Raw genomic sequence first — 72,089 nt, 5'->3', positions numbered from 1 at the left:
TAGCTTGATTGACCCTTTTTTAGAGCTTATTCCCACCTTGATGTTTCAGTAGCAAAGCTGCTTACTGCCCCATTTTCCATGACTTTGGTCAACAGTGGGTATTATTGATTTAAAGCCTTCAGAGCTTGTACAAAATATGCATTCAGCTAGGATCCATGCATAGCTAATACTTATACTTAAAATTCCTTTTATTTTATAAGCTGCCATGCTTCATTAAATATGCCTGATGCAGAAACACACTGTGCAGCACATAAATACACTGAACACAGTCATTGTGTAGGAAAACAGACACCATATGCTGCATGCTCTGGGAATATTACATAAAGTGCCTGCATGTTGCCTTTAAGACCTGGCAGTGCAGAAAAAGCCTGCATGTGGCACTAAGAACAAGATGCACCACAGTTAGTAATTCAGCTTCCTGATACCCCTATAACTCCAGAACATTCCCATGAAAGGAGAGTGATAACCAATGCACGCTTCAGTTCTTCCACTTCAACAACATGTTCACGGAGTAGAAGCAAACATCTGCAGGGATTAAAGACACAGTGATACCAAGGTACACTGTCACCTTCAGACACATTTCAGAGGCAAACACGTCCCAGTCCCATTAAATAATGCGGATCTGTCGCAATGTACAAACATGGGGTCATGATCCGTTCATATTATTCCCTGGGGAGTAGATTTGGGAGAATAGTTTCAGTAAGTTAGATTTTTGAACGAATCAATCGTTTGAACTGATCTGTATCATTGCTGCTTTTGCCTAAGGGAAAGTTACCGCTAATAATACCTTGTATAATATTGAGCTCACAGGTGTTACAATAACTGCCGGTTACAATGAATGTGTACTGTAGACTTAGTGCTGAACAAAGAGCCCGTATGCCGTGCAATAGGGACCACCTGGTGTATTATCTGATTATTGAAGGGTCTGGGTGATGTAACGCCATGATATGGAAATGTTTTATTTACATTTATAGGTCATATTGGTGTGTCCTGCGCCTGCAGTAATAGTTTCATAGTTAGGGGACCCCTGCTGTATTATACCTTTGTATAGGTATAATACAGCATGCCTTCTCACTCTACTCGCAGTCAGGTTGCACAACATTCTGTTATTTATTACACTCAAAATATAGTGAGAGCTGTACATTCTCTCCCTGAGGCTGCTGTACTGGCAGGTACATTAGATTTAAGGATGGATAGAATAACTTTTTAGCAAGGCAGGACCAGGTTGGACTGGGGTACCGGGGTTCCTGTCAAAGATTAGGCAGGGGGCGCTGTGGAGGCTGATGATGGAAGGATGAGTCCTTGAGCCAGGGGCTGTCTGTGCCAAAGGGAACACGGCAAGGAAAGGCAGGAATGGGGTGACGAGAATGAGGAGTCAGACTGCAGAGTGGATCAGGACGGAGAGGACGAAGATCAGGAACGGACTAGACAGGATGAAGAGGGCGATGAGTCAGGCTGGAATGGGTGAAAGGGGAACAGAACTAAGGTCAGGACTGGATAGGACAGGACAGTGAAGGCGTTGGTTGAGGGCAGACTGAAAGAATGAGACAGGATGGTGAGGGCGTTAATCTGGAGGACAGGATAGTGAGGGGACAGGATAGTAAGAGGACAGAATAGCGAGAGGAGACTGGAGCAGAGAGAAAGAGGACTGGAGAGCAGGAGGGGTAAGGTGCAAGGCAGAATAGGAAGCAGAAATCAGGAACAGGTAAGGCAAGGTGGGTTCAAGGTAAAGACAGGGAAAGGTACAAGGTAGGACAGGCAGGGCCGGGCCAGCATGGGCAGGCGCCCCAGGCAACCCGACCTGCCGCATCGCCCCCTACACTGAGCACGTGCCTACTCTGCCTACCCCTAGTTCCGGCCCTGAGGACAGGAAGAAGAAATCAGGAACAGGCAAGGCAGGGGTCAGGTCAAGGTACTGCCACAGTACTAGGATGCCAAATAATGCTCCGGCAAGGAGTGTTCAGAGGGCTGGCCTTAAATACTGCAGAGTCAGCCCTGATTGGCTGATTGCAACCAATCAGGCTGCAGAGGCCAGGTAACATATAGCGAGCAGCCCTACAGTCTGCTCACCTGGCCAAACGGTTAAGGCATAGAGCCAGAAACCCAAAGGTCCTTGGCTCAAATCCCAGCAGAGTCTGACAGTTCCACAAGAAAATCTTAGACTGCAAACTAACTTAGGGTTGCCACGTTTGCCAGCAGCTAAATCTGGATAGTGATGGGGAGATGACCTGAGGGTGACATCAGGTGACCAGTGATTAGGGGGAAATACAAGGCTACTGGTATAAATTAGGTTGATTCAGGGACTATATAGAAATAAAAATGTCAGACTCAAATCTATAGGTGGGATTATGACTAATAAATAGAAGGACTTTAGAGTGAAAGAAGAGGAGTCATTATGACTGTAAATACCTGATGCCATTAAGACACAGATGCATAAGCAAAATGCATGGGAGTAATGGAACCTTCCCAGCATTTGCATGAGAAAACTGTCTTCCCTCTAAAAAGAGTTTGCCGCAATGCCTATTGATTAGGGGGTGAAATGATTACTCGCTGCCAGTGCCGGGAGATATGGCGCTGAATGGTATTAACATAATGTTAGCACAGATACGGGTGTTTCGTTTCATCCATCTACATCTGAAGTGAGCAGTCATTGTGCCCATTAATACTCCCATATTCACCGCCGCACAATGAAAAGAGCAATTTCCTTCCTTACTACAGATCAATGGTTTCCCCATTCAATTATACCACCGTAATAATTGCATTACGCCAAGAAACCCCTTAATGGCTTATTTGTGTATGTGTGCTTGAAGTCTTTTATAGTAGAGCGCTGAGACGGCCTGCAGCATCTTGCCTCTGTTTAATCACTGAAGTGGCTCTTCCAGCTTTGACCGTGTCTCCAGCTCGGTAATTATCACCTAAAAATCTATCCAAGTTAAATGGCTCTGCTGTGCTATATTTCATCTGAGTATTAAGAGAATTACTAGTCATGCTGAGAGAGAGACACTGATGGAACGGCATTGTTATGGCAAGATCTAATCTTGAAGGGCTTTCTCTGCCACTTGGGTGTAGGAATGAGGTGATTTTGGGGGGACACAGAGAACATTTAAGAGACAGCTCAATGGTATAATTGTCAAACAGTGTTTAGAGTATTGTCACAATTTCTACTGATTGCCCACCCCTTTGTAAGCTTTTCTGAGAGAGTTCAGAAAGCCAGCACAACACGTCAAATAGTTAACGGTGTCTGGGTGCAACAAGCCCAATGGGTACGTTTAGAGCAAAAAGGAAGGTCGCACTCGCAGGTCTTACGAAAATGATAAAGGTGTTTATTTAGTCAAAAAGAATAGCTGATCTTTTTGACTAAATAAACACCTTTATCATTTTCGTAAGACCTGCGAGTGCGACCTTCCTTTTTGATATATATATATATATATAGGTAAAGGGAAAAACCGCACCAACAGGGATTTATACAAAAATAGAAAAGTTTTATTAATCAACGTTTCGGCTCGACCGCTGGAGCCTTTCTTTTTTTGTTCCTGAAGACGGCTCCAGCGGTCGAGCCGAAACGTTGATTAATAAAACTTTTCTATTTTTGTATAAAGCCCTGTTGGTGCGGTTTTTCCCTTTACCTATTACTATTGATATATTTAACCAGCACACAGGCATTGCCTTTTGGTTGTCCGTGTGCACTGTGTCTATGTTTACTACATATATCTATATTTATTTGGGCACTATAAACAAAATTTTTTCCCATTATTTTAATACTAAAAATTCAGCCAAACTTCCATCCATGATCTGGCTTAATTTTACTGACAATTCGGATTGAAAATTGTCCTTGCGGAAGTCTCGGCAAAATCACACGTCAATTCGATTTTTGTGGGTTGAAAAACTCGAATTATTCAAATTATTGAATGAAAAACTTATCAGATTATTGAATGAACACCAGCGTCAAGCAGCCTGAAACAAAGAACATGTCCCAAATGCTGTTGACTTTTACATGACTTACATGACAGGTTTTAGCTGGAGTATTTATGGATTCAAATTATTAGCAGCCTTGGAGTATAATAAATCTCAAAATTTTTGTTTTTTTTCATCAAAATATTCCGATTTTTTCCTCTTTAAAACACGACAAGAAACATTTGAGGCTTCATAAATAGGCCCCTTAATGTCACAATATAAGGCCGAGGCTGATTAGTAAATAATTATTGGTACATGGCAGCTCAGAAACCAGGACAATCAGCATCGCAATTTAATAAACCGCCTTGAGCATTGGCTTAAATGACAGGCCAACCTCCTTTCCTGCTTGATGATTTGCATTGACTCCCTTAACTTCTCAATAACTGTTCAAAGCACACTGAGCATGTGCGTGTCACAGACCACAAAATCCATAATGGGAAACTCCTGTGACAACTTTGAAGCCCTGGATCATTACTACTATAGAAATGCCGAACCTTTGGGCTGGTTCAATAAGTTCAATATATAAAATATATATTTATAAAATATATATTTTATAGGGATGCACCCAATCTAGAATTCGGTTCGAGATTCGTCCAAGATTCTGCCTTTATCAGCAGGATTCGGAGTAATCCCAGAGCCTGGCTGAAGGAATTCAAACATTTTTTAACTATGCGCAGCACACATGGTTCTCCTTCCCCCCGGTTTCCCTAATTTGCCTATATCTTATTCAGTTCCTTATTTGGCTGAATCTTTCACAAAGGATTTGGGGTTCAGCCCCAAATGGTGGGTTTGTTGCATCCATAATACAATTTGACACTTCTAGCCATATCAATTTTTAGGGTTTAGTTCCTTTAAGGCAGAGGTCCCCAAACTGTGGTATAGGTCCTCTAGGGTTGCCACCTGTCTAGTTTTAAACCAATTTTTCTAGGGTCTGTCTAGTTTTCAGGGTTGTGAAACCCAGATAAAATTTCATCTGAATGACATTAGAGCCCTGTCCACCCTCAAATGTCATCCCCCCCCGCACTGATGATCCAGTTCCACCTTCAACTTCACCATTTCTCCCTCAACTTCATCACCCCATTACCTTTGCTGTTTTTTTTCTGCCAGCAAAGGTGGTAACCCTAAGGTGCAATAAGGTAGGTAAAGTTTTAGGACTGCAGTGCACAGTCCTCACTTACCCCTTTAACTTGCAACAGATGCGCATACAAGCAGTGATGATCCGATCGTCAAGGATCTCCCTGTTTATGGATGTTCAATCAGGAGCACTGGGGGAGATGCCGTTCAACCCTCCGCTGGACTGGACACTGCCAAGGCTCTTCGTGCTTTTGTTGGTTGCACTGATACGTTGGTCCGAGGATTCAGCGCCACCGGTCCAGCGGAGGGTTGAACGGCATCTCCCCCAGCGCTCCTGATTGAACATCCATAAACAGGGAGATCCTTGACGATCGGATCATCACTGCTTGTATGCGCATCTGTTGTAAGTTAAAGGGGTAAATGAGGACTGTGCACTGCAGTCCTAAAACTTTACCTACCTTATTGCACTATCCGAAGTTTCTTTCCCTGTAGGCACCATTCACAAAGGAGGCCCGATTTTTCTATCGTGTTGAGAACACTTATTGGCATGAATACCACAAGGAGTTTGTGAGTAGTTATATTCTGCAAGAACGTACGTTTTCTTTTCACAGGCTTGCTGCACTATCAGGCATATTTTTCTCTTTTCAGATTTTGGGACAGATATACTGTTGTCTCAGCGCACCCTACCCTATTTGAATTTTTGATTACACACGTGGACCAGTGGATCCACATACCAGAGGTGCTGCTTAGATATTTCTACAAAGCGCGGTCTCTTCACCACTTTACATACAAACCCTAAGGTGCTCTCTTGCACCCCTTAGTGCCCTAGTACTCCCCCCAAAGTACTTGTCCAGTCTTTGCTGATGGCGTTGCAGACTTCTATGAATTTTATGTAAGGGATTTATATTCTTTGCATACGAAAAAAAAAAAAAAAATGCGGTTCAAATTGTGCAAAGTTTTCCCAAGCAGATGCTAATTTGCATTAATATTGCTGCATCTCATGCAAGCTGCAGCTGGAATTCTGGCGGAAAACGCTGCTTTGCAAACTTTGCACATTGTCCTTGTGTTCCTTTATTTCTGCGTACAAATCGTGAACTCATTTAAGTACTTATATATAATATATTTACAAGACATGGGGTTAAACAGTTATTTCCAGATGATTATTAAGAGACTTAAACATTTAGTATCACAAGGTCACAGCATGTGTATGCTTAGTGGGAACGGGCATGCAGGTCTCATGAATGAGTGAATGTAACTGTTATTATTTAGGCAATGATTAAGTATTAGCCAAATAGAAGACTTTGCTCCTTCGCCGGTCAAAGGCCGTGGGTTTTTACGTAACATCAGCAAATAAGTGGAAGTTGCTGTTCAGTAACAATACCGTCATTTTTTTTTTTACAATAAAATCTGTCCAAGAAAGGAAACCTTTCCAATTTCCCACATTCATATACTGTATAGGTCTTTTGTATGGGTATTGTTCATTGCTCCCAAAGGATAGATAATGTGGCTTGTCCCATGGACTGGTTCTTTAGGGAAGTCGAGAAATTATGAAAATGGGGACCAAATTTGCAGTGATGTATTTGTTTAGCCAATGGTCTGAATGAGCAGAAATGAGCCTGTGACTTCTCTAGCTACTGGATTTACAAGAAACATGTCCATGCACCATGTGCACTGTGTAGTCTAGATTAAAAGTCATTCTGCTCAAACTGCCTGCAGGTGGACTTATGGCTGGGTGCTAAATTCAGAATTGGGCCAATCAGTGCGTTTATGGCTACTTATAAGCTTAGGTGATTTTAATCATTATTTCTGGCCAGCTGGTCGGGGGGTACCTTTAACCAAGCATCATGCTATCTTATTGGATCACAGATGATCAGACATGTTTGAAATTTCAGCTGCCAGTATACCACATTGGCCAGTACAACTTCAGCCACTGGGGGTGTGATGGCAACAGGGTGCCCCCCCCCATTGGGCCCACTGAGAGAACTCCAAAATGCTGCTGCTTGCTGTTTTGTGCTGTTTACTTAATAATCAGGAAGGGTGATTGGGGATAAGGGGTCAGGCGCTTAGGGATCCAAACTGATCCAGGGTAATCTTAAACATGCCTGCCATGCCCTGGCCCCAACTCACCTTGTCCCTGCCCCCATTCCAGCCCCCCTGCTTTGCTCCCTGCTACACTGCATTGGACAACATCTGAGGACTTTGGGTAATGATTCTGTCCATTTCAGGGAAGGCTCCCAACAAATATGGGGAGGCTGACATGTCTGTATTGGATGGTGTATAGCATCTTTGGACAGAGTCAGACTGGGGCAACAGTGACCCACTGGGACTGTAATATTCAGGACCCCCTCCTGAGATTCACCCTCACCCCTGAGTGAGCGTGCACTGTATCAAGTAACTTTTACATCTTTATTTTAAATCTTTGATGGGGCAGTGCAGACAGGGGAGTGGACCTGGTTCGGCTGGGGCCCACCGGGGCCCACTGGGTTTTCTCCCAGTACCCCTCCAGGCTAGTCTGACCCTGTCTTTGTACAGCAGGACACTGCTCTAGCTAAAGTCCCACAATATTCTGAACCTCCCTGCAAGGGTTAGATTGCACTTTTGCCAGACATCACCAATTCTTTGCTGGCAAAAATAAATGTGCAATCCCTGTGATCTTAAGCAAGAGCGGTGCAATTTTACCCACTGCATTAACAGCTCAGTGTTGCAGTTCAACAGTAACCTCAGGCTAGACATCAATGATAAACAGTTGTGTGTTTAAATTTCCTTTTTTTCCAGCCATAAGACTGGCTGCCCTCTCTTAACTTAGCTATAAGGAGATTTGCCTCATTAGGAATATTATTGAGCATTTCAACCAGATTGCCAGTGCTTTCCCATGTACCGCTGACCTATGAAAGTAACCAAGGGGATGGAGTGATTTAATCAGATTGATGTCTGCTGGGCCAGTCTGTGACAATATAAATCTCCGGAGCAGTATTAGGGCCACTGGAGCACAGACAACAAGGCAGTGACAGCGTGTCTTACAGTCAAGAAGTTAAGGTCATGCCACATCAACTCCAGCAAACAATTCACAGGCACCTCCTGGCATCCATCACCTCCTAACTCTCCTGACCGAATTGATTTAAGTCAAATGATGTAATTTTCCGTCTCAGGGGCTTCTCATCAGAACCAAGCACGGCAGTCTCTGCAAGAAACCCTTGCATCATGTATATTGCTACCCATATTGCATCGTGTATATTGCTCATTGGGGTGACTGAAAATCATTTTAGGGCTCCATTATAGGTTAAATCCAGACTCTAGAGCAGGGGCAAATTTACATTAAGGCACCCGAGGGCCTGTGCCTAGGGCGGGACGGTTTTGGGGGCGGCCCTCGGATGCCTATTTTTTCCGTCTTTTGTTTTTAGTTTTTTTTAATTCCTCTGCCCTCTGCCACAGATTTCCATAGGATATCTGGTGATGGAGCTAGGGGTGAGGGATAGGGGGGCAGAGGGATTAGGCTGAAATGAAGTCACATGTTTACGTAAGGGACGTGTTTAGGTCCGTTGCCTAGGGCAGCATTGGACCTAATACAGCCCTGCCCCAGAGAAGCAAAATTCCTATCAGCCCTTTATTATTTTCACCATGCAACAACTATATACTGTACCTTCATGGAAGCCAAGTCTGATGCTGGGCTGGGGTCCCTCTTAGCTTACATGGAATGCAGGTAGCAAAATAAAGAGAAAGTCTATAAATGACTTTACCCTGTGATGAAATTAAAACCAAATGCCTTAATTTTAGAAGCCCTCATCTAGGCCTCAAACAGGAAAAGGTTAACCACAAGCTAGAAGGCTTAATAGCATTGGCACAGAAGGGGTTACATGTCCTGAGCATGCCCCCGGTTTCCACTGGCTCCCAGAAATTCCAGGAATGGGATTTAATCACCAACCGTAAGAATAACTGTACAATGGGATCCTTGTCAGAGCTAATGCTTTTCCCAAATGGAGCTGAGAATGGAAGAACAAACAGGATCCATGGAGAGCAGGTCCAAGCCTGCCACAGGTATCCATCACTCAGGCGTGCTGCTTGTTGGGGTCAACCTAGATAATCCACTCCAAATTCAATCCCACTGGTGGGGGGGTTGTGAAGTTGTTCTCACTATTTATATAAATCCATATGCAGCACAGGGGATGTCTATGACATCATTATAGGGATGAGAATAGCATGGTAAGTATTGACTGAAGTGTCACACCTTCATATATAGATGAGGCTAAAATCCTGGGTCCCCAATTGCATTTTCTTTCTGAAACCATGTAAAAGGGTTCTTGGTGCAGATGGGCCACCTTGTGTTGTATTTTTTATACTGTATAAAGTGTATATTCTTTGTTGTATTTGCAGCTTATCCTTGGCTGGTGGCACTGTTGCATTGTTGGCTATGGAAGGAATGGGCAGCCAATGACACATGTAAAGTTGGAGTTCAGACCTCCTGGCGATAATAAAGAATTTCTGGTAAGAAACATTTTTTGCCCTTGTGACGTTTAGGTGTGGGCTGAGATTCAAAATAAGCCCTGGCATTCAAACGATCGGATCTTTGCACCTATGGCCAGCTCTAAACATATAGTAACATATAGTAAGACTGCTTGATCAGACTAACACATTAGGGTGCTTGTTCTGATCTGACTCTAGCACACACAGTAAGGCTGCTTGATCAGCTAACAATAAGGGTGCTTGATCTGACTCTAATACATATAGGAGTGCTTGATCTAATTCTTAATACTTAAGGCTGCTTGATCTGACTCTAAGGGTGATTGACCTGGCTAACACATAAGAGAGCTTGATTTGACTCAAAAGTTTCTTAATCTAACACATAAGGCTGCTTGATCGGACTCTAACACATTAGAGTGTTACTTTTCAGTGCCACATTGACCTGCTATGTATGGATTTCAGTGTCATTCCTATGTCAGATCCAGACTGAGAATTAAAATAGGCCCTGGCATTTCAGGTACACAGAAGCCCAATCAGCCCACACAGAGGCCCAACCAGCCCCCACCAGCCCACTAAATACTGACTTTCTATGGGACCTTATAGCAGCCCCTCTGGCATTTGCCAGAACCCACAGATTGCCAGTCCGGGCCTGCTATTGACTCCACTTAGGGCATTATGTCAGGTTGGACTGGCATGGTAAGTCACAAATGGTTTTGTTATCTGCAATTTCATACTTTCTGCCTCCTTCATATATGCTTGGTTCTATAATGGCTTTATATCCATACTGTGCATATGTTGTGTTTACAAGAAAGTGTACATTGTAGCTGCTGCAGAAAATTACTCACGTGGGGATTAGGAAGCGGGGCTATAAAGTGATCTAAATTCATGACTCGGGGTACAAATACATGACTGAACACTGAAATTAAATCCTACATTGATTTCCACCAAATAAGCTAAGTGTTCATATTCCCTGCACCAGCTATATATGAATGGGGTGCACCCATATTTAGGCTGTTTATCTCTTTAAATAACCTTGTTGGTGTTTTAATAGAAATATTATTTCACAATTAGTTTGCTTATCATAGATGAAGCTCTATTAAAGGGAAATTTAGGGTGGGGGTAGAAGCAGTGCAGAGTGGGCTCCCTTGCGCCCATGCCGAGTGTGACTGGATAGAGCAGTGACAGAGTGAAGCTGACAGAGACTGATGGGCTCTTAGTGAAGCAAACACTCACATCTCACACCTCATTGCTGGGCAGTGAGTGTGACTGAGGGCAGCTCTGGATTAGCTGAGGGTCACAGAGCAAGGACTGAGCTGTAACAGCCCCAGCCTAGAGGGACCTGTGAGTGCTGCTCCCTATTAAAAGTAGCATATAGTGCACAGGATGCATTCAGCCTTGGTTGACACACTATTACATACAACCCTTCTCTCCCTGCTTCATGTATGTTTTCTGCCTCACACTGTGCAGCTGGAAAGCATATTTGCTATATAGACAACAGGAAGATCTTTGCATAAGACGGCAGCTTTGGTTGCCTATATAGTTGCTACCCCCCCCCCCAAGATATTGGAGCTTGAAGGGGAGGATAGGGTTGCCACCTGAAAAAAAAATGAAACTTACTGGCATGCACTTACATAATGAAGCGAGTGAGGGCAAAGATTCAAATGATTACTGATGAAGGGCTGACCTTGTGCCAGAGCAAAGGTGAGATGGAGCTAGATTTGGCCCAACTCTATATGATGTTTTATCCCCCTATGATGATGTAGAATATGTTATATGTTAATATGCCACTATATAAATAGTTAGTACAAGTATATGGGATCTATTATCTGGAATGCTTAGGAACTAGGGATATGGGGTTTTAGGAGTTTTAGGAGCACCACGCTTTAAGGCTACTAAAAAGATTTAAATATTTAAAAAATCCACAATTTGCTTATATAAAAAGGCTGCATGGAAACTATCAATGTTGTGTTTGGAGCATTCTAGATAAATGGGATTTTGGTTCGTAGATCCCATATCTGTCACAATAATAGTATAGGAATAGATGGTGTATAGATATTAAAGAGATAATTCTAGGGTCTGTTTCCCAGAAATGGGTTATATAGTAAAACGTATAAGCTTCTGTCCTGCACAGATTACACATAGTTCTTTACCAGAGTCCTATGCTCTGTGTCCACATTTAGCTTTGTCTTGGTTAAGGTCTTGGTTAAGGGAAAATAGCCCCTAATTAAATTTAATTAACTATATTTGCTTTTAATAGGAAGAATCCTAAGAAGCCAAGGGGCTGAGCGTCCTGATACTACTCCTGTGTGGCCAGAACTACCTGGGATATCCAGCAATATCTGCCCAATGATTGCACTGACCCTGGGTATGTGATCATTACATCCATCAGTGCACAGGAATCAGGATTCATTCCCAATACAAGAAGTCTGTACATAGAATGTTTTCTGGGCAGAAGTAGCGACGGGAGGAATAGCTCACGCCCCAGCCTCTGCTTGTCTCATGTTATGAAGAGGTTAAAAAGAATTGCTGCATTTTCCTGGCAAGCCTTGGCTTCCTCACGGTTGGCAGGATAAAGTTTATACAGATGGAATGGCCAATTAAACCCACATTAGGATTCCCAGCTACTATCCTGGTTCACACCTCGCATGAAGAATGAAACAGAGGAAGGGGCCAAAGCAAACCATCCCTGGAAACCTGGGCTCCTTGTGTTTTTTTTTCTTTCTAGGGTTTGGTGTTGAGTCCAGAGTTGAAAATTACCCACCAGACTTGCCAATAAAGACACACATCAACCATCTGGCAGGAACATGAATAGGGTCACTGTGGGGTTCAAGGCAGCCCAATGTCTGATGGGAATTTATGGCCTACAGATACAGGTACAGATAAAATCAGTTTTTTTTATAAAGATAGACCAGTCTATGGCTCATTTACTGGTGGCCATTGTGAGTTCTATTAGCCACCTTGGGCAATAATCAGGTAGAGGGAGTCTAGGGGAGATGGCCTTCCTGTAATTTCAAGGTTTATGGGTCTCTTACCTGTTTGTGTATGTGTGTTTTATATATATATATATATATATATATATATATATATATATAAAAGGCTGACTTATAGGCAGTTTATACAGTTAGAAGGAGGGTGTAGATGGGGAATATTACAATACAGGGTCATAGCTGGTCAATACTTGTTCTTTCTATTGCTTGTTTCTTATATATTTTGTTGAGATCTGCACTAGAGAAGGGCTCCATCTGTGGTACAGTGACATTTTCATCTCCCCCAATTACCAATCACACACCCACTAGCAAGGCAATAGTGACCCCATTCAGGAGGCAATAGGCTGCCTGTGTATAGGTATTTGACAGTCTGTTCCCTCTACTTTAACCATATTGGCCTGACACCTACCCATGCAAGTATGTAAAATGAACCAATATTCTAACTGGAATCTGGGACAGAATACATTCCAATGGGATGTTTGCAAATTACTCCAAAACTCTAAATAAATGGGAACCCTAACCTAGAGGGTTTATTTTTCTGATGGAATCTTGGTATTTCCCTGTCCAGTGGCTGTGGCTTTTGTGTAATGATTGCCCACATTGTACTTTAATGTGATTTAACCCACAAACCTGGTAGAGATGGCATTTGTCTTAAGGAGTTTGCTTCCCACCACAGTCCCTGGTATTGCAGGGCAACAGTACATAATATTGTCATTCCTTTAAAACACTTTCAGTTTTTGGTGTCTTCCATTAATGGTAAATAAAACTCCTGAGATAATAGAAACATGCTACAATTCTTTGTTGCCAGATATTTAGTGAATATTTATGGGATCTTGAGAGGCCCAAGGTATGTTTTTTCCCCAATATGTCTATTTTGCTACTATCAGATGATTAAGGAATAACTTTGGGTAAATGTTTGAGGCTTACTGGAAGTACCATTGCCAAAAAGGATGGCTTCAACCAGGAATGTCGACCCTTGGGCAATCCAGCCTCTCCGACAGGCTTTAAGTGTCGTTGGGCATCAGGTTGAATACCCCTGACATGAAAATCATAGATATATAGCAACTGTTAGTCTAATTTGTACCCTTTGCCGTTGATTGATATTAATTTAAATGACACAATTCCGACACAAAACCTGTAATTTATCCCATGACAGGGGCAGTGTCAATCTGACTGGCCCCTCAAAACAACATCGAGCTTCCCCCTCCCCTTTCCTTAAATAACAAACCAACCACATGTGATGTGTTGGGTGAAAAGGCCGCAGCTTATTTATTAAATCACATAAATAACGACCAACATAAACCAGAACCATGGAGTGTAGGGCAATGTACAATCACATTTATAAAATATTCAACTATTAACTTTCTTAACATCTGAACAGAATTGTACCCAAGAGCGAGGGGCCTGCCTGCTGTCCTTCATAGGTATGGCTCTCCTCCGTAACTCACACCCACTCCAGACCCTTTTTTTTCTGGGGAGGGTGGGCAGGACTGTTCAAGGTAAAAGAGAATACTCCCTTCATTTCCTTCCTCTTTTAACCCCTTGTATCTCAACCCATCCCAATAGTAACCTAGAAACTACCCCCATAATCCCTAACCACCTCTTCCTTCATTCCTAGCCCTGTCATCCCCAGTTTCTGGCTCTCACTCCCCTGGGCATTCTTTACTGTGACTCATAATGGCAGAGGTGGGTGGAGGTCACCAGGGAGTGTGCGCCTTAATTATACGTCCCCTTATACTTACTTTACTTACTCTTGTATCAATTATCAGTTGCTTTTCTAAAAAAGAAAAGAAAATCTAGGAAAGATTCTAGAAGAATCTGGGCAAGAACTAGTAATCTGTAGGGGCAATACCAGAGGGGCTGCTGTAAGATGCCATCTCTTTTAAGACCCTGTTTAAATGAAGGGTGAAGAGGAAAAGTAAATGACCTACTTTGAGAAACATTAATATCACAGTCACTTCAAGTTATTCTGGGGCCAGTAAGGCACTCAGCCCTTTATTTATAAAGTGCCAACATATTATGTTGTGCTGTACAATAGATGGGTGTATACATTGAACATATAGATTAAATACAAAACCAAAACTGGTACAAGAGCTTATTGTGTATATTTATACAATGAGGTGCAGGAAGGAGTGCCCCAAAATTTAACTATGAACAGATGCATAACTTGAAATCCTTGAGCCCCCACAGCCCATACCTTGATACTCACACCTATGCTATACCGTATCCAGGGAAGATTTGATTATAATGCTTTCTGTTAATATTACAGGTCAATTGTAGCATCAATGCATTTGTACTCGCTTAGTAATTAAACTGCACAAGGAAAACAGACAAGGCAGCTACTACCAATATCTATATTCAGTGAAGGAAGAAGCACATATCCTGATGTGAGAGGTAAGTGTCCCTGAAACCTGATAGATGAGTAATAGCAGGAGCGGCCTATGAAGTGCAGCATTTTCCTTCCCTTCGGATCTAGGTGGAATTCCTGAGGAAACGAGAGAGGAAGAGGTGAGGCTGGATTAATTCACCCCTCCCTGCTTCCTCCCAGTCTGACACAGCAACAGATGGGCCGAAACCTACCCTCTGACACACAGCGGCCAGCTCCGAGGGGATCCACAGGGATGAGAATCATCAAACACCACTTGCTCTTAAAGAAAAAGGCACTTATACGGTGTGTGTTCTGTATATATTGAGTAAACTACTTGGCTCAATTAACTGGGTACAGAATTCAACTTTTATTTGAGCTACAACTAACCCCATGCCCTGCCCGGTTGGACCTGCTGTAGTAATAGAAGAATATGTCTGCTTTATGTTTTGTGGGTGGGTGGTAGATAGGTGCCCCTAATATCTTTATATTAGGAATGAGGGAAGGCTAGGTGCCCTGGTGTATAAGAAGATCAAATAAGAAGGTTTGCTTACATAAGCACAGTTTTGCAAAGTATACAATGTGGTCACATATTGCATTTTTTTTTTACATGCACTGTAGGTCCAGTATCACTATGGGCGGCCAAATATACAAATTAACATCTGTTTTCATACATTAGGCTGAAGTTGTGGCACTCATTTTTCTTATTGCATTTGTGTACAAGGTATCACCTCCTCATGGCATAGACCAGTGATCCCCAACCAATAGCTCGTGAGCAACATGTTTCTCACCAACCCCTTGGATGTTGCTCCCAGTGGCCTCAAAGCAGGAGCTTATTTTTGGATTCCAGGCTTGGAGGCAAGTTTTGATTGTATAAAAACCAGGTGCACTGCCAAACAGAGTCTCAATGTAGGTTGACAATCCACATACGGGCTACTAAATGGCCAATCACAGCCCTTATTTGGCACCTCCAAGAGCATTTTTCATGCTAGCCAACTTGTTTTAGTTCTGAATGTTGCTCACGGGTTCAAAAGGTGGGGGATCCCTGGCATAGATAATGGCAGCGGTATGATTCTGTGGACACTAGTCAATTGTGTGTTTTGGTGCAACCTACTAAAGTAACACCTCCTCACTGCAATTGTTAATCCCAGGGTTTAGAAACCCTTTATTCACAGCTCCCAGCATTAGTCCTCACCTCTCCTACTTGCATCTTGTGTCATTGCATATTCATTGATACAGGTACAGGTGTAGAATAGGGACTAATGATTGTGTGTGTAGAGAGCTGTTTGATGGGCCAGTTAGAGCAGAAAAGACTAGCATCCATAGAAGCACTGACAGACCCCTATCTGAGTGGCCCTCACTGATTACCGGTAGCAGTGCCTGTCAGCCATGTGAGAGCTATCTGACAGATACATCCTGCTAACTAATGTCCATCACTCAAGACCTCCCCCCCCCAATTATCCTGGAAATGCTTCACTGACGAGGCTGCTGATAACCCCATTTCCTGAACCCTGTTTGCAGGCACAAGAAAGTGAGGAAGCAGTCAATGATCGGTGCCGGTGGGATTTCGAATAAGCCACACAAGGGTCAGAGCTGACTTGGCCAAGTCTATATAGCAGTCTATCAGTGATCAGATACTCAAACTGAGATGCCACAATAGGTTCTTCAATGATTAGTTACCATGGAGCTTCCAATTTGTATCCCAATATTCCAAGACTTTGATTGAGAGGAACAATCTGGCCACTCTTCTTTTGCTGAAGCACCAGAGATTGCAGCATATCTGTAACAGAACAATAGAACAGATAAATCATTATTGCCTTTAACCTGCCACCCCCTGTATCCCTGGCCAGGCTTTGGCCATTGGAAGATTCTGGAACTACAGATGAAAGTTCTCAGGAAAATTATACTGGATGTCATTTAGGGGATAAAATGCTCCAGGCAATAGTTTGCTCGACTGTCAGCCCTTTGGTGATGCATTAGCCTTTTGTTAGCACTTCCTGTTGAATTTGCTGAAAACACATTGACTGAAAATTGTGACAGGCTTGTTATTTCACTAGAAACACTAGAGGTCATATCCAAACACAGAGTCCAAGTGTCCATACTGCTTCTTCATCTGGATTGTGGGTAAATGCACCTACTGACCCTGAAGAAGGATTCAGAGGAAACTACTGACACCCTAAATGCGGTGGTAGTTCCAAGATTCCCACAGTCCGTTTTAACAACAGATGTGTCTCGCCATGTCCCATGTTAAGGGGGAACCAAAAGTAGATGTTGCCCATTTCAGATGGGTGTTTCAGTATATACCAAAGCAAGGCAACACAGTTTGGTAAAATGCCACCCCAAGGAGGAGGTGGTTGGTCAGTTTAACCAGACTCTAGCACAGGAACATAGTAAGTTAGGTTGAAAAAAGACATACGTCCATCAAGTTCAGCCTTTTAAGTCTATATATAGGTATGGGATCCATTATCCGGAAACCCGTTATCCAGAACGCTCCAAATTACAGAAAGGCCATCTCCCATAGACTCCATTTTATATATATTTTTTTTACATTTTTCCTTTATCTCTGGATCAAGTACAAGGTACTGTTTATTATTACAAAGTAAGATATGCTGTACTTAATCCTTACTGGAAGCATGAATGGGTGACCTTGTGTCAGCTGGAAAGATCTACTGGTAAATAAAGCATTGGAGAGATTATTATATGATTCCCTTATATATTTATACATAGTTATCATATAACCCCATAAGTGCCTCTTCTCCAACGTGAACAACCCCAATTTGGTCAGTCTTTCCTCATAGGTATGGAAAATCTTAGCTTTTACCAGTTTAGTTGCCCTTCTCTAGACCCTCTCTAATTCAATAATGTCCTGTTTGAGCACTGGAGAGCAAAACACACCCTGCTTCATCATGGAACTCATCCTAATTTGAATGAAATGGATTGAAAACTATAAACATTCACAATGACTAAAATAAATTAATTAAAGTACATTGTTTAACAGTGGTTAGCTATCTTGCATAACGATATAGTTTATTAGGGGTGTCGCAACCTGCTCCTTGTAATTCTGCCCTAATGCCCCTGGAAGAAAGTCAAAGTGAGTCTCTTTGTCCTGGTTTAATTATTGTTCTCGCCGAGCAAAACTCCCTTACTACCTGTCAGCCTTGTTCATTAATTTGGTGAACTCGCCATCTCTTTTAAAGTGCCATTAAATTGCTGTTTTCCACTTGGTGGGTCTTAACCATCAGTCTTGCTCCCGGCCCTGCAGAAGGACAGGTTTAAAGGGAAATTACCCTGACCAGTCATTGATTCTGTATCGACAGATAATATTTAGGAGTTCTCTGGTTTAGTGAAACAAGGCAGTCCTGTATCTGAGAGATGCCTCATTTTAAAACTGTTACAAAGCTAAGCAAGAGTTCTACCATTTAAAATGTAAGTAAAAGTAAAATGTGGATGGGGCTTAGTATATCTCATTTTAAGTCAGAGAATATATTATTACAGCTGTGTTATACAACATGCAAACAGTCCTATCCTACACGTATGCTGAAGTATCACAGAAACCCCTTTACTTTACCCAATCAAATACGATGCAGCATGTTACAGCGTCCACCGGCAGACGTGGTTACTGCAGCATGCACTTTAATTAAAGGGCAACTTTAAATGGCTTGGAGTATGTACAGCCAGGAATAGGAGGGGAAGTATAATTAAGGTGCACACTCCCTGCATGACTTCCACCCACCTCTGCCATCATCCTATAAACATCAGAGACAAGCAGATCAGAGTAATGGGATAAATTACAGGTTTTGGGGCAAACACAGGGGTTTTATAGAGGGGATCCCACTGCACAGCTGTTTGCATACTGGGTTTCCAGCAGATTTGGTTTGGAATTGTGTGATTCAAATTTATATGAATAATTGCCAATGGTAGTGGGTACAAATAACACTAGGTAATAATTGCAAGGTATCTCTAGCATTCACACGAGGGGTAACCAACCTCATACTTTACAATACTCTGCTTTGTTGTGGAGCAAAATAGGGGGCTATATTGGATCCATCTTTGTATTCTATTTTTGGGAATAAGATGAGCCTTCTCCCACTCCACACTGTACAAGAGTTTGAATGGGTTCCCCTCAGGCCCGGACTGGCAATCTGTGGATTCTGGCAAATGCCAGATGGGCTGCTGTAAGATGCCACATAGGCAGTCACTATTTAGTGGGCTGGTGGGGGGCTATTTGGACCTCTCTGTACTTGAAATGCCAGGGCCTGTTTTGAGTCCCAGTCCAGGCCTGGTTCCCCTGGAATTATTGTACCCAGAGACTTCTCCACAAAGCCACCTTAGATGTCGGGATGAGAGGTCTTTCCACCTCCAAGCTTTCTGGATAGTTCTAAGACTTTTTGACTAATTTACAAACTGACATTGGAATATGTTCCATCCCCGATTCCAGGTAGAATATTGGGTCATTTTACATACTTGCATGGGTAGGTGTCAGGCCAATGTGGTTAAAACAGAGGGAACAGACTGTCAATGCCTATATACAGGTAGAGAGTTGCCTCCTGAATAGGGTTACTATTGTCTTGCCAATGTATGTCTGATCATTACTTGGTCAGATATTTATTGTTGGGGTCCTTACCTAGTGGATTTGCACTTGAACTTGAGAGGCCAAAGATCCAATTATATCCTTTCCCTATAACTATAGGCTCCTGTATATGGTTGGCTTTCATCTGTTTGCATTTATCTAGTCTAAAATCCTTGGTCTCTACCTCCAGCCCATATGGTCTGAACCCACAAATGGTTGATGTCAACTTTTCTATGTGTCACATATAGAGCTTACCCCTGCTCTGTCAGTGTTTCTACAACTCTATAAGACATAATAAATCTGAAATGCAGCACAGGACTACCATCCAACCCTTTCTAAAAATGTAACAAGCTATCATTTTATAGCACATATAGATTTGGTTATATGTATCATTACTTACTTTAAGCAGCTTATCCTCAGTTAGCCTTAGTTTTAATATGATTGGCCCATCTGTATCCCTAAAGAACATTCATATCCGGAGGTTGTTCTCCCAAGCTCATGAAAAACTTGACCGTGTCATCTGTGACCTTGCGCACACATTCGTCCCGAGGGACTGAACAACAGGAAGCCATTGAGATAATGTGCAGAATCAGAAAACACAAATAGTTCATCTCAAAGCCATTCCGCTCTTGAGTCATCTGTCTAGGGGAATAAACGGATTTATTTCCAAACAAACATCAAATCAAACAAACTTCTGAATATGAGAAGTGTGATCAGATATTTGGTTTTGGATATTGCTCCTGTTTCTTGTCGGGTCTACTCTTGCTGAGCTTCCTTCTCTATTCTCCAGACTCAATGTACTTTCACACTGTACAAGCCATAATCGTAATATCACAACTAATGATAACATGCGCCTTGACAATGACATTGTGCCTTTATAAGCTGCTTCTCTTTCTCTTAGTTTCAGTAACCTAGATGCAGCAAGGTCTAACTTCATACAGAGGCACTGCAGCTCAGATACCCACTTTCCCTTTATTTCAGGTTAGCATGATGTTTAGTTACTGAAAAAACAGATGTTTAGTGTCTGTGGTTTTCAAATGGGGAGTAATAAAAACGTAAACTGAGCCTGTATAAGTATTTGCTATTATTTGGATTAATTATAGGGAATCATGTAGCAGTTGCTATTAAATAGAAGAACTTTTTTAAGTCAACTCAGAGTTTTAAATAGCTCAGCACCTAGGCTTTGTGCCTTTATATGGCCACAGAATGCCTCAGTGACTTCCAATATCCTTATAATTTACAGTAGGGGGTACATTATCCCTTATAATACATGAGTGATACTCAGAGTTCCCTGTATAACTGAGCCTGCAGCCTTGTGCCTTTATATGGCCACAGGAAGCCTTGGTGACTTCTAATATCCTTATAATTTACAGTAGGGGGTAGATTATCCCTTATAATACATGATACTCACAGTTCCCCTTATAACTATAGATATAACTATGACTTTATATGGGCACAGGACCCCTCAGTGACTTCTAATATCCTTATAAGGAATAAAAAATTCTTACTGTAAATTATAAGGATATTAGAAGTCATTGAGGGGTTTTGTGACCATATAAAGGCACAAGGCAGCAGGCTGAGTTATACAGGGAACTCTGGGTATCATTCATGTAAAGTGTTATAAGGGCTAATATACTCCCTACTGTAAATGATAAGGATGTGAGAAGTCACTGAGGAGTTCTGTGACCATATAAAGGCACAAGGCTACAGGCTGAGTTATACAGGGAACTCTTGAGTATCACTCATGTATTATAAGGGACAATGTTTCCCCTATTGTAAATTATAAGAAGTCATTGAGGGGGGTTTGTGACCATATAAAGGCACAAGGCACAAGGCTGAGTTATACAGGGAACTCTGAGCAACACCCATGTATTATAAGGGATAATTAATCCCAACTGTAGTTTATAATACATGGGTGTTGCTCAGTGTTCCCTGCATAACTCAGTCTGCAGCCTTGTGCCTTTATATGGTCACAAAACCCCTCAGTGAATTCTAATATTCTTATAATTTACAGTAGAGAGCACATTATTCCTTATAATACATGAGTGATACACAGAGTTCCTTGTATAACTATAAATATAACAATGCCTTTATGTGGGCACAGAACTACTCAGTGGCTTCTAACATCATATCCATCTGCATGTGTATTAGCACAGATATAACTTGGCCAGCCAAGCAACCACTGGGTCTGCTACCCCTATGTAACCACCCCAGCATTTCTCTGTCTCCATTTACTGAATATGCTTTGTTGGGTTTTTTAGGTTTCATCATAAACTCCCAGCCATGTGCTGCTTTACTGTACCAACTCCCTGCTCATATCTATTACTACATAAATTTCCCCCAAATGAGTTCCATCTTCTGTGAAATGACTGGGGTGTGTCTGAGGTGGCAACTTTTGATGCAAATTCTATGATCTCAGAGAGCAGCTACTGTCTTACTGTGGCCCCCGCCAGACCTGAAAAGTCATCCTGAGCTCCACCATGGAAAGAGTTGCTGGCAGCGAACTTGTTCTTCCAGAAGAGTTTGTGGGATGGAGCTGTGGTGCCAGGTTTCACCATGGGCGATCCATGTAACCCCTACTTCAGGGCCTGCCACATCTGGAGTGGATGGAGATGATTGTTTCTCTGTGATATACAGATAAATAGAATTAGGAAGAACTACAGTCACTGCAGAACAGATCTTTCATTTGTTTTTCCCCTTTTAATTTTACATTATAAAGCCATGGACACAGAACTTTCCTTCCCTGAGTATTTATATAAGTGTGAGAGTTGCATCTGTTGAGCACAGACATTATTTGCTGCTGTGCCGCACAGCAAGTTTATTTTAGGGCCCATAGACATCTGTAATATTACATATTGTGCCAATATAGAGAGAGAGAGAGAGAGCGAGAGAGAAAGATTGCTCATTATTTATGGATTATCCATGTTCCTGGGACCCCAATCACTACTGGGCCTGCTTCCTCAATAGTTATATCCCTGCTACAGAGGTATGCTCCACAGATGGCTGCAGAAAACTATTTATGGCTATTCTGGGTGCTGTCAGGTAATGCCTCACCAGGGGAACGTAACAACAAGTTTCCTGTAAAATGATCCAATAAAATATATTACAGAGAGACATAATAAAATAAATGCAGTATAATTAAGTCTGTAGTAAATCAAGGATAAGAGGGCTCATTTATGATCATTAGGCATAGAGAAATGCTATACACCAAGTAAAACAGTATACCAGGCTTTTGTACCTTATTGCACTCATCCATACCAACACTTCGCCAGCCTGTAGGCTGCCCCAACTTTGGTGCAGAAAGCACAGTGTCCTTCAGGCAGTGGGGGTTGTACCTAACACCTATCTCTTGACCAGGGGGTACAGGACTCCATAATTCAGCCTTCTCTCTTCCAGTGAGAGGGTCATAGAGAAGGAGGAGTTAAGGTGACCATAAATGGGCAGATATTGAAGCTTAAGTAGAAAGTTACATTTTCATTATCAGATTGGGGTTTGTACAAAAAAATCATAAAATCCTGTGCATATAGTCTGCAATTAATGGCACTATTCAGTCTGCCCCATTGTGATGTTGGCCTGAAGTCTGGGCATTGCAACCTGGAGACACAAGCCAGATTTGACACTTCAGCATGAACAATGTCAGCAAAATAACACCTGCGAGGACACAATCTTGTTGTATAAATGATCTGACTATACAGTGTGGAAATCGGAAAAAAAACATTTTCAGTGTATTCCTGCAGCAGCCACTGATCAGAACCATTCTTTCTTCTTGAAATCCAAACCCCCTAAAAATATAATCGGTTGCAGTGAGTTAGGCTGGCTATACAACGCTTATATTAGCTACAACTCAGCAGGTTTTTGGATATCATTACTCAACATCAGACTGGGGGGGGGGGGGTCTGGGCCCACTAGGGTTGCTGCAACAGGGCTCTGCCCCCCCCCCAAGGGCCCTGTTCAGGCCACCCTCCCCAGCCGCAAATCTTCCTCTGCCCTCTTTCCCATCATCAGGAGTGCAGGCTGTGTGGAACATGTCTGGTTCCAGTCCGACCCTGAAATTACATCCTGCCCAAATCATTTCTAGATGAGAATATAATCAATGACTGTCAGGGTGTTTAAAAATAGTGTAGAACTGGCATCTTAGGGATCCACCATAAAACCAGAGCTGTTTTGCTGCTGCCCTGTCACCTATTACTCCCAACAGGACAAAGGCCCACCAGTAAGGTTGCCACCTTCTCTGGAAAAAAATACCGGCCTTCCTATATTTTAATGGGTTTTCCCTATAAATAACATTGACATTAAGCAACATTTTTACAGGCCAGACCGGTAAAATATCGGCCAGGTAGCAACCCTACCCACCAGGCACTCTCCGATTCCAAAGGTGCTATTGATGTGGTCCTCTCCTGAGAGTTCAGCATTGATCTGTTCATTGGCCTGGTTCACCTACAGAATAATGTGGCATTTGGATGCAAAGCTCCAGAAACGCAATACCAACTCTGACAAATGTAACTGTAACTTATGTCACAGACAACTCTACATATTCTGCTTCACTGAATGAAACTGCAATGAGTGGAAATCCTCACACGAAAAGGGAAAATGATGGGAAAATGTTGAATAATGGGTAAAAAAAAACATAGTGAATGTTTGCTGACATTGCACATGGTACTCACAGGCATAAATGACCCTACTGGTCTATTGCATGTAAAAACAATTCATTTAAAAAAAAAATTGCCTTAAATAGGATTTGGGTTTCTGGATAAGAGATCCCATACCTGCATCTACACAGCAGCCTGTGTGCAGCACTAAACAACATAATACAGGTTCCAGTAACATTACCATTACATATTATACCTAGTGATGGGCGAATTTGCCGAAAAATGCGCGTCTTGTTTTTGACGCCGGCGCCCGTTTTTTTACGCCGGTGCCCGTTTTTGATGGTGAATTTTCACAGGCGTTTTGCGAATTTATTTGCTGGCGGCGAATCGCGCAAATTCGCCCATCACTAATTATACCTATTGACTGAATGGAATGCAATGCTCTGGCACTTTGCTCAGACTTTATGGAAATGTAGCAGTTGCTGGTAACATGCAGGAATACTGTAAGAAATACTCCAGTCATACTAAATGTGGCCACAAGTTATAAGAAACATTGCCCTTAACCAATATAACTCAATACACATTTTGGAATTATAAAGGATAAGTAAACCTAATAGTTTATATTTAACATACAAAATGTCCCTGGGAATTCTGGACAAATCTGCGAGGGTCACAGATTGGAAATCCCTGTTCTTTACCATTAAATAAAAGGATCCTTCTTTCTGGTGATAGTTAAACACAAGGCAAGTTGCATTGTGCAGAGATCATATCATTGCAGGCAGGCCCGGACTGGCAATCTGTGGGTTCTGGCAAATGCCAGAGGGGCTGCTATAAGGTCCCATAGAAAGTCAGTATTTAGTGGGCTGGTGGGGCTGTTTGGGCCTCTGAGTGGGCTGATTGGGCCTCTGTGTACCTGAAATGCCAGGGCCTATTTTAATTCTCAGTCCGGACCTGATTGCAGGGCCTGGCTTCTGTCTGTAACCAGAACCCAAGCCAAAACCACTGCGGTCCCTCCGCAGTCCCAAAGCAAATTGGTACAGATGTCCAGAGAGGAATTAGAAAAGAAAGAGGGAGATATGGAAAAAAAACACACTGTAAATCACATTACAGGCCAGTAAAGGCATTTTCTCTGCATAGGTGTGATAAGGTTGCGATACACAGCTCAAGCTCATTGACCAATGCTCTCATTTTTAACAAAACTGACCTGAAAAGGCAAGTGATTCCCATTGGTATGTTTATGGGGTGAATGGGTTTGTATAGTGATTGGTCCTGGGGTGACATACTGATCAGAGCAAACTGACCATCTGCATGTGGAAAGCTGGACTGAGGAGTGACCTTTAGGATTACTGAATAATAATGAACAGGATAGGTTGACTGGATCAGTAATCCACTGGACTTCATGGAAAGCATCAATGCACTCCCCATTAAAGGAGTTTTCAAACCTGCCCCATTAATTTCTGGCCAATTTTTAAACAGATATTGGTGGGCCCCATACACTGACCAAGCCTGTTGGGACCAAGTCAGCAGCTTAGGAATCTTAGGAAGGCAGTCACACTGTAGATGGAGCAGACCTTAAAGATGGAGCAAACCTTAGTTATACATCTGGTGAGTAAGCTTGCTCTATTTATCCATAAATATAATCACACACACACACACCTCAAGTAGTGTCTCCCAAAGTTCCAGTTTGCAACCCCTGAGGGACCTAAAGTAGTGTTGGTGGGGGCTCAGCCTTAAAGGAGAACTCAACCCTAAAGTTAAAAACCCCTACCCTATCTTTTTCCCTTTGGAAAGACAGTTGGAGCAATTTTCTGTTTCGCGACAACTGCGCCGAAACTCACGAAAATTGCCAAAGCACCATCTCATTACATCGGCTGAAGATGGCGCCCGTGAACTCCGATGCCTGAATCTGCAATGCTGGGTAAGTAAAACGTTAGGGGTATTTTCCCGGGGTAACACTTAGGCTGGGGGGAGGAGGGAGGGGGTCTATGTAGGGTAGGGCTTTTTTAACTTTAGGGTTGAATTCTCTTTTAAGGTCAGTTAGGAAAAGAAAAAGTAGAGAATGGCCTTTTTCTCTCCTAAATACAGCTGAAAGCCCAGCTTGAAGGTCACTAAGGGCAGACCCCGAATTTGTGAAGAGGCCACAAAGGCCTGGGCCACAGACGGCAGAATGGGTGTCCAGCCACTTCACTGCCACTCCCTTGCCCCAATCACTCACATGTAGCAAGTGCACAAGAAGCAAATTTGGTCCTGACCAGTGATCAGCACCATTTGAGCAGAAGTGTAGGAGTCAAACTTGGAAGCCACCAACCCCAATGTGCAACGCTGAGTTAGCCAGGCTGGTATAGGGGAGCAATTCCATTTTAAGTAGCGAGCTTGTGGCAATTCAGGAGGGGAGATGAGGGTCTGTATTGGCTAAGTGAGTTTAGTTTTCCTGTAACGCCTATACATTTGGAAGTTGTATTAAAATAACAATAGTATGTTTATTATAATTCTATATGATATTTTTATATTAACTGCCAAACACCCAATATAATGATGATTTGTAACACTAATGAAGATATCAGCTATCTTTGGGCATTTAATGAATCAACTACTACTGGTTATTTAATGACTTTACTACTATATATTAAATTAATTTCCTAATAAGACTGCCTTGCTATGGATTTTCAATGGTGCCTGTTCTTGGGGTACTTTCAGAAATAGCCCCTTAGCAGAGGTTTTCTGTTCTGGCTGCTTTTTCTATATGGTGTTGTTACTGTGCTAGAATACGTGTGTCTATTAAGATACCAGTTATTCCTAGCAAGTACTTGCACAAATATTTTCTTTGGATGCAAATTGTGCCTGTTCATGTGTGCCCTTTAATTGCACAAATCTTTCATCCATTGTTAACACAACCCCCCCATCTCACTGCCATTGTTTACACAGATAAAACATGACTTACAAAGCAAAAGTATCTTGAGACTGGATGTTATCCAGAAGTTTTGACAAAAGAAAAAAAGATCAAAATGCTTATGCTTATTATTATACAGTTGTTTAATTGACCTTTCATTTGAAAAACCATTAAATAAATGTCTCCACTCCTCCTCCACTCTCTCCTGATTGCTGCGAAGGATTGAGCTCCGAGCAAATGGAAACCAAATACATTTTCCCCTTATGAAGTTATGGAGATGCATGAATATTTGCCTGTGTTCTTTTTCCCCGAAGTACACTCCGGTAATCGCCCCCGTCTGATCGCTGAGGGTTAGTGCGGGAATGTGTGTGGGTGAGAAATGCTTTGGTTGCCATTCCCAATTCCTGGATTAAAAAACACAAATTTCTTTATTACGGGGCCTGAATGTGCCTAAAAGGACGGTTTATTTTCCTTTCTCACTGCCTCAAACTGAAAGGAACAAAGGAAAACAGGACTAAAATGTATAAAATTGGATTTTACCTGGTTAACACCTGAACTGGGAACTGGCACTTATATAACGGTGTAACAAACTGTAACCTGCAGCACCTTAATACCCCTCTGAATTGTGTCTGAATGTTACCCTCCCATTTAGACTGTAAGCCCTACGGGGTAGGGTCCTCTCGCCTTTTGTTTCCTTGACACTGAGCACTTAATCTGTATTGTAATTATATTTTATATTTATGTGAATTGTATTTCTAATAAAGCACTTATTGTTACTTTTTATTTCAATGACCCCTTGTTTGTTACTACTAATTTATTGTTTTGCTGTACAGTGCTTTGCCCTCAAGGAGCGCTTTACAAATAAAAATATACATACAATTACGGCTACATCAATCTGTTTAGAGATCTGGACGCTCATCTACAAGTCAAAAGTCTCACTAAAATGGACACATGCTGCTCATAGATTAAAGGTACTTACCCTTCCATACAGGCACCAGATCAGTGTGCTCTAATGAGTCCAGCACAACTTTGTGTATCAATGCCATCCTAAACATGGCAGTATTTCCAGGGTTACCACAGTGGGTTGTGTCAATGGAAACCACAAATTTGCAGCAAAAAACGTAACCTCGTTTTAACGTTGCAAGGCAGAAGTGACGCAATACTCAATATTGCACTAAAAAAAGTCAAATGCATTAATTTAAATGAATGCCACAGTGGCAGTGGATAGATCTCATCCCTCTATCACATGTCCCACATCAGTGATCGTCTAGCCTTATACTACGTTAGCAGGGCTTTTTTCCAGGGGACCCCAATAATTAGTCCCTGTTACCTGGGTCTCCTGGGTGGTGGGCCCTGGAACAAGTAAAATGAAATTAAAAGTAAAAAGCCTCTAGCCTGTGCTGCCATACTCCTGACCACCCTGGCAATTCCCCAACTCCACCTACAAAGGGAAAAACCCTTCATTAAGTCTGATCGACCACTATTGGATTTGGTAACAGTTCAAATCTTGATCACAATGGCTGTGGAATTGTGGGGAAACCATTGCCATAAATCCATAAATTGCACTATGCACTGATTTTGACAATTCGGCTTCAGAGGTTATAGGAAAAGGAAACTAAAAGTATCTGAGACTCACTTTATGTTTATTTAATAGTGATTTTCTGACCTACCACCTATTTACAGGGTTTAGAATTAGGGGTACGCAGAATAGGTGTTGCCTAGAGCCCAACATGGCAGGAGGTGTAAACAGTAAGTAACTGGCGAGAAAGGAGGTAAGTGGCAACAAGGTGGCTGCAAGCAATGAACAAGAGCAGTGGTTTGGGGAGTTTTTTAAGCAACTAGCATAAAGGGAGTAGGGGGGTTGAGATGGAAGGGACTTGGGGTGTGGGGGGCTGGGTACTGAATTGAAGACACTTTCTATTTGCGTAATTTAACCTTATACAAGGATGACCACGCCACATGGCCCACACCTTTGGGGCAGCAGCAAAGCTCGCTTGCAATGTGTTTAGAGACCCAGAAGGCAGTGCTGGGTAAAGAGGTATTTGTGCCTAGTGAAGGTACCATCTGTCCCTGCCCCTGCTTTCCATCTCCTGGAGCACCCTCACCACCACAACAGCTCACTATCCTTGCTACTCGTCCGCCTCCCCCACTAGCTTACCACCATTAATCACTATTGCTTGACATAGAGTAGAAAATAGAGTAGACCAGGGTTTGGGGGAGCAGAATTTATTATAAATTGCATGTCCCCCCCAAGCTGCCTACCGTAGTTTCTGGCCCTGATATTAGGATGGTCATTTCTGAACGTACAATCTAAGTGGACATAATTATGGACATAATATATTAACATTCTGATTTTATAAAATCCTTCAACCTAATAAAGAGCCAAAACCTTGGGGCATAAAGAAGGGTATTTAATAGGGAAACTATACAGTGTTTACAGAGCACAATCTATTTAACAATCAATCATCTTTCTATGTAGTTATCTATATAAAATAAAGTCACCATGACGTTATATATGCGCAAGGTCAGGGCCGCCATCAGGGGGGGAGAGTTGTAGGGGGCCCCGAGGGTAAGGGGGGCCCTGCCATGCCACACTTACTTGATAAACTGGGTCCCCCATCTTTCTGAGAGCTGCTGACTTCGGGAAGGCATGGACGTTTAAGGGGTCCTGGCCACCAATTTTTTTTTCTCATGTGGGGTCCTAGCCACCAATATTTTTTAATGGGGGGGCCCTGGCCACAAATGTTTTTTTTATGGGGGGCCCTGCCCACCATTATCTTTTTATTTTTTATTAATATGTGGGAACCCGAGCCACCAATATTTTTTTTGTTTTTTTACTGTGTGGTGGGGGCGGACCTGTGGGTGGGGAGAGCGGACCTGTAGGTGGGGCTTGCAGCGGGCCCAGGAAATTTTGTTGTATGGGGGCCTTCGATTTCTGATAGCGGTCCTGTGCAAGGTCATATAATGTCACTGTGAAAAGTTTTTTAATATCCTTGTATTTTACAATAGGGTGTACATATAATTCCCTGTATATAATAATAGCATATCCGCTAATAACTTCAGTGAACCTACCAACTGTGCTGGGAAACTGCTCCATTTCTCCTGACTACTCCTGGGAGACCCCGCGAGTGGCTTGGCCCTATGAAACACTCAGAGATAAGTAAGGCCATGACACACAATGCAAAGAGCGTGCACAACATGATAACCGCAAACAGATGACAATAACGTGTAAATCAGTGTGTTGGAGCACTCCAAACACTGATCTCCAGGGGAGGGGCAAGCAGCAAAACAAACTTTTCAATCTTCAAACAATATTGATGATGGTTCAAGTAAGGTAAAGGCTGAGAACTTGCAGGCCACATATTGCTCCCATTATTTTCCTCCAAATTTCTACTGCTCACTTGATGCTCACCGCCAAATTTTCCTTATTGGGATTTTTCTAACCTCGCTCCAAAAAGTGATGATCCCTCTAAATCTTAATTGTCTACACAACATTTCTATTAGGTTCCCAAATGTCTGGCAGTGTACAAAGGATGGGCTTCAGAATTTCCCAAGAGCTTTCATACCAGTCTCTTTGTGCTCAAGGATAAAGCCCAAAATACTATCTCATGGAAGAGTGACAGAGACATGGACCCACCTTTCACTGGAAAAATCTACCAATTCAGGAATAAGGCTAAACTTGGCGGGAAAACAAGAGAAAGTTGACTAGGGGGTGATAATTGGAAGCTGCTCTGTGTAGACCAAAGGAAGGAGAGGAATGTGAGCTCTGGGTAAGATATAAACATTAGGGCTGGCGTTGGATGGTATTAGTTAGAAAAAAAGTGTCTCCACAATAGCGTGTCAAGTCCTTCCATATTGCGTCTCTCCAGAATACCTGCATTTATCATATATAATTCCCTCTCCATCCTCCCCTCCACCAACCCTGGTGGAAGCCTAATCCATAATTTGCAAGTACCAGGCTGTTTATCACAGCCGTGCAGTGTCTTGTCTGGGGATGCTGAGAACGAGTGGGAAGGAGCCTGGCCTACACAGCATACATATTTCCCTGTTTGTTGCATGTTCCTGGCAAGTTCATCTGTGTTACAAAGTCACTGATGAAAACTCCAGTCCATTTATCTGCTGCCAAGAAAAGTTAAAGAGCCAGGGTTCCAAAAGATAATTAATGGCTTGATTTTACCCCCCCCAATTTTTTTTTTTTTTTTTGCTTTTATTAGTTAATAAAGTATATTTGTAGCCTGCTGCAGAAAAAGAAACATATACAACCACATATAGGTCTTGCTTATATTTTTAAATGTAACTGGGTCAGCCATTCGCTAGAAGGCTTCAGCAATGAACCATAAAGGCTTATGACCATGGTTCTGAAGTTAGACATTGCCTGTGGTTGGGGTGCACAGAAAACAGTAGCTGACTATTGCCATACACATCAGAAAGGTGACAAACTGGTGGGGGTTTAGGGGGTAAATTTGATTTTAATTTAATTGAGGCCACAAGCAGAGAGGGCTGCAGCTAGGTTCATAGTGATGTTTGGTGAAGGGAAATGAAGATAGAGACTAGCCGGTCATGGCCCAGCAAGAAATGACTGTATATGGTTAGAGTAGAAGGGTACATATTTTGCCCATTGCTATTTTAAGCAGTCCTCATAAGGGTAAATTCAGCCCATGGCCAGGCTTCTTCAGGATTGGGAGGGCAAGCTATTTTCCTTTTCAGGTTTAAGTTTCCTTGGCAGTCCTGTAATTGACCAATCGTATCAGGTGTTGAATTTATATACCATCCATGGCAGGGATTTTAACAGCTAGGCTTTGTGCCAACCATAGCCATAGGGGTTGGACTAACCTGCCAAAGCTTGCCAGATTCAGCCATTGCCCCTTTTTGTATTACCAAAATGTTACATAACCCTTAAAATATTTGTCATTTATTGCTGTGAGAGAGGGCCCAGATTGTCAGAGTCTCTGGTAGAGCCCACAAGGCCCAGTCCAATACCGTGTAACCTAACAACAGAAAATGACCTATACAATCAGACCTGCAATAAATCCATACTGTTGAGTTTTAGCATTAGGACCTTTACCTAATGCTATCAACCTTGTAAAGAAAAAGTGGGTGAAGCTGCCAGGGGAACCAGCTGAACACAACATGGCTGAAAGTTAGATATTAAGTCAACTTTGGCTCCCGCACATCCTCCGATAAATATCAAAACGATACTTGGTGCACAAAGGTAGAGGATAGTCTGCCTCACAAGCAGTAAAGCAAAAAGAATCCCAAGGCACACAGGGTCAATGCTTGTTTATTGCAAAGTACAACGTTTTGGGGTCACGCCCCTTTCTCGCAATAAACACGCAAGGCAGCTTGCTTGCATTGACCCTGTGTGCCTTGGGATTCGTTTTGCTATACTGAAAGTTAGATATTCCAAGAGAAATCTGACATGGTATATAGGTTTCGGTTTGTTAAGCGTGGTGCATTAGGAGCAGCACATAGAGTTGGTAGGGTACAATAATATTTACAATGGGCCAGCACACTATCTGGAATTCATTTTAAGACCTAATTTAAATTTCTTGTTCATGACAGGTAAGACCAAATGGGACAAAAACAAAAAAACCCTCATGTGAAGATAATATCTATCTTTTGATTTGACTTTTGCAATAAACAATGAAACAGCTCATTAACACATCATTAAGTGCATGTTATAATACTGACTGCAGTCCTGGAATCCAATGGAGGGAGGTGGGGGAGATCGGCACCGACATTTATAATGCCAAACAAGCAGGGTTTTGTACATTAAGCCCTCTGTGATCGCTATGTTGGAAACTAGGTAACGGTTAATACTGAAAAAAGGGACAGGGAACTCTGGGACCTGGCCAGAGGAGCTTGCAATCAGCATCCTTATCAGCATACAAATGCTTTCTGGCAGTGATGTGGTTACCTCCATCTGCGTGCTGGTGTCTTGCCATGCTGATGGATGGAGGCAGCTCACAGCCAAGCTCTACGATGAACCCACTGCAGGAGTCACTATGTCTCCTGTGACGGAGTCTGGGGGGTGCAGGGAGAGTTGCACTAACATCTGGAAGCCATTGGCCCACTGATTAATTAAAATGTATTGCAAAGAAGTTTACCTCTCCTTTTATCAGAGACCAAAGGGCACAAAACAGTCATTGAGCAGAAATGGGATATTTAAACCTTATCCCTCAATATACACAAGAGCATGGACCTCTGTTTCCTATCTTACAAACATGCAGTGCAATGGGAGCATATTGCAAAGCCCTTCCAATACCAAACCAATGAGACCTGCTTGTTAGGTACCAGCTCCTAACTGCCAGCTGCTCCCAATAGACAAGTCTAGAAATTAAGTAAATACAATAGTCTACTTCTGTACTTAAAACATATTATAACACATCAGAACATATAGATCGAAGTTCCTTCACCTTACCAATCCTTAACTCACAGGAATCTATTCTGCTATTGAAAGGTGCAAGTGGGGAAAAGGGGACAGTCCATAAGTAAAGATATAGGTCTGTACAATAAAGTTACGGAATTATTGTCAGACTGTGGCAGTATAAGCCCACCAGGGATATGTGGGCCTGTCAAACAATCAAATTATAAAAAAAGTGGAAAGCCATTGTTAGTGTACCATCTGGTCAGAATCCATATTGGTGTGATGCAGAGACCATACTGGAGTTCTAGCATAGCAGAGGCAAATTTGGCAATTTGTTAAGTTTCCTCCAATGACTTTAACTGCTAACATGAGACCCTAGGTTGAAGCTTCTGTTTTTGTTCACTAAAAAGAAAAACTAGGATGCTTTGTATTAGAGAGATGGATCACCACCACCATTTTCCATGGAATCCCTTGACTTTAATATTTTGTGTTTGCACAAGGGTGAGTGGAGGGTGGACATGATTGGACAAGGGTGGACATGATTGCATTTGCATGGTAAACATGATCATTATGTTCTATCTTCATGCATAAAAGAGTCACTTTCTGAGAACAACACTCACTCTGATGGGCACAGTGTCCAATAAACAGCTACAGAACAAAGACCCATAGTTCTCTCCCTTACTGGGCATATTTTCCAGTTTATGCCAGAGACCCTGAGCCTGTGGCTTACCAGCTGTTGCACGACATTTCCCAGCATGTGATGAGCCATTACCTCAGAACCATCAGACCATGACATAATCACTCATGGCTGGAGCCAATGACTTGTTCTGCCAGCGTTCCTGGCTTGGGCAGGAAAGCAAAAGGGAAAAAAAATAATATCTGGCTTTTGATTCAAACGGTCCAGATGGCATCAGGCTTGAACTGAGCTGCCTTCAGGTGTTTCCTGCACCCCAATTTTCTTTCACAAGTCCCCTGGAGCCACCCAACCCTAAGCAGATCCTGTTACAGCACTGGGTCTTACACTGTTGGAGAAGGCCTATCTCATGGTGGATCTCTAATAATGGAAACTGTTGCTAAGATGTCGTGGGCATCTGTCACGCTTGGCACATCATTCTGTCGCTGGCACTCGCTGCAATATTTAGTCTAACCTGATGATGCAGCTGCACTGGAGACTTGCACATTAAATATAATGGGCAATATAAATCCCTCTATGAATCTCTCTCTAATAAGTTACCTTCCTTTTTTAAAAATAAAACAAGACTGCCTACTATGAGGGCTTTTATAGTGACAGAATATTTATTCCCTCTATATTTGCATACTGTACATACACACACAGTACATATATGAAAAGTTGGGTATACCCAACAGTCTGCAAAAGTTCATCAACACAAAGTAGTCATAAATGTATGATGCCTCCACTTGAGGGCACTGCCACTAGAAATCTGGACACAAATATATTGGATTTTAACAAAGTACTATATCAACTTTCAAACTCACTTATTCACTGATTACTTCCAATCATGGGTCTACCTTAAGTATGGCACCCATGCACAGCTGGTGCCTGAAAATGTGGCCTTGTGGGGTTTCAAGAGGCAGACAAGTAGGTGTGCCATACTAAGGTGATGGTCACGAAGGTGATTCCAGTTTTCCTAGTGTGACATTAGCCTTAATGCAGAGATGTCCAGCGATGTTGGGCCCTACAATGCTTTGTGTATACTATCTGTATATATTTACTGCAGGGATCTGCTCTTGGCCTTTGCTTTTTAATTTGTTTATTAATGACCTTGTAAGTACTATCTTGGTTTTGGTCTTTCCACTTTGCAGAGAGATTTGGTTGAATTGCAGAACTAAGCAGCAAACTGGCAAATAATGTTTTTTGTTTAAAAGTGCAAGGATAGAAAATTCAGTAGAAATAACAAATGCTAGTTATACACTAAAGCAGTGATCCCCAACCAGTAGCTCGCGAGCAGCATGTTGCTCACCAACCCCTTGGATGTTGCTCCCAGTGACCTCAAAGCAGGTGATTATTTTTGAATTCCAGGCTTGGAGGCAAGTATTGATAGTATAAAAACAAGGTGTGCTACAGTACATAACAGAGCCTCTTGTAGGCTGCCAGTCCACATAGGGGCCACCAATTAGTCAATCACAGCCCTTATTTAGCACCCCAGGAAGTTATTGCATGCCTGTGTTGCTCCCCAAATCTTTTTACTTTTGAATGTGGCTCAGGAGTAAAAAAGGAACAGTAACAGCAAAAAAAGTTTTAAAGTCATGAAAATATAATGTCCCGTTGCCTTACACTGGTACAGTTATGCTTGTCCAAGAAATCATCCATTTTTTTTTATTTGAATGCAAGTTCTGTTCTTAATGTCTCAACGGTTGCATCTTGCTGACTCTGCCTGGAGTTGCACAGTTTGTTATCCATAAATATCAAAGGCTATTGTGATCTTAAGATCTACAGTTATAGTTTCAGTTAAATTGGGTTAAAAAAGACCAAAATCCATCAAGTTCAACCCCTCCAAATGAAACCCAGCATCCATACCTACACACACTGACCCTTCTTTACAGTCACATAAATTACTGTATATACAATATACCCATATATAACTATAGAGTTTAGTATCACAATAGCCTTGGATATTATGTCTGTCCAAAAAATCATCCAAGCCACTCTTTAAAGCATTAACAGAATAAACCATCACAACATCACCCAGCAGTGCATTCCACACCTACGTTGCTTCAAATGAAAGTTCTTTTCTTCTAGTCTAAAGGGATGGCCTCTGGTACGGTGATCCACTTTATGGGTAAAAAGGTCCCCTGCTATTTGTCTATAATGTCCTCTAATGTACTTGTAAAGTGTAATCATGTCCCCTCGCAAGCACCTTTTTTGCAGAGAAAACAACCCCAACCTTGACAGTCTACCCTCATAATTTAACTCTTCCATCCCTCTACCCAGTTTAGTTGCACTTAAGTCTCTGCACTCTCTCCAGCTCATTTATATCCCTCTTAAGGACTGAAGCCCAAAACTGCACCGCATACTCTAGGTGAGGCCTTACCACGTATTGGATGTTAGAATATATAGTTACCTGTATATATGGAAGTGTACAAATAGGTCTGAAGGGCATGGAGAAGCAATGGTCTGTACTAATGATAAACTGCACACATAGTTTACTGGTGTGTATATTGGTGCAATCTCTTTGCCAGCCAGGGTCAGCCTACCAGAATACCAGAGGAGTCAATTTAAATCACAGGCCCTTAAAACACTATAACATTGGACACCATCAGCTACTGTTGGCACCCTGGGATTTTGTGGAATTCTGGAACCCCAGAATCTCCTAATGACCTGCTTGTGCTAGAATGCCAGGAGCCTGAAGGACGCCAATGCCAGCATTACATTATTTATGGTAACTTGTCATTATTTGGGCATGTTTGCCCTGAATTAGATATAATGTATTGGGTTGTTTCTCTCCTTTTTTAATATTTTCCATCAAGACAAGCAATAATGACTGGGGCATATCCAAACCTTATATTTTCCTGCAGTGTCTGTTCTTCAGTATCTCTGTGCCGCCGCAGTTTGGGAACAGGGGAAAATAGCTTTGAATCTCGCTCTGTGTTAGGCCTTTTAGCACAAGACAGACATCCCTTTCAAGTCAAATAAAATCTCCCAGTAAGTGCCAGGCAGGTGACAGGTCTCCCCTGTAGAGAAGTGCGAGAGATCATGTGCTAATTTGTTATCTCCCCAGTGCTGTGCTTTATCTGCCGGCAGCTGAAAGCTCAGTGCTTGTACCAAGTGTTGGCGATTAGATTAGGCCGGCAGGGACAGCCAGGAGCAATTTACTGTAACAGAGAGAGCATGAGCTGCAGGACTGCATGGGGGAAAGATCTTCTGTCATTTCTGTCGGCTCCCTGGGATGTACACACATTTTATTTTCAAATTTCAGCAAGTGGCAGTTTCATATAACCAATATACCACTAAGCAGTCATCCTGAAGGTGCTTGAAAAAAGATATAGCGTAGGCTTCCAAATAAAATCCATTCAATCTTGCCTGTCATTGCTGTGCTGAGGAGAGGGACAAGCTGCCTGCTAATATAAGGGGTCCAGTGGCGTTACTGGGCCCCACAGCAAATTGTTTTTCAGGCCCCCAAATTGTTTAGAGGTTGACTTGTTTTACCAATATTTATTGAAACTGTATATGATTAGGGCCTCATGGGGCCCCTGCACCTCCTGGGCTCCCTGCAGCCACAGGGTCTGCTTGCTCTAAATTTAAGCCCCTGGGCAGGGCCTACATTGCAGAATTGGCATTTTCTAGAGGGCCTGGTGATAAATTGTCATAAATACACATAGGAGACTTAACATGTAACATGTCAGAGAAGTCCAATCTGTGGTCTTGTTGAACTACATTCAGTAATGTAGTTTCCTACCAAGGCCCCTGCTTCTACTACCCCACAGTTCTTATCACAGCGCGTCTCTTGCCAACATTGATGCTACACTGACAACCTCCCAGGGGCCCCTGGAAGGGGCTCTGGTGCTGTTGCATCCCCTGCCCGAAGCAGTCCAGTGACATTGTCTTCCTATACATCTAATATTAAAGGGGCAATATACAACTATGAACAACATGCACTAAATAAATACAGGTAGGGCTTGTGTTGAAAAGACATCATGTCTATTATTTTAATTACATTTTAGTTCACCCTTTTTTGCTTAAATAGTGATGAGCTCTGTATAAACGATCCCCTACATATGTAGCTGCATCTAGAGTTTCAGGTTAACAAATAAGGTGGGCTTGTTAAACAGGGTTTCAATATGATTAACAACTGTTCCTTCAACAATGGCTCTTAAGAACCAGGGCGTTGCGAAGTGAAGGTACTATCACTTATGGTTAACAAAATTCAAAGATATTTCATAAATAAAACAAACAAAAATGTGTTCAGCACAGTTCATCTTCATTATAACCCCTTTAAAACCAAGCTACCTATTGAGTGTGAGATTTGTTAGCAAATAGTAGTGGAGTACTAGATAAGGTATATATACCCTGCCCGCACCAATTTCCTGGCTTCTCCTGCCTTGCGGATAATCCGACCTGGCAGTTTCTTATCTGCAATTTGAGCTGCACATGATATTGTTCCCACGTTAAAGAGCCATGTACCATTAAGTACAAATATCAACACAAAATTCTAAGTCTTAGTTTACAGTTGTTTCTAATACAGGGTCTTGCCCAACATGGGAAACCAAAACCATAAAATGAACTTGCGGCTCTCTAAGGAAATCAGGGCTGATAGCGGAGACATTACAAACACAGCGATGCACAGTATAAACCCTCAGGGTAATTGATGGCAGGGGGAAACCATAGGTGTTCCTGCAACAAGTATAGGGTCATAGTCAGGCATGACTGATGCATTCAAAGGGTCCACAATTCTCTGATCTAATAATTGAAATAATAACTTGAACTTCAGATTAGTCATCATCAGTTACTAGCCTTTTGCTCTTACGTTATTAAATAAGCCAGGAGGAGAATCTCCCCTGACAAAACATAAAACTGGATGTAAAAAAGAAATTGCCCTGCAAAACAATATAATACGGTATGCGTAATGATCCTTTAATAGAGCCAGTTATTCCTGGTGTACAGGGATTTATTCTCGCACCATGCAGGTAGTATTCTGACAAAATATCATACCAGCAACCCTCCAGTGCCCTCTCACTTTCAACCCCCCGTGGAATAACTGGCTGACGGGGCACGAATACCATAATGAACTAAATGCAGCACCAATCCATACTGATATATGGCAGGTTTTTATTGTCTTGTTGCTCCTATTCTCTCAAGTGCTATCGTGGATCAATAAGGCCATTTATCCATCCTGTCCCAGGCAGAGAGGAAAATATGCCTGTGAGTTGGGATAACTCCTGGTAAGAAGGCTTTAACGTAGGCTCTTTAGAGAGAGAGAGATTTTTTTCACCTGATCCAGCTTTGGGGTAAAATATGTGGTTTCAGCAGTGGTGAAAAATGTCACAAATGAATTTTGCCATGCAGTTTAGTTCTCTGGAATAAAAAAATTGTTTTTTTTCACACAGGAAAAAACATAGATGCCAATAATAAAGTTTTGCCATGCCATGGTTATTTCTATAAAATACAGTTGTCCAAAATATGCTGTCAGTTGTCGTTCACTACAAAGTACATTCCCCCTCCCAGCACCTTTCAGATGTCTGTAAGTGGCAGGATTTGTACAAAAGTGAAGGGCCGCAGGTTGGGAACCATCAACTGCATCAGTGTCCCACCTATTATTCTATTGCTACTACCGACAGGACCCTGTTCAATGGCCCCTGTTTAGACAGGTCTGGCCAGGAATAGTCAGGACATAACTAGATAATCAGATTACAGGGCAGATACCCTTGTTTAATAATAAATAACACCACTTTGGCAAAGCAAGGACAGACCAGCAATAACCAGACATAACCAGACATCCAAGATTTCAGATCAACCTGGTCTTGTTTTGGGCAATTAACACGTGTATTCACAGCGGAGAGACAACTTTGATCATTTTCATCTGGGGCCTCAGACTCATACACAGACTGGGTGCCTTATCGCCCACCAGCAGAGCCATGAAATGCTTGGGCAACAGAACACCACTGACCGCTTTCTATGCCATTGCCCTAAGAGAATCCCAAGTGCCTGGCAGCAAAAGAGACATATTTGTTTGGGATCTATTATCCAGAGGCCTATTAACCAGAAAGCTGTGAAATTCTTATTGTTTGGCTGACAGTATTTTATACTTGACGGCAGAACTTGGCAAAAAAGTATAGGAGCCCAACCTACTGTCCCCCACCCATTCAGTCCAATAGACCCTGCTGCTTAGTTGGCACATCAAGTCACTGCTGCTGCCTCTCAGTTTAATATACAAGTGAATACATGTCCATTCCTAACCGCTCTACACTATGTGACAATCCCAAACATCCCCTCTGGGCGCTGGCTCATTTTATAAGACAGAGACGACAAACTTTCTGCAATTACAAGGGCTCATTTCGGAGCCCACAGAGGACAGAGCAGGACCCCCAGGTTAAAGGTCAGTTGTAAAACTCATCAAGCTCCGGGCTTCTGTCACAAGCGTTACAGAGTAGGTGAACCAGACTGGAACGGAGAAGCATCACCTTAACTGCCCAATTAACCAGATGGAGAGCAGGTCCAGGAGAGAGGTGTCATTAAGGGAGCTGTGTGTCACCTCTAACAAGGGACCTGAGGAGGTCGAGGTGACAGAGCATAGCTAGGTGTGAAGAACGGCATCTGCTTGAACTTGTGGAATAATGCGGAGAACGATGGAGAAATTCCAGATATCTGCGCTCAACCTCTAATAGAAAATCACATAAAGAATAGAAACAACAGGCACAGCACAGAGACTCACATTTACATGGAGGAACTGGAAGCAAAACAGGTTCCCACACAGTCCAAATCATAGGTGTCCAGGACCCTATACAGTCCCCACATCAAACATTTCTCATTTACATTTATGGTACCTCTTGCAAGTCCCTACAGGTATGCTCAGTGCCAGTGTGTCCTGCAAGGTGATGTCAGCAAACCTGGATTTTGACAATGATGTCCTTTTATGGTTATGTGGTTCAAGCCTTTTAATCGTGCAAAAACCACATTAATTCAATCTTTCACTGCTGGCAGGGAGTGGAGTGTTCATTACTGCACAATGGGTCACTGGTGCCAAGAGTCCATGGTATCACGTGGGCAGCCCGGATTTGCCCTCTGACCCATGTGAAGTCAGCGTGCCCTTAGCCTCCAATTACATTGGAGGGCGAAGAAAGAGAGAGACCTGAGCCTGCCCAGTGCAGGGAAAATGAGCCGGCATACGGCCAGCTGTTTAGCCTGGACACCAGCAGGGCTTGGAGGAGAATCCTTCATGCGCGGATTTATTGTTTCCTGCTACTAAAAATGAGCAGCAATTCCAGTTAAATGTTCATTTACTGTACATGGAAAGCGGCTGCTCATTTCAGGCCCTCTGACACAAAGATAAAGGAGGATATTAAATATGAGATTAGGCTTCCTGTAACCCATTCAGGGATGGTCTGAGATTACCAGCTAGAAAACTGGGAAATCAAGGGTTAAAACATCATGATTGAATACTCCCAATCCATAACAATAAGAATTATTAACACCCCCAAAACTTCTATATTTTCTTGCTATTCCTATCCACCAGACTCTTTGGCCAATTACCTCTCTGAAATTCAGAGCTTTCTGGATATGAGATCCCATTCCTGTAATTACTCTTATATGGAAGCCCTTCAGTCAGCAATGCAAATTGACATACAATCTGCATCTGCCCATAATTTTAAATACAAATATTGTAAGGAATAAAGCTTCCCATGACAACATCTGTGATGCTACTGAGAGTTGTAGCTCAGACACTACAGCCAGACTACAGCTAATCAAGCCAATTAAAATCCGAGGGCCACCTATACTTCCACCCTGTCATTAACTATGGCACTTTATTTCCTTAGGATTGAGTATCTATTCTTTATGCTTTGGCGTCCCACCTGCCAGTTTGTCTCTCTAATTTTTTTCTGTATAAAATCATAGATAAGGCTGGTCTGTCTTCATTTCCTCTTAATAAAGCCTCCGGGCAGGGAGGGGAATGACAGATTTTAGGTGCCACTACCAGGCACTATTAGGCACTATTTTAATGCTAAGCTATTGGGAAATAGATTTGTTGAAGAACCTTCCTTCTTCCTAGAGGTCCCACCGTATGTGCCCCTTTTACATCTACTGTATGTGGTAACAAGACTGTGGAGGCAGCTGTCCTGGCACCCAAGGTCATATACATGTACATTGTAGTATGGAGTGGACCTAATAACATTTATATATAAGGGGGTTAAAGTAAAGAACACAATGATAATTAGCTAGTGTCACACTGGGAGACCTTCCAACAAAGAGTAACGAACACAGGATGCAATATGCAGCATTGCTCCCTATGGAGACAGACACACACACAAGTGAATTCCAGGCTAGATGCTTTCTTATTGGCTGGAGTTAATGTGAACTATACACGAACAGGCAGTGTGCCATTTAGACATGGACCAAATGTGTCTACTCCAGGGCCAATTAGACCTAAGAGAGGTCCATGCAGACCAGGTCTGGGAGTCAAAATAGACCCTGGCATTTCAAGTAAACAGTGGCCCAAACAGCCCCCACCAGCCCACTAAATACAGACTGTCTATGGCATTTTACAGCAGCCCTCTTGCATTTGCCAGAAAGTTAACCACTGATTGCCAGTCCGAGTCTGACGCAGACCCTATCGGAAGGGGAGCACAACCCATTAAATCATGGCTCCATTGGATATTCTTTGTTCCTGGTAGATATTGGTGGAGCAGGCTGTATTTCTGGCCCTTGCAGAGTTCAACAAGTTGCTGATAGGGCCGAGAGTGGTTGAGTCAGCAGCCTATGTTGGCCTTTGTATGGCCTGCGTAACTCCCAGCAACTCCCCACATCCTCCAACTGTCTGGAGATGCTGGAACTGCAGTTTAGCTGAAACACCATTAAATCCCACTACTTTGAGGTGTCAAATATTTAATTTTCCAGCCGCTGCAGCCATATTTCTGCCTTTCCCTACGTGTTTTATGACAAGGTGGGAGAGGGCAGCACTGGAGGGTAAGAATCTGGCTGGAGACCGCTCATCAGCAGCCAAATGACCCTGTTCTGGGAAGAGGTATCAGTCTAGACTCACAAATACATGTTTCTCGCCTGCCTCCCAGGGAGACCAGTTAATTATTTTCAAATTAGAACAGCAGGGGGGCAGAATAGAGAACATATATCTACACATTTCTGTGCTTCCTCGACTCCCTGCACCGTCCTGTCTCTGGGAATGTAACTAACATTGTACGAGCCCCACAAATGAGACTTATTTTTCTATAAACAACATATGCTTCAACAGCAGATGGAGCAAAGCAGTTTCTATAATCAGGTGCTAAATGCATTAATTACATTCACCCATGGGCAGAGACCTGTTGAGTTGATGTTCCATAGGAGTCAGATGGTTAAAGGAGCTGCCATAGGATTGTTCTTTTCTCTAGAGCTGTCCCCTGTGGCACAATGCAAATCTAGATGAACACTATCTACTGTATCTAGTGCATGTTGTAACAAATACATGTTTAATCTCTGTAAGAATATTTTTTAGGGGTGGAGTGGCAGAGGTATAAAGGCATTTCAGTTATTTCATCATTCATATATACCATATACATATAACAATATCATTGCAGGATAATACAGTATATATAGAATATATATATATATATATATATATATATATATATATATATATATATATATATATACACATACATACACACACACACTGCAACACCTGTTAGTAGGTCTCCCTGGGGAATAGTATTTGTTTCTGTCTGCATACTACATATTAAAAAGAGGGGGTTGCTAGGGGAAATGTATAGGTTTAGGCAGGTTGTAGGTGTGTTTGGGTGCAATGGAGCATGGCCTAGGCTAGGTGCATATGGGCCACATTCTACTTGGTTGGCAGGGACCATCCAAGAAAAAAGAGCTTTGCTAACTTATTAATATAGGGCCCCATTTTTTTGACAGCAGCCTCGAACACCAGTATAAACAAGAACTAATGTCTAGACATGATACTACCAGTGCATGATACAGTCTCCTTCTATATGCACTTATTAAAGGAACAGTTCAGTGTAAAAATGAAAACTGAATAAATAAATAGGCTGTGCAAAATAAAAAATGTTTTTAATATAGTTAGTTAGACAAAAATGTAATGTATAAAGGCTGGAGTGACTGGATGTCTAATATAACAGAACAGAATACAACTTCCTACTTTTCAGCTCTCTAACTCTGAGTTAGTCAGCGACTTTAAGGGGGGCCACATGGGACATATCTGTTCAGTGAGTTTGCAGTTGATCCTCAGCATTCAGCTCAGATTCAAAAGCAACAGTTATGACCCATGTGCCCCCTACTCAAGTCACTGATTGGTTACTGCCTGGTAACCAATCAGTGGAAACCAAGAGAGCTGAAAAGCAGGAAGTAGTGTTCTGGCTATTATATTAACACATCCAGTCACTCTAGCCTTTAACATTACGTTTGTGCCTATCTAACAATATTAGAACAGTTTCTTTAATGGGAAATATCCCATAAACACGAGGAATCATGTGGTGGTGCCGCAGCCCTTTCTCCCTACAGGTCTCTGCTTGCAAAGATCAGTATTACAGCTCCATCCTACGAATGTTACAAGTGTGCAGAACAAATGTTTTTGCTAGCCAACCCTTTCAACATGGTTTTCTGTTATTTTCTATGTTAGACAACAATCAGTTTAAATTGTACATTTATTCGTCATTTTATAAACTGTAACATTACCTGAAGGGAGAAATGGCTCCTTCCTATTTTATTTATTATAATGCTTTTCGTCACTTTTTTTTGAGTTCATATAATTAACCCTCTATTAGCCTAGTCGGCATATGTCCCAATTTCCCATTTATTCCCATTTATTATTTTTAATTATAAACAAGGTATCTGCCCAGGCAAAGAAAATGTGGTGTATGCAATTACCTTAAAGCTTACAATCATAACAAATAAATAAAGTACTGGTGTTCATAAAATAAATTAAAGGTCATTTATGAATACAGTCACAGGTGTGAGTGCTCAAAAATAGACACAATTGAGAGGATATATTCATTAAGGGTCCTATGGCCAAACACGCTCCTGCACTTTCATACAGTTGCCAAACCATAACAAATTATTTTTCAGGACCCCAAAATGTTTAGAAGTTGACTTGTTTTACCAATAATTATTGAAACTGTATATGAATTAGGACCTCATGGGGCCCCTATAACCAGGGCCGCCGTTACAACAAAATTTCCGGGGCCCCCCCAAGCCCCAACCCAAATCCCGCCCACTCCACATCACAGTTAAAAAAAACACACAGACATCAAGCTAACCCCCCACAACACACACGTTATAAAAAGCTATTGGGGTCCGGGGCCCCCCCTATAAGTTAAAAAAAAAACATTGGCGCCAGGGCCCCAAAGAATATTTTTAAAAAAAACATTGGTGACAAGGTCCTATAGATTATTAAAAGAATACATTGGTGACCAGGGGATTAAAAAAATAAAAAAACACACATATGTGTTCAGAGGAATTGAACTTGTGGCTTCAGGACTTCAACTTCGCCTCCTTTCGTGACTTTGGGCCTTTTCACTGCTTCAGGACTTCAATTTAGGCCGTTTACGTGACTTCAGGTCTTTTCGCCGATTTGGGACTTCGGCTACGGTTATTTTCATGGCTTCGGGTCTTATCGCCGCTTCGGTAGTTCAGCTGTTCGGCAGTTCCACATTTCGGCTGTTCGGGACTTCGGAATGAGGCGGCGCAGCTTTGGTGCTGGTAAGGGGGCCCTGCTCTTTCGAAAAGTTCAGCACTGCAGTGCCCCCCTTCAGGCCCAGGCCTGGTACACTTGTACCCCTTGTGCTCCCCTGATTGCAGCCTTGCCTATACCTATGCCTATACAGGGTCTGCTTCCCCTGTAGTTACGCCCCTGCCTGGAGCAACTGCCATCCTGGACCAGATGTCAGCTCCAGGGTTCTCACAGAAGGCTGCATCAATAGTTGCACCAGTCTTGCACCTAGTGATGCAAACACCACTTGGCCACAAGCAGTGTTCTATTTGTGGCAGGCAATATTGTCCGGTGCGGTGCAGTGGTTAGTAGCACAAAAGAAACCAATGGGCTCTGTTTACTAATTCCCCTGGGGTGGAAAGCAAAAAAAGCAACAAATGTTAAAAACAAACATGAAGACCCAGCATGTTTGACAACAAAGCCCTAATAGAGCAAGTGTTTCTCCATAATCTGCAGTTCTCTGCACACCCAAAGCTGTGACAGAGGTGATGTTTCTCTTTAAGAGACAAGCCACAGAATGCTCTCGTCTCACATGCTGTCACTCCCACAAATGTCATTTTTCTTTAATGTAAAGCTGATAGATTGGCAGCTTCTGTTCCAGGCTGCATATCTGGCACCAGTCCATAGGCTTCTAGGAATACAGCTGCAGATACAATCGCACAGAAAAAAAAACACAAAAAACCCAATGTAAACCCAGCCGTGCTGAGAAGCAGCGACAAAGTGCATGGAAATTTACTCCGGCAGTCAGCTGGTCTTATATAGTAATCTGCAGATTTGCCCCTGTGCATTAACCAGTAGCAGTCAGTCAATTGTTAGATTGGATTGGTGTTAAGCAGGTCATCTGACCACCATTCAACCAGTCACCAAAATAAGACTTCTTTATCAGGTCATTCCACTGGTTAGAGTCAATCAAAATTGATTTCTCAATCAACAACCACCATACAGTACAAACATGGGGTCATCCTGGAATTGCATGGGTCTCGTTGTCTATAGGATCCGTGCCATTTGCTTGCCAACTTTGTAACCAAACTGCTGTCATGTCCAACTGTCATGGGTGGTGGCACCATGCAACTCTGGGGGTTACATTACTAACTGTGAATTAAATGTCACTGGTGTCTTAGTAGAAGATGGGATAATGAAATTGTTGTACATGGGAATTATGGCACCTGCAAGTCTCCTAATTAAAGGTAGGACCTTATGGGCTGTTGCTTCATCTGCATCTTCCACTTTCATTAATTATTTCTTCTTCCCTCTCACTTCCCTTCTGTCATTCTTCTATTATCAGAGACCAAATCCCTCCATCTTACACTCTTTACCTCTCTATCTTTCCTCACTTCTTAGGTTGCCTCCCTATCCTATCAATGCCAGTTGTCCTCATTCTAGGCCTCTCTCAGTGAATGCCTCCATCCCAGGCTCACTCATGTCTTTTCTTTCATATTTCTCTCACCCCATTCATGGCCTCCATTTGCATTCCTTATTCTCTCCCCAGCCATGTCTCCTTTTCTTCTCTCCATTGTTCTCTTGTCTTTCTGCCCTTATGCTTTCTGCATTCATCACTACTTTATGTCCATCTTTCTCTTCTCTTCCTTTCCTTTCTCTCATATCACTTCCCTCCATAAATCTCCCCTCTTTCTTATTGCTGCTTCCCTTTCTCATGTCCACTTTTTATCCCTGCTTCCTCATGACATTTCTTTCATCCATTCTTCTCCTCACTTCCTAATTACTGCCTGCTTCTCGCATAGTATCTCTTTACCACTTCCTCCATCTCACATTTCTATCCCTCAGTCTTTATTCCTCACGTCATCTCTTTACCCCTTTTCTTGACATCTTCACATCATTTCCTACAATCCTACTCTCTATAGACACCAATGTTCTATTTGCATTTCATCCCTCAGTCCTTCTCTTACAATGCCTTTCTATACTCCTCTCCAATTAGATCCAGGTCTCTCTTTCTCTCTACCTTATCTAATTGTATCTCCATCCCTCCATTTCACTTCCCTTTACCCATGCTTATTCCATGTTCCACCACATTACCTAATTTTCTTTTCATTTACTTTCCTTTCCAATTCCCCCTCTTAAACTGCATGAGACCATTCACTCCTCTGCACTCAAATCTCCCCTTGCTCTACCTCCATTCCTGCCTCATATTAAGCCCTTTCATGTAACCCCTTTTTACTTTCTCCTTTCTCTCTCTCCCACCTTCTTTATCTATTGAGCCACCCCACTTCCTTTCTAACTCCTGATCTCTTGTCCCTTCTTCCTCATTCACTCTTTTTGGCGCCTCAAAGCGTTTTATCTGTCGCCATCGGCTTTCATTTCATTTTCTCCTGCAGAATGATTGCAGTGAAGCTGCATGCATAATAAATCCCCATATTGCTTGTATTATTAAAGTGTATTATTAGGGAACTGGGCAGCCTCAGTCCCTCTAGAGAGCCAGAAAGTTCACCCATTGGCACAGCAATGCTTAAGGCTTTTAGCAACTTAATGTTGTGCGGTACAATAATATCAAGATAGTAATGGGTTATAATAAGATGGACTGCAATCAGCATTATAGAAGGGTAAAAAGGAGTTATAGGGAGGGTTATATGGAGCAATAGGAGGAGTTATAGGGAGGGTTATATGGAGCAATAGGAGGCAGTGTTGGACTGGCCCACCCGGATACCAGGAAAATCCTGGTGGGCCCAGGTGTCAGTGGGCCCTCCTGCTTCTAAACATTTGGCCTATTTCATGGTCATTGCCTATTTATATGAGAATAAAGAGGCTAAATCGATGGAATTCTAGGTTATAGTATATAAAGAAAAGAGAATAGAGGTTGAGTGAGGAGAGGAAGAAAATAATACTTAGAGTAGGCCCCTGGTCTAAGGGTTTTTGGTGGGCCCCTGGTGTCCCAGACCGACACTGATAGGGGGAGTTATAGGGAGGGTTATATCGAGTAATAAGAGGAGTTATAGGGAAGGTTATATGGAGCAATAGGAGTTGTATGGAGGGCTATTCTGCTCAACAGAAGTTATAGGAAGAATAAGCTAAATAAATATACTGTATACAGTAAGCCACAATTAATGAAGCAGCAACTAAAACAGTAAGACAATGTGTATTGCATTATAATTAACCAAACTTAATAGGAGTGACCCCTAGGACCAAACATGTCTATACTTAGAGGCAAGGCATTTGAAGGCACACTCAGAAGTCGCTGGTTCAATGGTAGGGTAGATTTGCACAATTGTGTAGGTTAAAATCCATGTTTATTAAATGCAATTTAAAAGCATATAACACTTCAAAAATAATGGATGGATAAGGCAGGGGAGTGCATGGCTCTATACTATACTTAGAAGGTCAGCCTAGGAATTCAGTCTTTTGTAGCAGAAAATATGATACTTTTGAAGAAAATCTTCAATCCCTAGGATATCAGGTACCGGGGGATAGTACAATACAAATGTCAAAATATGGGGGCGTGGTCCGCATGGCTAGCTGAACGGACGTGTTTTCCAGAGCTCCGCGCCAATTTATCCTGTAAGTCCATAAGGAACTCTTTGGGGTGACCCACAACCTCTGCCCCGGTTATCCCACATACAGCACCCATGATGGGAGGCAATAGAACCCAGAAAGCCCGTTCAGACGCTGCCGCAAAGCTGGAGCAATATGCGAGGAACGCTCCTCAAGATGGCGGAGTCTCCCCTCCTCGTGAGGAAGGAGCCACAGGCCCAGCGACAGGGCTCCAAGATCAAGCAGTGCAACTCCTGCTTAACGCAATTACTGACTGTAGAGCGGCCTTATCTACTAAAATAGAGGAGGTAAAAACAGACCTGTCTCTCCTACAAGCTGATCTCCACACGTTGAGGGAAAGGACGGCCGAAGCGGAGCAACGGATATCCAGATTGGAGGATATGTGTAATCCTCTGGCGCAACAAATACAAGAACTAAGGGCCCAAAACAGCGGGCTCAGCTCCAAGCTGGATGATTATGAGAACAGACAGCGCAGGAATAACATCAGGGTGATAGGCCTCCCTGAGAAAGCGGAGGGTGAGGACCCTGCGCAATTTATTGAACGCTGGATTCGGGAGCATCTCCCTGAGGCCGCACTCTCTCCTCAGTTTGTCGTGGAGCGTGCTCATCGAGTGCCTACTCGGCCGCTGGCCCCTGGGGCCCCACCACGGCCCTTCCTGCTTAAACTCCTGAATTACAGAGATCGGGATGAAGTGCTGAGAGCCTCTCGCCAACAGCCTCAACTAACCTACCAGAACAACCGGATTCATCTGTTCCCTGACTACTCTGCGGAGCTCCAGAAAGTGCGTGCAACGTTTGTCGGAGTCAAACGCAGACTGCGGGAAGCGAATCTGGCCTACGCTATGCTCTACCCGGCCAAGCTTAGGGTGCAAGCTGATGGCAAAGCGCAATTCTTCACGACCCCGCGAGCTGCGTCGGAGTGGCTGGATTCTCGGGGGCACCACAATTTGCAGGAGGAAGACCGCCAATAGGGGGACGTGAGTACAACACCTTGCCCGACTCGGGTTTGAGCCCCTATAGTCAGAACTTTGCACAAGGCCTAGGCCTTCCCTCAAGACTTACACTAAGTGTTGAGCACTGCTCCTACCGCTACTGCCTACGCGCAAGCCGAGACTCTAGAGGCTAGAATGCTTCACTGGACAGCCCTGGGGAGACAGAGTTATCGTAGCTGCCCTGCTGTTCTCCCTCAACCCACCCCATTTGCTTTGTTTCTTCCTTTGAGTTTGATGGACTGTGGATGCGCAGGACTGCCAGATCCTTTCGCTTTAATAGGTTGGGACGACGCTTGGGACTGTGGATTATATTGTGAGGACATTGCACACCAATATGTGGGTGGGGGCGATGCAGGTGCACTTGAGGGTCGCGACCAAGATCTCTGAGCGATCCGGCGCCCCCTGTTTCGCCCTTGCTTTAGGACATTGGCGGAACCCAGACGCCTCTGCAGACGGTCCCCGGGAGCTTGCACACCGCAAGTATATGTCTTGTATCTTGTTGTTGTTCTTACTGTTTGCCTACTTCTAACTACTTATACTGCTGGCTAGATTGTTGTGCAAAATGACCTGTTTATTACGGTGATAGGGGGAACACAAAGGGGAATTTTGTCTCCGGGTAGGCTGGAGGTGGGGTTCTGACCCCTTACTAAGGGCTATAGTCTTTCCACGAGTAGGCAGTCCACAGGTATAATGTTATGGGAACTGATATGGTCACCCAAAGTTAGCCTAATATTATAGCGGAAGCTGGTTAGACCCAACTGACCACTCTCTGTAATCAAGTTAAGTAAATTAGTTATGGGATCAGAGACCTGCCCCGGCAGGAAGGAAGTTAGACGGGAATGTAAGTAGTTTTTCTTTAGGTTACCCCCCAACCCCGTTCCCGCCCCCTCTTGCAGGTACACAGTCTCTTTTTGGTACATCGCTACCTGATGTCACTAATTCTACTACAATTTGCGATGGAGTCACTTAGTATTATGAGTTGGAATGTTAGGGGTTTAAATACGAGGTTTAAGCGTGCCCTGGTGTTCGATTACGTTCGGAAGCACTCGCCCCATATTTTAATGTTACAGGAGACACATTTGGAGGGGCAGCGGTTGTTGGCCCTGAAAAGGCCCTGGGTGGCGCGGATGTATAACTCCACCTTCTCCACACACGCTAGGGGCACCTCAATCCTAATTAGGAAGAATCTCCCCTCTGAGCTACTTCATCTAACTACAGACCGGTATGGTAGGTTTGTTATACTGTCCCTACTTATAGCGAACAAACCTATTAACCTAATTAGCTTGTATGCCCCCCCACCGCTGGCACCTTCACTGTTAGACCTATTGTTTACTACCCTGGCTAGACACCCGATAGCGCCCCTATGTATAATGGGAGATTTCAATGCCACAATGGAGGCGGATAAGGACAGGCTCAACATCACCTCACCGCATAATAGCAAACTGTCACAATGGGCAGAGGCCATGCAACTAACTGACATATGGCGCTGGAAAAACCCGGGTGAGAGAACGTTCTCATGCTACTCTGCTGCGCACAATAACATGTCCAGGATAGACCTGGCCCTAGTTTCCACTGACCTATTACCATGTGTGCGTACAGCACATTATTTACCCCGTGGTGTCTCCGATCATGCCCCCCTACTTATCACCCTAGGATTGCTCTCACCCAGAGTAGCCAAACCCTGGAGATTGTCCCCACTATGGTTAACCAATGACACAGTAGCGGAGTCATCAGCTCAAGCTGTAGCAGACTACTGGGCCTTAAACGATGAGTCCACAGCCCCTCCTGTAGTATGGGATGCCTTCAAAGCTACAATGAGGGGTACCCTTATCAGTGCCATAGCGGGTGCTAGGGCCAAAGCTGCGGAAGAAATCCAAACAACGCAAAACTCTTCCGCTAGGGCTGAGTCCCAGTATATAGCAGACCCCTCTCCTGCCAATCTTCAGGTGTATAAAACAGCACAGGCTGAACTGGAAAGAGCCCGCATTAAAGCGACTAGGAAGAAAATGTTGTATGCCACCCAACGCACATTTGACAAGGGGGAAAAAAATGGGAAGCTATTGGCCTATCTGGCTAACACACACTCTGTCTCTATGGCGGTTCCTAGAACCCGGATGGCGACTGGTAATATAGCCACAGATCCTCATAGCATTGCTGCAGTGTTCTCCACTTATTATCAGGACATATATACCACACGAACCACTACCGACCACTCCCAATTGAATAGGTATCTAGACAATATACCCATCCCGAGGCTCCCACATGACCTGAGAGCAGTACTAAATGCCCCAATCACTGTGGGTGAAATTTCCCTGGCCATTAACTCTATGCCTGCAAACAAGGCACCAGGTCCTGATGGCTATCCGGCAGAATGGTACAAACTTCATACAGATGTCATAGCTCCACACATGCACAAAACCATTGGTGATGCGATAGCCCGAGGTTCCCTTCCGCAATCTTATCACGAGGCCACGATAGTAGTAATCCATAAAGAGGGTAAGGACCCGATGCTTCCAGGATCATACAGGCCGATTTCCCTACTTAATGTAGACACTAAAATTATGGCCAAAATACTGGCTAATAGGCTGAAACAGGTTATCACTGAAATAATACACCCGGATCAGTCTGGATTTATGCCAGAGAAATCGACGGATATTAATGTCAGGAGACTGTATACTAATATACTAGCAAAACACAGGGTAGTGGGCTCTAGGGTGGTAGTCTCTTTAGATGCGGCCAAAGCCTTCGACTCGGTCGAGTGGTGATACCTGTGGGAAGTAATGGCGAGATTCGGCCTAGACGACCAGTTTATTTCGTGGATGCGGCTCCTGTATCAAAACCCCCAGGCCCGCATTAGTATCAATAATGTATTATCCTGTACTTTTCAGCTGAGTCGTGGTACCCGCCAGGGCTGCCCCCTCTCGCCACTACTGTTCGCTCTGGCGATAGAACCAATGGCTATTTTAATACGCACTGCTTACAGTATTGAAGGTTTGCAGCTAGGAAGGGTGGAGGAGCGTATCTCTCTGTATGCTGATGATGTGTTATTGTACCTAAATGACCCTGGCCCCTCGCTACAGTCTACGTTAGCAATTATAGACGCATTTGGAGGCTTTTCAGGCCTGCGCATGAACTGGGAGAAATACAGCATTTTCCCGATAGATGACGGCATGGACCCCGTTAACTACCCCCCCTCCCCTCTGGAATGGGTAAGCTCCTTCAAATACCTGGGCATTACTATTTCAAGGGATAGTGCTAAATACACCGAGCTCAATCTCAATCACGGACACGATGGCGCTCAAACTTAAGCAGTGGGGGAATCTTCCCCTAACTATATGGGGGAGGATCAACCTGATCAAAATGGTGTATCTGCCAAAGTTTTTGTACATCCTCCATAACTCACCTGTATATATCCCCAAACCAGTATTCCGACATATTGAACAGATGCAATCCTCGTTCATATGGGGTAACAAGTCTCCGAGATTTGCCAGATCTAAGCTAAGGGCCCCAATTAGTGAAGGAGGACTGGGTTTCCCAGACTTGTATTTTTATTTTTTAGCCTCCCAACTATATTATTTAAGCTGGTGGTTCGTGCTGGACCCCAATAACCCCAATTTTCAACTACAAGCCACCCTAGCGGGCTCAGCTGAAACCTTAAAATATATAATATATAGGAGAATAGCAGACCTGAGAGTACGACACCCTATTCTCACCACCCCACACAAGGTCTGGATAGCGCTTCTACGACTTACACGCCTGAAAAACCCACTACTCACACCGGATCTACCCCTTTGGGGTAACTCACACCTCCCCCACTTTCACCAGATCTTGCCTTATATGAATTTGCCCAGAGCCGGAATCAAAACTTTGGGAGATGCGGCACCGGATGGGCAGTTGCTCACCAGAGACCAATTCTTACTGAATCACCCTGGGGTCCATGTTCACCCCCTGGTATACCTACAATTTAGGCATACCTTTATTACACAATTTGCATCATCTAGAGTGGACTTGGTCACGTCTCCCTTCTTAGAGACCCTAAAGTCGCCAGACCGGAAGAAAATGGTTGCCAATCTGTATGCGAAATTGCTGTCTACACTTCCCTCACCATTCGCCAAAGCATATGTGGCTTGGCACGTAGATATCCCCACTTTGACAATGGAAGAGTGGGAGGAATGTACGGATAAAGCGTACCAGTATCTTATTGCCACTAGAGACAGGCTAATCCAATTTAAGATATTACACAGGATTCATATAACACCATTACGCCTAAGCCGCATGGGAGATGTGGCCAAGTCCTATTGCCCAAAATGTCGCCAACACGAGGCTGACTACATACATATGCTGTGGAACTGTCCTCAAATCAGTAACTACTGGAATAGAGTTATGTCCCACATACAAGACAAAACTACCTTCCCCAAGATAATGTCTCCGCAAGTCTGTATACTAGGGGTGATAGACGATGTTGTCCCGATAAATGCCAAAAGGGATCTGTGGAGATCCTTGCTGTTTTATGCGAGAAAAGCTTTACTTATGAAATGGATGGATCCGCAACCACCTTCCCTTCGATTCTGGCTAGACCTAATTAACAAGCATCTCCCACTCATACAACTGACGTATCTAGCTAGAGGGTGCCCGAGCAAGTATGGGAAGATTTGGGATGAGTGGACATAGGCCAATTCTTAATGTATACCATGGTTGCTGGAACTCAGCTGATTGTACCCAACCTCTTCTCTAATGCACTGATGTGACTTGCAAATTGTCTGTGAGAATGGTTGTGTGATGTGATACCTCTTGCGATTTGTTTGTACCTGGAATCCCCCCTCCCCTCTTTCCTTCTGTACCCCCCCCCCTCCCTTTTTTTTGGTTTTTTGAAATTGAAAAATAAAAACTTTTAAAAAAAAACAAATGTCAAAATATATAAGAAAATTATTGGTATCTCTTTTATTGGTTTAATATCACCCCTTTATATATTTCTAATATTTCCCACCTCTTGCTACCCAGGCAACTCACAGCAGGAGACTGGAGAGGAACAGTTGGAGGAGATTTGGGAGGAATAGGAATAATATCCTAAGTGGAAAGTCCGAATAGGGAGCATGCAAGGAGATTATGGAGGAAGAATACATTGCGTCCACCATTTCTCAGCAATAAAGATGTATTTTCCCGGTAGAACAATTCTGCTCGGCCGATATTAGCTGCAGTAATTCCTTAAAGCCTCAATGAGTTAGCGCTAATCTGGCAGCCCGAGAGTTTAATAGTGAGCCTCACACAATCTATACTAAAGTGATCAGATTCGCCTCTGGCTGCGCTGCTGGCTTACGTCCCACAGTGGGAGATGACAGGTAGAAATTTATGTGCAACTTTTTACACATAATATCTTATCAGAAGCCTCTACAATTTTTCAATTTTAAAAGAAATGACTTTTTTTCACTCTCCCCCCCTTTGGTGAGAAACTGACAGGTTTAACCATCTCACAGCCAAAGGGGAACTCAAGTCTCTTCTGCCTTTCTAATGCCAACTCTGGGTTTATAAAGGCATTCATATAAATCATTTGCTGAAGCTGGCATGTAATTTGAGGCAGAACTGATGCTACAAGGAGAGGTGCCCTTTCCGTTCGGGCATAGAGATCCGCGCTATATATTATATTATAGAACATTTATTCCATTTATTCTATCATGATAGCCCTGAGACATGAGGTCAGTATGTGGCAGTAGGGTTGCCACTAGAAAAAAATACCGGCCTTCCTATATATTTATCTTTTTTCCCTATTAATAACATTGGGATCAACCATCATTTTTAAATAAAATACCGGCTAGGTGGCAACCATATGCACCAGGCTCCATTCATCACAGAGAAAGTCAACAGTCATATTTGTCGTGTAGCAGAGGCCGCGATAATTCACCGAAGGCAAACAAAACCCACTGCACTTTAAAACAACAAACACTTTTCCCACAATTAGATCTGTTTCTAAGACAAAGGATATACCTTGATAAGTATATCCTGTGTCATTATTTCCTGCAGTTATGTGTAAAAATGTAGATTGCAATTGTCACCTTCTGGGTTTCCCCCTCTGCATTCTGGATTCCGTTATGGCCGTGGGTGGTGCTATATATATATATATACTTGCTATATAAAGAAAGAATTATCCATAGTTGCACCACAAGCACTAGAGTCCAGTGATCCAAAACCAGTAGCTCGTGAGCAACATGTTGCTCCCCAACCCCTTCAATGTTGCTCTCAGTGGCCTCAAAACAGCTGCTTATTTTTGAATTCCAGGCTTGGAGGCAAGTTTTGGTTGTATAAAAACCAGATGCACTGCCAAATAGAGTCTCTTGTAGGCTGCCAGTCCACATAGGGGCTATCAAATAGCCAATCACAGCCCTTATTTGGCACCCCAGGAACTTTTTGCATGCCTGTGTTGCTCCCCAACTCTTTTTATTTTTGAATGTTGCTCACGGGTAAAAAAGGTTGGGGATCCCTGCACTAGACCCTAGAAAACAGGAGAACCCAGTCTATAAAGTAAACTGTACAGGCAGTACCGGCAGGCCCAGGGAATGGATCTCATTGGTGGGTCCCCACAGCTGTCGGACTATATTCCAATAGTGATGGGCGAATTTATTCGCCAGGTGCGAATTCGCTGTGAATTCCCGTGATTCACCACGGGCGAATACATTCGTTAAACTGCCGCAAACATTCCGCAGTGCCAAAAACAAGATGCCGGTGGCATTTTGCGAATTTTCCATAGCCCAAATTCGCCCATCTCTATTAATAGAATAAGGCAGAGAATAAACAAATAGCATGTGCTTCCTGAAGTTGGCACCCTACTGTGAACCAGCAGTGATGGAAGCAGTAATCACCAATAATTGCTTTCTAAATATTGTTGAGGAATATTTGCCCTGATATAAAAGTAAATGAGCTCTTCCAGTTGGTTAGAATGAGGGGTCTGTTATTTCAATGGACACATTGATCAAGTTATAGCAGATGAAATGTCTGCTGGTGAGCCCTGGGCCACTGCCACTTTTGTCTATTTATTAAAATGGCCCAGTGTAAGGGGGACTTCAACTTTCATTTTATAGCGATGGTGACTGTGGGAAGCCAATAATTAATTAATAATTAAAATAATCAACAATTATTAGGGCCTTTAAAGACAACTTAAAAAAAAAAACAATAAAAGTTTTTATCCCAAAATATAGTAGTTTTCCCCATAATTCAAGCATTATCACAGTTGTGATGTGTGGGCGCTCTATTTGGTATTTATCTTTTGGTGAAAATGCACTGCAATAATTGATGCAGACTGCTGTCTATACTGTATTTATACTAGTGTATATACTAGTGAGTGATTTTATATATATATATATATATATATATATATATATATATATATATATATATATATATATTTTTTTTTTTTTTTTTTTTTTTCTGTGTGGGACTGAAACATTGGATTAATAAACCTTTTTTGCTTTTTATCCATGTTGACTTTTGTGTGAAAATCCTGTGAGTGCCTATATATATGCAGGTATGGGACCTGTTATCCAGAATGCTGGAGACCTGGGGTTTTTAGGATAATGGATGTTTCTGTAATGTGGATCTTCATTCCTTTAAGTCTACTAGAAAATCATGTAAACATTAAATAAACCCAATAGGCTGGTTCTGCTTCCAATAAGGGTTAATTTTATCTTAATTTGGATCAAGTACAAGGTACTGTTTTATTATAACAGATAAAAGGGGAATCATTTTTAAAATGTTGAATTATTTCATAATGATGGAGTCTATGAGAGATGTTCATTCCTTAATTCTGAACTTTCTGGATAACGGATCCCATACCTGTATAGGTACAAATGCAGAATAAGAGGCAGAAAGAAGCAATTAGTGTTAAAGGGATACTGTACTGGGAAAATTTAATAGTGCTGCTCCAGCAAAATTCTGCACTGAAATCCATTTCAACAGATGTTTTGATATTCAATTTTGAAATCTGACATGGGGCTAGACATATTGTCAATTTCCTAGCTGCCCCAAGTCATGTGACTTCTGCGCTGATAAACTTTAATCACTCTTTACTGCTGCACTGCAAGTTATATCACCCCCCTCCCCTTTTCCCCCCAGCAGCCAAACAAAAGAACAATGGGAAGGTAACTAGATAGCAGCTCCCTAAGGGTAGGGACACACTGGGCGATTTGGGGAGTTTTAGTCGCCTGGCGACTAATCGCCGCGACTAGTCGCCTCACGAGGAAACTTGGGCGACTTCGGAAAACGAATCGCCGCGTGTGATTAGCGCAGGCGATTTTTCATTTTAGCCAGGCGCAGAGCGAGGGGAGGCATTTGGGGAGAAAAGTCGCGGCGATTAGTCGCCAGGCGACTAAAACTCCCCAAATCGCCCAGTGTGTCCCTACCCTAACACAAGATAACAACTGCCTGGTAGATCTAAGAACAGCACTCAAAAGTAAAAACCCATGTCCCACTGAGACACATTCAGTTACATTGAGAAGGAAAAACAGCAGCCTGCCAGAAAGCATTTCTCTCCTAAAGTGCAGGCACAAGTCACATGACTGGGGACAGCTGGGAAATTGACAAAATGTCTACCCCCGAGTCAGATTTAATATAAAAAAAATCTGTTTGCTCTTTTGAGAAATGGATTTTAGTGCAGAATTCTGCTGGGATAGCACTATTAACTGATGTGTTTTGAAAAAAAACATGTTTACCAATGACAGGATCCCTTTAATTGCAACTATATGGAAGTTCACGGACTGCCTTTCAATGCATGTATGGGATATTTGGTGTAAATGACCCCTTGGGGCAAATTCACTAAGCGCCGAAGCGCCGAACGCTAGCGTTACTTCGCATTTTCGTTACTTCGCTTTACTTAGCGAAGCAACGCTAGCGCAACTTCGCAACCTTACGCTGCCCCTGAGCGCAACTTCGGATTTTAGTGAATTTGCGAAGCGCTGGCGAAACTACGCCTGGCGAAGTGTGGCGAAGTGCGGCGAAGTTACACCTGGCGCAACTACGAATCTTAGTGAATTTGCCCCTCTCTCTTAAACGTCCATGATATATTCTATAGAAAAGTCAATGGGGTATATTTATCAAAGAGTGAAGTTAGAGATCACTTCTAGAGTGAAATTCTGCCACTCTCCATTCATTTCTATGGGATTAAAAGAGTATCCTTTGATAAATACGCCTTTCAAAATCCTATAGAAATGAATGGAGAGTGGCGGACTGTGGCAATCTCTAACTTCTCTCTTAATAAATATACCCCAATGGCTTTTAAGTTTTTTGTAAATGCAGTTGCAGCAGAAAGCAGTTGCTGTGTATCGCTTTCCGTTTTGACTTTCGAAACAATGTGGCAAAAGTCAGTATTTCTTCTTCTGCTACTAAACTGGCTTCTGTACATTGTTTGGTGAGTCAGAACCATTAGTGCAGGGAATATAAACAGCAAGATCAATATTTAGGATTATATTTTCTTCCAAGATACAAAAAAACAGCTTTTGGGTATAGACTTGGGAGTATTTTACTCAGGCTGTTCCCCCTTAGTATTTGGACACCTAGGTGGTCCTTTAGTATGCCCAGGCAACTATGTCTCCCTTCCTGAGTCCACTGGGCAGGGTTGCCAGGTCTAATTTTCAAAACCAGCCAAAGTCAGCCCAAAACTAGCCAAGAGGCACTTCAAAAGTAGCCCAAAATGACACAACATGTGCAGTGAAAAAAAGTCTAAAAAATAAATTAATATATGTGAAAATAATCCTTATTTGTACATTTTCCCCCTTCGGGGGGGGGCAGAATACATATACAATTTCAATAAATATTGGTAAAACAATTCAACCTCTAGACATTTTGGTGGCCAGTAGATTTTTGCCCCAAAATTATCTGAAATTGAGTAAAGTCACTGGAAAATTCGAGAATACAGAGCCCAAAATCTGGTATTTCCCACCTTTTACATAAGTCAGTCCCATTGCATGCTGGATATTGTAGTCTTACATAAAACTTGGCAGTCGGCAAATTGTTAAACAAAAACTATATTACCCAACATGCATTGGGAGATGCAGGCTTGACACATTGGGGCAAGAAAAAACTTTGGCTGGTTTCCAAAGTAAAAACCATCCAAAGGCCCAAAAAGTAGCCCAAACAACCTTAGCTAGTTTGTACTTTCAAAACCCGCCTGGACATTGGAATTAGTAGCCCAATTTGGCTGGAAACCAGCAAACCTTGCAACCCTGCCACTGGGATTACTCTAGGCAGGGTTTGCTAACTTGGTGTCACTGCTTTACAGTATAAAGGGTTTTAGCCCCATGTGTTCAAGGTCTTTCCTTGGACCTTACCTCACTGTGAGGTACTACAGCTCCAGGTTTACCAGTGGTAAAGATAGAGTTATTTAGTGATAGTAAGTGGTTGTTATAGTTGCTCTAGGAGCAATAGAGAGGCTCAGGGTTTATAGTGCGCAATTTCAACTCCAACGAGGAGAAGTAGTGGGGTTAGGACAGCCGGGTGTGTACACCACTAGCTCAGGGACTCAGTGGGTGAGGACCAGTGAGGGTGCCAAGACCCCAAGCTGATTATTCCAGGGCAGAAAACTCTACTCCCTATGAGGATTTGACCCAGGAGTGTGTTACTCTGATCGTGCTACTTTACTTGAAAAGAGAGGGTCCTGTTTCTGTTACTCTGACATCTAAGTGCCTGTGAATGCCTTCATTTCAACTATTTCTTTTAAATAAACAAGCTATTTTGCTGCAAGAATCACCTCTCTGAATTGATCCTTTGCTGCACTGAACTACAGCAGGTACCGGGATTTGCACAGGTACACTGGGGTCCCGGGCACAGATAGCCTGGTCACACACTGCATCAAATACACAGCGAAAGCACACTCAAGGGTGGGCTACATTGATGCCATTTAAATGCAAAAGGGCTGGACTATTATGCTTAGTAGATTCTGCAGAACCTAAGTGTGTCACTTGTACAAAAGAAGGTGCCGTATCCTCTCGCGCGCGCACACACACACACACACACACACACTATCTCTGTCAAATCCACTTGTGTAATTGCTGCTCTGATTTGATGTTTCCCTTTCTCCCCCAGCTCTCCCTCTCTCTGTTAATTTCACAGCAGATTCTATCAAATGAGGACAATCGTCATCTGTTTCTTAATGAATTACCCTGGGAGACGCTGAGAGCAATTACATTCCAGCGAGAGCCCCTGCTTAATGTGGCTTATTAAGAGGAGTCAGGAGAATGCGCGGAAACAAATCTATTTCAGGAGGACCCTATGAAAATCTATGGAGAGTAAAATATCTTTTGTAAAGGGAAAAAGCTGAACTTTGCGGCTACGGAGTTTCACTTGGTCGTTTGCAGATTTGCTATTTCAGTAACAGGTGATAACACAGAGCAGTTAGGGGCAGTAAAGAGATTTGTAAAAAGAGGATTCATTCTCTGGAGCAACTAGCACTTAGGTAGGATCATATAGAGAAAAAGGATGAATTTGATGGAGTTTTTTTCCACCCTCATCATTGCAGATTTTAGTATCACAATAGCCTTGGATTTTATGCTTGTCCAAGAAATCATCCAAGCCCCTCTTAAAAGCATCAACAGAATAAAGGGTGCGGTGATCATTTTTATGGTAAAAAAAAAGATCTCCTGCTACATGTCTATAACGTCCTCTAATGTACTTATAAAGAGTAATCATGTCCCCTCATAAGCGCCTTTTCTCCAAAAAAAATAACCCCATCCCCAACCTCAAATTCTTTCCTCATAATTAAAATTCCTATCAACGTTACCAAGTTTAGTTGATTAATGAATGTTTAAGGACTGGGGCCCAAAACTGCACTGCATACTCCAGATGAGACCTTACCAGGGACAAGGCCCGAACTAGCAATCTATGGGTTCTGGCAAATGCCAGAGGGGCTGCTGTAAGATGCCATAGAAAGTGACTAGTGGGCTGGTGGGGGCTGTTTGGGCCTCTATGTATTAGGAATGCCAGGGCCTATTTTGAATACCAGTCCTGCCAGGGACCTATAAAGAGGCAAAATTATGTTTTTATCCTTTAAAGGCATACTCTCATGGAAAAACATGTTTTTTCCAAAACGCATCAGTTAATAGTGCTGCTCCAGCAGAATTCTGCACTGAAATCCATTTCTCAAAAGAGCAAACAGATTTTTTTATATCCAATTTTAAAATCTGACATGGGGCTAGACATTTTGCCAGTTTCCCAGCGGCCCCAATCATGTGACTTGTGCCTGCACTTTAGGATGGAATTAATTTCTGGCAGGCTGTTATTTCTCCTATTTAAAGGGATACTGTCATGGGAATTTTTTTTTTTTTCAAAATGAATCAGTTAATAGTGCTGCTCCAGCAGAATTCTGCACTGAAATCCATTTCTCAAAAGAACAAACATATTTTTTATATTCAATTTTGAAATCTGACATGGGGCTAGACATTTTGTAAATTTCCCAGCTGCCCCTGGTCATGTGACTTGGGCCTGCACTTTAGGAGAGAAATGCTTTTTGGCAGGCTGCTGTTTTTCCTTCTCAATGTAACTGAATGTGTCTCAGTGGGACATGGATTTTTACTATTGAGTGCTTTTCTTATATCTACCAGGCAGCTGTTATCTTGTTTTAGGGAGCTGCTATCTGGTTACCTTCCCATTGTTCTTTTGTTTGGCTGCTGGGGGAAAAAGGGAGGGGGTGATATCACTCCAACTTGCAGTACAGCAGTAAAGAGTGATTGAAGTTTATCAGAGCACAAGTCACATGACTTGGGGCAGCTGGGAAATTGACAATATGTCCAGCCCCATGTCAGATTTCAAAATTGAATATAAAAAATCTGTTTACTCTTTTAAGAAATGGATTTCAGTGCATAATTCTGCTGGAGCAGCACTATTAACTGATTAATTTTGAATTTTTTTTTTTTTCCCATGACAGTATCCCTTTAATGTAACTGAATCAGTCTCAGTGGGATTTGGCTTTTACTATTTAGTGCTGTTCTTAGATCTTCCAGGCAGCTGTTATCTTGTGTTAGGGAGCGGTTATCTGGTTACCTTCCCATTGTTCTTTTGTTAGACTGATGGGGGGGTGGTTGATGATATCACTCCAATTTGCAGTACAGCAGTAAAGAGTGATTGAAGCTTATCAAAGCACAAGTCACATGACTGGAGGCAGATGAGAAATTGACAATATGTCTAGCCCCGTGTCAGATTTTAAAATTGAATATAACAAAATCTATTTCCTCTTTTGAAAAATGGATTTCAGTGCAGAATTCAGCTGGAGCAGCACTATTAACTGATGCGTTTTCCCATGACAGTAAGTTTATGCCCTTTTTCATGCAAGACACAACTTTATTTGCTTTAATGGCCACTGAGTGACACTGCCTCGAGTTACAAGATTGTTATCTACAAAAATCCTCAGATGCTTCTTAACTATGGTACCCCCAACACACTTTAATTTATAAGCCACATTTATATTATTTCTACCAAACTGTTTAACCTCGTTTATCAGTCAAATGACTCTGCAAAGAGGCAGCATCCTGCATGGAACGTATAGTTTTGTACAATTAAGTATCATCAGCAAAAATAAAGACAGTACTTACAAGGTCCATCACCAGGTCATTAATAAACAAGTAAAAAAGCAAATGGGTAAGGACAGTACTCCAATACTGACAACACTGGTCTAATATATAAATGTGCCATTTTTTACTACTCTCTGTAATGTATCCTTCAGCCAATTCTCAATCCAAGTATAATTATATTCCAGACCAATATTCCTTGATTTAACCAGTAACTGTCTGTGTGGTACTGTATCAAATGCTTTAAGCAAAGTCTTAAGTAGATCACATCAACTACAATCCCAGAGTCGTGGTTCCTGCCAGTGGCGTAATAATAGAGGAAGCAGACACCGCAATCACAGGGGGGCCTGGACTGTGGGGTCTGCTTCCTCCCCAGCCGCTCTCTTACCTGTGGCGAGGAAGGGGGACGCAAGTCGCACAGGAGTGAGTAAAGTCTGGCCGCGAAGTGGACCGGGCGTGGGCCGAGCAGAAGCGAGATGTGACGTAGGCAGGAAGATGGGGATCGGAATGCGACAGGGCACCTCTGGAGATTTTTTTGCAAGGGGGGCTGGCGCACTCTAGTTACGCCACTGGTTCCTGCTAGTGACCCCCATCTAAAAGCTGGAAGGAATTAGGAAAAAGAAGAAGCAAAATAATTCAAAATGTATAAAAAAAAATAATGAAGACCAAAAGAAAAGTTGACTAGAATTGGCCACTCTATAATATACTAAAAGTTACCTAAAAATGCATCACCCCTTTAATCTGGCAAGATCTATTAAGCTTACACTATGCTGGCACAAACACATAGTATTATGACCTTCAATGTTTTAAAGCATTTATTTTTACTCTTTCCTAAAGTCTGTATAACAGTGATATCAGACTAACTGGCCTATAGTTTTCAGTCTGAGAACAGGATTACTTTTTAAAGTGGCACCACATCAGCAATATTGCAAATCTCTTCTCACCACACCAGACCCAAAAGAGTTAAACTCACTTAGTACCCTGCCATAAATATCATCTGGTCCTGGACTTATTTTACCTTCACATGTTCTAGTCTTTTTGACATTTCCTCCTGATGCACCCATCTATCAGTAGATATATTAGTGTATATATAGGTGAAATATACAGTCCAAAGGACGACGTTATACTGGACAGCAATGCAGAAGGGACAAAAGAGTAGAGTCTGCATTGGGCAGTGATAGTGGTGGGACTCATGTCAGAGTAAAGGGGGGGATGAGGGAGTTCATTGCGGGAGATGGAGCCTGTGCGCGAGTTGGAATGTTTCTGTGAGAAGTGGAGAAATGGAGTGAGAGCAGAAGTTAATTGTGCTTTTGCTCATTGTTATGTTTGTATTGGAGCCAAACACCACATTTCTTTCAAACAGATTCATTTGAGGAAAAAAAAAAAGAACCCCACATAATTCTTTTTCAGCACTCCAATGTGTGTGTCACTATCCAATTAAACTGTATAGAGCACAAATAAACATCAAGCACTAAGTAAATTAATACAGACACTCTCCCCTGCTCTGTGTACAATACACATACTCTCTACTGCTCTGTGTATAATACATATACTCTCCCCTGCTCTGTGTATAATACACATACTCTCTACTGCTCTGTGTATAATACAGACACTCTCCCCTGCTCTGTGTATAATACACATACTCTCTCTACTGCTCTGTGTATAATACATATACTCTCCCCTGCTCTGTGCATAATACAGATACTCTCCCCTGCTCTGTGTATAATACAGACACTCTCCCCTGCACTGTGTATAATACATATACTCTCTACTGCTCTGTGTATAATACAGACACTCTCCCCTGCACTGTGTATAATACAGATACTTTCCCCTGCTCTGTGTATAATACAGACACTCTCCCCTGCACTGTGTATAATACACATACTCTCTACTGCTCTGTGTATAATACATACAGTATACTCTCCCCTGCTCTGTGTATAATACAGACAATCTCCCCTGCACTGTGTATAATACACATACTCTCTACTGCTCTGTGTATAATACATATACTCTCCCCTGCTCTGTGTATAATACAGACACTCTCCCCTGTTCTGTGTATAATACACATACTCTCCCCTGCTCTGTGTATAATACACATACTCTCTCCTCTGCTCTGTGTATAATACAGACACTCTCCCCTGCTCTGTGTATAATACACATACTCTCCCCTGCTCTGTGTATAATACACATACTCTCTCCTCTGCTCTGTGTACAATACAGACACTCTCCCCTGCTCTGTGTATAATACACATACTCTCCCCTGCTCTGTGTATAATACAGATACTCTCTCCTCTGCTCTGTGTATAATACACATACTCTCCCCTGCTCTGTGTATAATACACATACTCTCCCCCACTCTGTGTATAATATAGATACTCTCCCCTGCTTTGTGTATAATACACATACTCTCCCCTGCTTTGTGTACAATACAGATACTCTCCCCTGCTCTGTGTATAATACAGAAATTTCCCCTGCTCTGTGTATAATACACATACTCTCCCTTGCTCTGTCTATAATACAGAAACCCAAATGGCCCTGGAGCACACATAGTCCCACCTTGCCATTATTTGCTGGATTCCAAACCATGACGGTTGCAACGGTTGGCAAAAGTACGTTATAATATTTTCCATGGGACAGGGCAGAATTACAAGTGGGATATTTACCATAGTATAGGGATAATTTTATTATAATGGTAATTATTCCATGGAATAGAAAGGAATCGTGCTAAACCACTGGGACCTCTGGAGGCCACACAGATACATCTATGAGGGGGGGGAAAGAAAATGAAGAAAAACGGGTGTAATTACGGTGTTAGATTTGTTCCCTCTGAACTTTTTCCTAAATGGATTATCCACACATTGGCATACTTAGATGTGGCAGGGCTATGAGCCCTAAAGTCCAACCGACGGTCTTTCAGCTGTTGTTGTACTGTACTATTTATTTGATGGGGTTAGAAATGCATTATTTATGGCTCAAAGCTTCAATTTCTAAAAATAACCAAAAATGTTATTAGGAGCCTGTTAATCTACTAATTTACGTGTCTGAAACATGAGAATCACCGTAAGAAACTTAATGAACGCCTGGCTCTTTAACTAGGAATTTAACCTCTTACAAGCCTGGTCTCATTTCTATCATACGAGTGTAATATTTGTTATTTTATACTATACGCCAGTACTTAGAACTCCACTGGAAATCCGGATGAAGTCTTGAGTTCTTTTTTTTCATGAAACCCACTTTGCGCTCATCTCTTTTTTCCTTTCAGTGCCTATTTATTATTCCTTTTGGGATTATTTAGTATTGCAAAATGATCCCTGAAATTACGTGGGTGTCTGGAATTACACAGCACATGAAGCCTGGGGAGTGAGTGTGTGTGTCTGTGTGTGTCTGTGTATGTGTGTGTGTGTGGGGGGGGGGGTCAGCATGCGCGGTACCATATGAACACCATTTACTGTATTTGCTCAAAAGATGAACATGTTTTATTTCTTTGGAATCATTTCTTTCTATTCATTTGTGAATTGATGCCACAATGAGGGTGGGCCTAAAGGTGGCCATAGACACACAGATCCGATCGTACGAATCGATGATTCGTACGATTTTCGGATCGTGTGTGGCGTGTGCCGACATCTTTCGCCCAGCGGAGATCGGTCGTTTGGTCGATCGGTCAGGTTTGATTTTGACCCGACCGATCCCGCCGGAGCTCATGGCACATCGTAATCTGATCGTTCGGCCATACGGCCGAACAATCAGATTACCCCCGATATAGCCATGCCTGTTAATGGCATATCGGGGAAAGATCCGCTCGTTTGGCAACATCGCCAAACGAGCGGATCTTTGCATCTATGGCCACCTTATGCAAAGGGGGCCCAGTTAATTAGGTTCTAGTAGAGAGGGGCTCTTCTATTCTTGCAGACACCTATGGTGACAAACAATGTTCCCTTTGTGAGCTCATGCAAGTTTTGAGGGCAGCGCACACAACAAATTGTGGTGCGCATAAAGAATGTTGAGTGAAATCACCAAAGTGTGTTTGGATTCTGATCTGAGCATATAGTTTTTAAAAACGAAGCACACAGGTATAAAATGTGCGCACAAAATTATCTTTTTGCGCACATAGCTGAAAAGGAATTAGAGGGAACTTTGGTGACAAATCTCCTGCTGTCCACCTGCAAATAGCCCTCTTGTACTTGCAGGTCCGGACTGAGAATTAAAATAGGCCCTGGCATTTCAGATACACAGAGGCCCAATCAGCCCACATAGAGCCCCAACCAGCCTCCACTAGCCCACTAAATACTGACTTTCTATGGAACCTTATAGCAGCTCCTCTGGCATTTGCCAGAACTCACAGATTGCCAGTCCGGGCCTTCTTGCATCGGGGGCAGGAGTGATAGCATTAGTGCAGAGAGTTCAATTGTTGTTTATGGGTCACAAAACCAATGACCTATACCTGCCCTCGTCCACAGACCCTTACTTTAAATTGAATCTGAACCTGCTTTTAACGGAGCTGACATCATGGAGTGGGAAGGGCCTGCCAATGACATTACCAACTTACAGCTTACAAATATGAACACTCTATGGTTAATTTAATCACAGGGCAATTCAACTGCCTGTATGTTTTTGAAGTGTGGGAGGAAACAAAAAACTTGAATAAAACCCATGCAGACACAGGGAGACCTTACAAACTATTTGCAGGTTGTACTCTGGGTAGAATCAAATTGAACACACCTATGCTGCAAGGCAGCACTATTGTGATCCTTTATAAATTATACATAGACACCAATTAAATCTTCACAGTACAGTCCACTTCTCAGAAAGCCCAGGTTTTGTATCTGTGATGGAGGATACATATATTCAATAGTGATGGGATTTATAATAGTGGTAGGGCACCCTAAACACAGGAAACTGAGGCCTGTTTCTCCAGGCTGGAGACATGTTGAAAGTTTTACCCTAATCTTATCTTGTCCCTTTGGAAGCCTAATGGACTGTGTAATATGCATTAATCCTTCTTTGCTCTCATTACTCCAGCACTCACAGAAGCCAAGAAGTAGCGGATTTAGCTGTACGCTTACTTAAGCTCAATTTCAGAGCTCTCTGTTCCTTGGTGCTTGATGAAAGAAAACCTGATGGTTTAACATTCATGGAGATGAGTAATGCTATTGTGTCCTGTAAGGATAAATGGGGAAAAGGATCTTTCAGGGTCAAGTAAAGAAGTATAATAGTAAAACATACAAAGAAATAGCGAGAAAAGTTATAAAGAATTAGTTACAGTAATGTGGGGTTTAATTGTGCAGTTGGGGGAGTTGGAAGTAGCAAGTATAGTAGTGCATGGTGGCATCTACAGGGTATAATAACAACATAACATTTTATAATTAATGCCACCCAACCTGCAGCCCTTCAGTTGAGGTTGAAAAACAGAGTTGAAGTATCGAAGTGTCCAAGTAGTACAAACAACTCTCTTATAAGTTAAGTGGACAGTTTGGTACATACTAATACATTTCTTAAAGAATAAGGAAAGTCATTTACACTTAGCGTTCCAAAAGTTAGGCACCCCCAGCGAGCACCACTGAACGATTGTCTTCTTCACTTCTTCTCTTTTCCAATTTCCCAGGGCAGAAGCATGTGCAGTAGAATGAAATAGACGGCTTTTTCGTTCGAGTTTAGCTTTTCGCTCTAATGCGCATGTGTCCTCAAGAAGAAAGAAGAAGCAGGAAGAGGATGGCTCTGTGCTGCTCACTGAAAGAACCCCAGCTCAGTTTAGTTTTCTGCTGATAGGATCTCTGGCCCAAGGTGTCAGGGGAATACAATCACTTGGGGTGCCTAACCTTTCCTTCTCCTTTAAAAATGGTACAGGTGTAACTGGTGTTTCTTGCATCCATGTTGATTGATTGATTCCAAAGATCACATTCAGCAGAATGAAAGATAAGTAGATGTGGCCTCTAAGGTGGCCATAGACGTAGAGATCCGCTCGTTTGGCGTTGCCAAATGAGTGGATCTCTCCCTGATATGCCCACATTGAAGTGGGCAATATTGGGCTAATCTAATCATGGGCCCTAGGGCCCAACGGTCGGATCATAATGCACCCGATACAGGCGGACGGATTTCGAGTCCACATACACGCACAGATGCGGACGCGATACGACAGGATTTTTTAACCTGCCCGATCGAGATCTAGATGACTTTTGGGCAGATATCGATAGGCGTTGCCTGTCAGATGGCCCCACACACGAGCCATCGGTCTGTCGGCAGCTTTTATCGACTTTGCATATAGTCAAGAACAGAAAACATGGTCTTCAATCTACATACAGAGTTAAGGCAAAAGCTGGAAAGAAAGATCAAACCTGAAAGCAGATTAGAGACACGGTCTCCATCATAATAAAAGTATGAAGACAGGTTGTTTAAATTGCAGAAGATCCCCCTAATAAAGTCCTTCTCCGAATATAACAGGAAACCGCTGAAAACTGGATGAAAGTAGGATTAATCTTCAAAAGGAGAGAATGTATGTTTTGATAACATTAAATTGATGGACATTCAACCCCCCCCCCCCAGAAGAGTTGGTTGCCACTTGCACATTGTAGGACAGAAGTCTACTGGTATCAGTATTTAATCATGAAGAAAGTGATGACTGACCTTTTTGAAGTCACAAAATAGGCAAATGTATAGTCAAATTATTTTCTATAGAGCAACTGAAAGAAAAACTACTAAGGGCTATGATACAGTCAGTGTTTTGATAGCTGCTACTTGTGAAGAAATAATGTTAGCCAGTGTCAGTTACCCCAACCTTGGGGAATATAATCTACTTTGCATACATTTATTGACATTTTGAATCAAAGCCATTGTGGGCCCTTGGTACTCCTTGCTACCCCTGCTCCTCCACGTAGTTTTTGTACTGTTAGCTCCCCCATATTAGGAAAAGGTTGAACATGACCAATTTCCATCCAACTTTCAACTTTTTCAAACCAAACACATATTATTACAGTATATCTAAAATATATGTATAAATAGTAGTTTTAAAAAAAATAATATTATTAAGACTTTAGCCCTAGGTCAACTGCTTCATAGGCAGAAAGTAAGAAAACACACAAATTAGGACACCTATGGCCTCCACTGAATAGTTATTTAACAAATGCCCAGCCTGCATATGTTCTACAACAATGAAATCTGATGCACCAGAGACAGTGTAATGGGGTATAATGCAAACACATATGGTACAAATGTGAGTGCAAATGTTCACGTACAGTATATTATTACATTGGTACCAGTATGTTTTTAATCGTCTTTCCTATTTTTCCTTTCTGAACCTGTCAGTTGAATTTATGAACACTAAAAACCAGCAGGGTTTATATTGCGGTAAAACCTCTCCTCACACCTGAAGATACTGCCAGCCTGTCTATTGAAAGTTTATTTTACTTTGCACCCCCCACCCCACATGGAGAAATATTTGACATCTGGTGCCTTCTCTATGGTAAGAGATATGAAGTGAGCAGGAAAGCTGAGAGTAGCTCCTTGTGTGTGTTACTCATTTGGTAAGTACAGTATATTTTGCCCATCAATCCCCCAGATCCTTTCAGAAGTTCACAGATGTTACTGTATCGTTAGACTCTACATATGTGTTAATAAATTAGTTTTATTTGTTTTCTTAGGGAAAAGACCTCTCTGGTAGTGATGGGCGAATTTATTCGGCAGGCGCCGGCGTAAAAAAAAAACTGACGCCGGCGTCAAAAACGGCTGCCGGCGTCAAAAAAACGTTTTGCGAATTTCGCGCAAAATTCACGAATTTTCCGGCAAAGCAATACGGCGCAAATTCGCCCATCACTACTCTCTGGGTTTCTTTATTAGTTACTGGTTAGATAAAAATCGTGTCTTTCTCATCTTGTATGGTTTTGCGGCGTATTTCTGTTTTTTGTCGATGGCAAAAATTAGTCAACGCAAGAAATTTTGCGTGCAACAAAAAAATGTTGCATGTGTGACAAAATGTTGCATGGTGGACAGAAATGTCACAGTAGACAAGAAAGTTGCCCATAGACTCTAATGTACTTTACAAAAATGTTACCCATAGACTTTGATATGTTTCACAAATTTTCTTGAAACGGGGCAGATTCGAGAAGCCCGACTTCCCTTTATAGACCTGCGTGGGGCGAGCAGGTCACTGCTTTAACGTTAGAAGCTGCCATTTGAAGGTGGCGGGTAGGGAGAGCAGAAAGAAAAGCTTGACCAGCACACGCCACCTGCACAGGTGGATGCGAGATTGTCCAAACCTGACCTACCCGCGGGTCCAGCAGGTATTGGGCCGGCCCGTACATCCCTAATATAGGGTATTAGCAGTTCTTCCATTTCAGAGCCATAATAAAAGCATCATTATTTCCTTGCATTTATGTAGCAGATCACACCTACCAAATGTAC

The 72,089-nt window shown here is 42.6% G+C and overlaps 1 long non-coding RNA gene across 1 annotated transcript; it reads right to left on the bottom strand.

The window, feature by feature from the left end:
• Positions 1-15,773: 15,773 nt before the first annotated feature.
• On the bottom strand, positions 15,774-64,289 carry LOC121399026. Its single transcript, XR_005964689.1, has 4 exons — positions 64,084-64,289; positions 21,864-22,032; positions 19,809-20,050; positions 15,774-16,618 (listed from the first exon to the last, which is right to left on the bottom strand). It is a non-coding gene; the product is annotated as an uncharacterized LOC121399026 (long non-coding RNA).
• Between the last annotated feature and the right edge of the window lie 7,800 nt (positions 64,290-72,089).

The sequence above is a fragment of the Xenopus laevis genome, chromosome 9_10S (assembly GCF_017654675.1).
Source record: "Xenopus laevis strain J_2021 chromosome 9_10S, Xenopus_laevis_v10.1, whole genome shotgun sequence".
Taxonomy (NCBI): Eukaryota; Metazoa; Chordata; class Amphibia; order Anura; family Pipidae; genus Xenopus; species Xenopus laevis.
This window is presented reverse-complemented; position numbering and strand designations above follow the sequence as displayed.